At 43.4% G+C, this 72089-nt stretch overlaps 2 protein-coding genes across 2 annotated transcripts; both read right to left on the bottom strand.

The window, feature by feature from the left end:
• Positions 1 to 35502: 35502 nt before the first annotated feature.
• On the bottom strand, positions 35503 to 51511 carry LOC123954280 (E3 ubiquitin-protein ligase rififylin-like). Its single transcript, XM_046025317.1, is given in 2 exon segments — positions 35503 to 36602; positions 51365 to 51511. Coding segments are annotated over 2 exon segments (1194 nt in total). The 5' UTR covers positions 51459 to 51511.
• LOC123954281 (E3 ubiquitin-protein ligase rififylin-like) lies at positions 50228 to 51334 on the bottom strand. The gene is given in 1 exon segment (XM_046025318.1): positions 50228 to 51334. A coding segment is annotated over 1 exon segment (1092 nt). The 5' UTR covers positions 51320 to 51334.
• Positions 51512 to 72089: the final 20578 nt, after the last annotated feature.

Genomic DNA, 72089 nt, shown 5'->3' with positions numbered 1-72089 from the left:
AGCTACAGGAACTCTCAGTCATTGTTGGCGGTGATGCCAAATGGTACAGCCACTTTGGCAGTTGGTTTGGCACTTTGGTTTGTCACTTGTTACAAAGTTAAATATAGACCTACCATATGATCAAGTAATCAGACTCAGAGGTTGAAAACTTATGTTCACACAAAAACCACTGAATGTTGATAACAGTTCTATTCACAATTTCCCAAACTGTTAGAAACCAAAATGTCCTTCAAGATGTGGTTGGATAGCTGTGGCTCCTCTAGACAATTGAATATTGTTCAGAAAAGTATGCTGTGAAGCCACGGCATGAGGAAAACTTAAATGCATATTGCTAAGTGAAAATGCCAATTTGGAAATGTTACACAGAGAATGAGTCCAACTATATGACACTCTGGATAAGGCAAAAGTATAAAAACTATAAAAAGATCAATGACTGCTGGAGGTTTGAGGGTGAGGGGCAGGGAGGGAGGGAGGAGAGGGCTGTGTTCAGATTTTCATGGCTTTACTGAAACTGTTATGTAGGACAGTATGACCATGAACGTATGGACAACTAGAACTGTAAAACACCCAGTGTGAACCATAATATAAACTAGAAACTTTAATCAACTTTAACAAATGTACCACACTAATACACTGTATTAATTGTATTACGATTAGGGGATACTCTAAGGGAGGGTTTTATGGGAACTCTGTACTCCCTACTCAGTGTTCTATTCTGTAAATCTAAAACTATTTTACAAATGAGGAATTAACTTAAAGAATGCTATTGATATCCTTACACCACACACGAAAATAGACTCCAAATGGATGAAGGACCTCAATGTGAGAAAGGAATCCATCAAAATCCTTGAGGAGAATGCAGGCAGCAACCTCTTCGACCTCAGCTGGAGCAACATCTTCCTAGGAACAACGGCAAAGGCAAGGGAAGCAAGGGCAAAAATGAACTATTGGGATTTCATCAAGATCAAAATCTTTTGCACAGCAAGGAAACAGTTAACAAAACCAAAAGACAACTGACAGAATGGGAGAAGATATTTGCAAACGACATATCAGATAAAGGTCTAGTATCCAAAATCTATAAGGAACTTAGTAAACTCAACACCCAAAGAACAAACAATCCAATCAAGAAATGGGCAGAGGACATGGACAGACATTTCTGCAAAGAAGACATCCAGATGGCCAACAGAGACATGAAAAAGTGCTCCATGTCACTCAGCATCAGGGAAATACAAATCAAAACCACAATGAGATATCACCTCACACCAGTCAGGATGGCTAAAATGAACAAGTCAGGAAATGACAGATGCTGGCGAGGATGCGGAGAAAGGGGAACCCTCCTCCACTGTTGGTGGGAATGCAAGCTGGTGCAACCACTCTGGAAAACAGCATGGAGGTTCCTCAAAATGTTGAAAATAGAACTACCCTATGACCCAGCAATTGCACTACTGGGTATTTACCCTAAAGATACAAACATAGTGATCCGAAGGGGCACGTGTACCCGAATGTTTATAGCAGCAATGTCGACAATAGACAAGCCATGGAAAGAACCTAGATGTCCATCAACAGATGAATGGATATAGAAGATGTGGTATATATACACAATGGAATACTATGCAGCCATCAAAAGAAATGAAATCATGCCATTTGCGACGACGTGGATGGAACTAGAGCGTATCATGCTTAGTGAAATAAGTCAATCGGAGAAAGACAACTATCATATGATCTCCCTGATATGAGGACATGGAGAAGCAACATGGGGGGGTAGGGGGATAGGAGAAGAATAAATAAAACAAGATGGGATTGGGAGGGAGACAAACCATAAATGACTCTTAATCTCACAAAACAAACTGGGGGTTGCTGGGGGGAGGTGGGATTGGGAGAGGGGGAGGGGGCTATAGACATTGGGGAGGGTAAGTGCTATCATGAGTGCTGTGAAGTGTGTAAACCTGGCGATTCACAGACCTGTACCCCTGGGGATAAAAATACATTATATGTTTATTTAAAAAAAAAATTTGGAAGGGGAGGCGAACCATAAGAGACTATGGACTCTGAAAAACAACCTGAGGGTTTTGAAGGGTCAGGGGTGGGAGGTTGGGGGAACAGGTGGTGGGTAAGGGGAGGGCACGGTTTGCATGGAGCACTGGGTGTTGTGCAAAAAGAATGAATACTGTTACGCTGAAAAAATAAATAAAATGGGGAAAAAATGTTCTGAAATTAAAAAAAAAGAATGCTATTAATAATTCAATTTATTCAATAATTCAGAATGTTGATGAAAGCCTTGCATAAAATGCAAAATAATAATTTAGATGTGTGATGTAATTTGACATATTAAATTTTGTAACAAGTAATAGCAATCAGATAATAAACTATAAATAGATAGTATTTCTAAATACACATGCAGTAAAATTTACTGAGAAATATTTTTCTCACTTTCTAATCTTTTATGCAGTTCTAAACAAAAACAAAATTACAGAGAATTTGGTCAATCAAAAAATAACTTTGAATATTAAAAAGAACAAAAATGTTATAGCACAGCTAACATTTTAGTGTGAAAATCTGTATGTGCATGGAAAACAATCAATGTACACATTGATAAACACATATTTTGTATGTAAAAAATAAAATGAAACATTAGTTAAGGAAATAAGCTTATTAACTCTCCACCCCATTCATATTGCAAACAAAATATTAAACATGGTACAGAAGAACCTTAAACACCCATCTAAAAGTTCAAACCACAGATTATCCTTTGGTGCTACTAAATAAATTTTAATTATTGTAAATGTCATTTTATTTATTATGTCATTTTATTTATAATTCATTTATTTAAATGTCATTTTAAATAAAAATGACAATACCTATGGAAGTATATTTCTAGTAAGATTTTTCATCTGTGACGGCATAAATCTTCCTGCTGTAAATTACACCACGTGTTGCCTGCGGTCTTTAAGAAATCACTTCCCTGGAAATGACTCTAGATTGAATTTTTGTATTTCTATGTGAATTCCTGAGGGAGACCTATATTTCTTCAAGAATCAGAACATTCGGGGGAGGAGTCAAGATGGCGGAGAAGTAGCAGCCTGAGACTACATCAGGTAGCAGGAGATCAGCTCGATAGCTTATCTAAACATTGCAAACACCTACAAATCCAACAGGAGAGCGAAGAGAAGAAGAACAGCAACTCTAGAAACAGAAAATTAACCACTTTCTGAAAGGTAGGACTGGCGGAGAAGTGAATCTAAAACGACGGGAAGATAGACCGCGGGGGGAGGGGCCGGCTCCCGGCAAGCGGCGGAGCAACGGAGCACAAAATCAGGACTTTTAAAAGTCTATTCCAATGAGGGACATTGCTCCAGGGGCTAAACCGGGGTGAAGCCCACGCAGGGACAGCGTGGGCCCAGGCCCCGCAGGGTCACAGAAGGATCGGGGGTGTTGGAGTGTCGCAGAGCTCGCAGGTATTAGAACGGAGAAGCCGGCTGCAGAGACAGAGCCGAGGACTGAACTCTCAGCTCGGGGTTATCTTGAACTGGTCGCAGGCTGGGTGAGCTCGGAGCGCGGCTAGAGGCTGGGGATACGGGAGTGATTGGGTGCTGTCCTCTGGGGGCGCACTGAGGAGTGGGGCCCCAGGCTCTCGGCTCCTCCGGGCCGGAGAATGGGAGGCCGCCATTTTCATTCCCGTCCTCCGGAACTCTACGGAAAGCGTTCAGGGAACAGAAGCTCCCAAAAGCGAACCCGAGCCGATTACTTAGTCTGGCCGCCGGTAAGGGCGGTGCAATCCCGCCTCGGGCAAAGACACTTGAGAGTCACTACAACAGGCCCCTCCCCCAGAAGATCAACAAAATATCCAGCCAGGACGAAGTTCATCTATCAAGGAGAAAGCAGATTCAATTCCTAAGACAGCAGAGCAATTCCAGAGGAGGAGAAAGCAAAGCACGGAACTCATGGCTTTCTCCCCATGATTCTTTAGTCTTGCAGCTACGTCAATTTTTTTTTTCTTTTTTCAATTTTTTTTCTTTTTTCAATTTTTTTTTCTTTTTTCTTTTATCTTCTGCTAAATTTTTTAAAACTTTTACCCTTTTCTTTTTTAACGTTTTTTGACTAGTTCATCTAAATATATATATTTTTTTTCTTTTTTATATTTTTTAATTTGTTTTATTTTTTTAAATTTTTTTCTTTTTTTTTCTTTTTTTTTTTCAGAACCTGTTTTTTATCCCCTTTCTCCCCCCCACAATTTGGGGTCTCTTCTGATTTGGTTACAGTGCATTTTTCCAGGGTCTTTGCCACCCTTTTAGTATTTTATTTGATCCTTCATATCCTCTTAGCTGGACAAAATGGCAAGGCGGAAAAAATCACCACAAACAAAAGAACAAGAGACAGTACCGAAGGCTAGGGACCTAATCAACACAGACATGGGTACTATGTCAGATCAAGAGTTCAGAATGACGATTCTGAACATTCTAGCCGGGCTCGAAAAAGGCATGGAAGATATTAGAGAAACCCTCACTGCAGATATTAAAGCCCTTTCTGGAGAAATTAAAGAACTAAAATCTAACCAAGTTGAAATCAAAAAAGCTATTAATGAGGTACAATCAAAAATGGAGGCTCTCACTGCTAGGATCAATGAGGCAGAAGAAAGAATTAGTGATATAGAAGACCAAATGACAGAGAATAAGGAAGCCGAGCAAAAGAGGGACAAACAGCTACTGGACCATGAGGGGAGAATTCGGGAGATAAGTGACACCATAAGACGAAACAACATTAGAATAATTGGGATTCCAGAAGAAGAAGAAACAGAGAGGGGAGCAGAAGGTCTATTGGAGAGAATCATTGGAGAGAATTTCCCTAATATGGCAAAGGGAACAAGCATCAAAATCCAGGAGATGCAGAGAACCCCCCTCAAAGTCAACAAGAATAGGTCCACACCCCGTCACCTCATAGTAAAATTGACAAGTCTTAGTGACAAAGAGAAAATCCTGAAAGCAGCCCGAGAAAAGAAGTCTGTAACATACAATGGTAAAAATATTAGATTGGCGGCAGACTTATCCACAGAGACCTGGCAGGCCAGAAAGAGCTGGCATGATATATTCAGAGCACTCAACGAGAAAAACATGCAGCCAAGAATACTCTATCCAGCTAGGCTATCATTGAAAATAGAAGGAGAGATCAAAAGCTTCCAGGACAAACAAAAACTGAAAGAATTTGCAAACACCAAACCAGCTCTCCAGGAAATATTGAAAGGGGTCCTCTAAGCAAAGAGAGAGCCTAAAAGTAGTAGATCAGAAAGGTACAGAGACAATATACAGTAACAGTCACCTTACAGGCTAATAATGGCACTAAATTCATATCTCTCAATAGTTATCCTGAATGTTAATGGGCTAAATGCCCCAATCAAAAGACACAGGGTATCAGAATGGATAAAAAAACAAAACCCATCTATATGTTGCCTACAAGAAACTCATTTTAGACGCGAAGACACCTCCAGATTTAAAGTGAGGGGGTGGAAAACAATTTACCATGCTAATGCGCATCAGAAGAAAGCTGGGGTGGCAATCCTTATATCAGATCAATTAGATTTTAAGCCAAAGACTATAATAAGAGATGAGGAAGGACACTATATCCTACTCAAAGGGTCTGTCCAACAAGAAGATCTAACAATTTTAAATATCTATGCCCCTAACGTGGGAGCAGCCAACTATATCAACCAATTAATAACAAAATCAAAGAAACACATCAATAATAATACAAGAATAGTAGGGGACTTGAACACTTCCCTCACTGAAATGGACAGATCCTCCAAGCCAAAGATCAACAAGGAAATAAAGGCCTTAAATGACACACTGGACCAGATGGACATCACAGATATATTCAGAACATTTCATCCCAAAGCAACAGAATATGCATTCTTCTCTAGTGCACATGGAACCTTCTCCAGAATAGATCACATCCTGGGTCACAAATCAGGTCTCAACCGGTATCAAAAGATTAGGATTATTCCCTGCATATTTTCAGACCACAATGCTCTGAAGCTAGAACTCAATCACAAGAGGAAAGCTGGAAAGAACCCAAATACATGGAGACTAAACAGCATCCTTCTAAAGAATGAATGGGTTAACCAGGAAATTAAAGAAGAATTGAAAAAATTCATGGAAACAAATGATAATGAAAACACAACAGTTCAAAATCTGTGGGACACAGCAAAGGCAGTCCTGAGAGGAAAATATATAGCGGTACAAGCCTTTCTCAAGAAACAAGAAAGGTCTCAAGTACACAACCTAACCCTATGCGTAAAGGAGCTGGAGAAAGAACAAGGAGGAAACCCTAAACCCAGCAGGAGAAGAGAAATCATAAAGATCAGAGCAGAAATCAATGAAATAGAAACCAAAAACAATAGAAAAAATCAATGAAACTAGGAGCTGGTTCTTTGAAAGAATCAATAAGATTGATAAACCCCTGGCCAGACTCATCAAAAAGAAAAGAGAAAGGACCCAAATCAATAAAATCATGAATGAAAGAGGAGAGATCACAACTAACACCAAAGAAATACAGACAATTATAAGAACATACTATGAGCAACTCTACGCCAACAAATTGGACAATCTGGAAGAAATGGATGCATTCCTAGAGACATATAAACTACCACAACTGAACCAGGAAGAAATAGAAAACCTGAACAGGCCCATAACCAGTAAGGAGATTGAAACAGTCATCCAAAATCTCCAAACAAACAAAAGCCCAGGGCCAGACGGCTTCCCAGGGGAATTCTACCAAACATTTAAAGAAGAACTCATTCCTATTCTCCTGAAACTGTTCCAAAAAATAGAAATGGAAGGAAAACTTCCAAACTCATTTTATGAGGCCAGCATCACCTTGATCCCAAAACCAGACAAGGATCCCACCAAAAAAGAGAACTACAGACCAATATCCTTGATGAACACAGACGCAAAAATTCTCGCCAAAATACTAGCCAATAGGATTCAACAGTACATTAAAAGGATTATTCACCACGATCAAGTGGGATTTATTCCAGGGCTGCAGGGTTGGTTCAACATCCGCAAATCAATCAATGTGATAGAACACATTAATCAAAGAAAGAACAAGAACCATATGATACTCTCAATAGATGCTGAAAAAGCATTTGACAAAGTACAGCATCCCTTCCTGATCAAAACTCTTCAAAGTGTGGGGATAGAGGGCACATACCTCAATATTATCAAAGCCATCTAAGAAAAACCCACCGCAAATATCATTCTCAATGGAGAAAAACTGAAAGCTTTTCCGTTAAGGTCAGGAACACGGCAGGGATGTCCATTATCACCACTGCTATTCAACATAGTACTAGAAGTCCTAGCCTCAGCAATCAGACAACAAAAAGAAATTAAAGGCATCCAAATTGGTAAAGAAGAAGTCAAACTATCACTCTTCGCAGATGATATGATACTATATGTGGAAAACCCAAAAGACTCCACTCCAAAACTGCTAGAACTTGTACAGGAATTCAGTAAAGTGTCAGGATATAAAATCAATACACAGAAATCAGTTGAATTTCTGTACACCAACAACAAGACTGAAGAAAGAGAAATTAAGGAGTCAATCCCATTTACAATTGCACCCAAAACTATAAGATACCTAGGAATAAACCTATCCAAAGAGACTAAGAATCTATACACAGAAAATTATAAAGTACTCATGAAAGAAATTGAGGAAGACACAAAAAAATGGAAAAATGTTCCATGCTCCTGGATTGGAAGAATAAATATTGTGAAAATGTCTATGCTACCTAAAGCAATCTACACATTTAATGCAATCCCTATCAAAATACCATCCATTTTTTTCAAAGAAATGGAACAAATAATCCTAAAATTTATATGGAACCAGAAAAGACCTCGAATAGCCAAAGGAATATTGAAAAAGAAAGCCAAAGTTGGTGGCATCACAATTCCAGACTTCAAGCTCTATTACAAAGCTGTCATCATCAAGACAGCATGGTACTGGCACAAAAACAGACACATAGATCAGTGGAACAGAATAGAGAGCCCAGAAATCGACCCTCAACTCTATGGTCAACTCTTCTTTGACAAAGCAGGAAAGAATGTCCAATGGAAAAAAGACAGCCTCTTCAATAAATGGTGCTGGGAAAATTGGACAGCCACATGCAGAAAAATGAAATTGGACCACTTCCTTACACCACACACGAAAATAGACTCCAAATGGATGAAGGACCTCAATGTGAGAAAGGAATCCATCAAAATCCTTGAGGAGAATGCAGGCAGCAACCTCTTCGACCTCAGCCGCAGCAACATCTTCCTAGGAACAACGGCAAAGGCAAGGGAAGCAAGGGCGAAAATGAACTATTGGGATTTCATCAAGATCAAAAGCTTTTGCACAGCAAAGGAAACAGTTAACAAAACCAAAAGACAACTGACAGAATGGGAGAAGATATTTGCAAACGACATATCAGATAAAGGGCTAGTATCCAAAACCTATAAGGAACTTAGCAAACTCAACACCCAAAGAACAAACAATCCAATCAAGAAATGGGCAGAGGACATGAACAGACATTTCTGCAAAGAAGACATCCAGATGGGCAACAGACACATGAAAAAGTGCTCCACGTCACTCGGCATCAGGGAAATACAAATCAAAACCACAATGAGATATCACCACATACCAGTCAGAATGGCTAAAATGAACAAGTCAGGAAATGACAGATGCTGGCGAGGATGCGGAGAAAGGGGAACCCTCCTCCACTGTTGGTGGGAATGCAAGCTGGTGCAACCACTCTGGAAAACAGCATTGGAGGTTCCTCAAAATGTTGAAAATAGAACTACCCTATGACCCAGCAATTGCACTACTGGGTATTTACCCTAAAGATACAAACATAGTGATCTGAAGGGGCACGTGTACCCGAATGTTTATAGCAGCAATGTCTACAATAGCCAGACTATGGAAAGAACCTAGATGTCCATCAACAGATGAATGGATCAAGAAGATGTGGTATATATACACAATGGAATACTATGCAGCCATCAAAAGAAATGAAATCTTGCCATTTGAGATGACGTGGATGGAACTAGACCGTATCATGCTTAGTGAAATAAGTCAATCGGAGAAAGACAACTATCATATGATCTCCCTGATATGAGGACATGGAGAAGCAACATGGGGGGCTAGGGAGATAGGAGAAGAATAAATGAAACAAGATGGGATTGGGAGGGAGACAAGCCATAAATGACTCTTAATCTCACAAAACAAACTGGGGGTTGCTGGGGGGAGGTGGGATTGGGAGAGGGAGAGCGGGCTATGGACATTGGGGAGGCGAGGCGAACCATAAGAGACTATGGACTCTGAAAAACAACCTGAGGGTTTTGAAGGGTCAGGGGTGGGAGGTTGGGGCAACCTGAGGTTTTTGAAGGGTCAGGGGTGGGAGGTTGGGGGAACAGGTGGTGGGTAATGGGGAGGGCACGTTTTGCATGGAGCACTGGGTGTTGTGCAAAAAGAATGAATACTGTTACGCTGAAAAAATAAATAAAATGGAAAAAAAATGAAAAAAAAAAAAAAAAGAATGAGAACATTCCTCCGTGCAAGCTTTCTCTTCCCCAGACTCTGTGGGATATTCTGTGCCCCGTGGCAGGAATAATGCTTAACCATTAGCATCATAAATCGCTTAAAGGACAAGGTGTGGGTGATTTGAAAGATTTCTCGAGTGGAACCGAGCAAATTAGGCCTGTCCCTGTTGTTTCGTCTTTATTTATTAATGGCAATAATTCTGTCCTAATCTTTTGTACAGCATTTTATCCATTATGTGGCTTGTAAAGCTCTTCAAATGATTTTCACTGATGTCTTCCTTCTTTTCCCACACAGGGGAAAGGTGCAGAGGGCTCTAATTCCCTTAGCATGATGCCATGAGAGCAACAGATTCTATTTTTTAAGATTTTATTTATTTATTTGAGAGAGAGAAGAGAGATCACAAGTAGGCAGAGAGGCAGGCAGAGAGAGAGGGGTAAGCAGGTTCCCTGCTGAGCAGAGAGCCCAATGTGGGATTCCATCCTAGGACCCTGAGACCCTACCTGAGCCGAAGGCAAAGGCTTAACCCACCCAGCCACCCAGGCGCTCCGAGAGCAACAGATTCTTATGGTTCCTTCTGTTAAGGGGTTCTGTACAGACTCATCCTCTCCTCCCCCAAACAAGAACTTATATTTGATGACGTTAGCAATAAACAGGTCAAAGCAGACAAAAGTAATGTCATTTTATTCTTTTTTTCCTATTTTTTTCCATTTTATTTATTTTTTCAGTGTAACAGTATTCATTCTTTTTGCACAACACCCAGTGCTCCATGCAAAACGTGCCCTCCCCATTACCCACCACCTGTTCCCCCAACCTCCCACCCCTGACCCTTCAAAACCCTCAGGTTGTTTTTCAGAGTCCATAGTCTCTTATGGTTCGGCTCCCCTTCCAAATTTTTTTTTTTAATAAACATATAATGTATTTTTATCCCCAGGGGTACAGGTCTGTGAATCACCAGGTTTACACACTTCACAGCACTCACGATAGCACTTACCCTCCCCAATGTCCATAGCCCACTCCCCCTCTCCCAATCCCACCTCCCCCCAGCAACACCCAGTTTGTTTTGCGAGATTAAGAGTCATTTATGGTTTGTCTCCCTCCCAATCCTATCTTGTTTCATTTATTCTTCTCCTATCCCCCTACCCCCCCATATTGCTTCTCCATGTCCTCATATCAGGGAGATCATATGATAGTTGTCTTTCTCCGATTGACTTATTTCACTAAGCATGATACGCTCTAGTTCCATCCACGTCGTCGCAAATGGCATGATTTCATTTCTTTTGATGGCTGCATAGTATTCTATTGTGTATATATACCACATCTTCTTGATCCATTCATCTGTTGATGGACATCTAGGTTCTTTCCATAGCTTGTCTATTGTCGACATTGCTGCTATAAACATTCGGGTACACGTGCCCCTTCGGATCACTATGTTTGTATCTTTAGGGTAAATACCCAGTAGTGCAATTGCTGGGTCATAGGGTAGTTCTATTTTCAACATTTTGAGGAACCTCCATGCTGTTTTCCAGAGTTGTTGCACCAGCTTGCATTCCCACCAACAGTGGAGGAGGGTTCCCCTTTCTCCACATCCTCTCCAGCATCTGTCATTTCCTGACTTGTTAATTTTAGCCATTCTGACTGGTGTGAGGTGATATCTCATTGTGGTTTTGATTTGTATTTCCCTGATGCCGAGTGACGTGGAGCACTTTTTCATGTGTCTGTTGAGTAATGTCATTTTAAAGAGACACAAGTTTTCAGGCATTGTCATTAGTTTTCTCATCCATTAAACCATTAATTAACTGTGGCTACAACACCTGAAAAAGTATGAAATGGAAACACCCAAACCTCTGTCTCCCGTGATGTTTGTATACAACCAATTATTTGAAATCATCACAAAGGACTTTAACTGTTTAAAGTTAAAGTCTGAGCATGATTCAAGAAAGAACATGTCAGTCAGAAGAAGTGAGGCTAGTCACCCCTGTAAGTCATGAAAAGTGAGTCATAGAGGAATATGGGCACTGCTCATTTAAGCTCTGCAGCCTGGGGAGAAGTCAGTTGGGTTTCCAGTGGTCTGGTCCCAGCTTTTCAGTGGATGGATAAATGGGAAGAGAGCTGATGGACCCATTGGTAAGATGATTTCTACTAAATATGTCTCCTCCCCTCTCTGGTCCCCTGCCATGGTCACCTCACAACCTTCTGATTATGAGGTAGCTTTTCAGATATATGTTCTAACTCCAGGAAGAAACGGTTTGGCCATATACATTTTAAATTTTAATGTTTTTCTGATAGAATTTCTTACTTTTAAAACAATTTTTATTGTGGTAAATATACACATATCATGGGGAGGCTGGGTGGCTCAGTGGGTTAAAGCCTCTGTCTTCTGCTCAGGTCATGATCCCAGGGTCCTGGGATCGAGTCCCGCATCGGGCTATCTGCTCAGCAGGGAGCATGCTTCCCCCCCTCTCTCTGCCTGCCTCTCTGCCTGCTTGTCATCTCTGCCAAATAAATAAATAAAATATTAAAAAAATACACATATCATATTATTTACAATTTTAACCATTTCTAAGTATAACAGTTCAGTGGCATTAGGCAAAGTCAGTGTTGAGTTACTATCACTAACTACTATCCATTTCTAGAACTCTTTCATCAGCTCCAACAGGAACTCTGTCCCCATTAAATACTATCTTCCCATATCCTCTCCTCTTAGCCCCTCACAAGGACTACTCTCTGTTTCTCTGAATTTACCTATTCTAGATACCCTAAGAGGAAAATGCAGTATTTGTCCCTTTATATGTCTTCTTTCCTTTTTTTTTTTAAGATTTTATTATTTTTTTTAATTTTAGAGATTGAGAATGAGAGGAGAGAGGTCAGTGGGAGAAGCAGACCCCCTGCTGACGAGGGAGCCCCATGTGGGACTCCATCCCAGGACTCCAGGATCATGACCTGAGCCAAAGGCAGTTGCTTTACCAACTGAGCCACCCAAGCACCCCTGTCTTGTTTCTTTTGGCATAGTGTTTTCAAGCTTCACCCACATTATAGTGTTCATCTCAGTTTTACTCTTTTTTTTAATATTTTAAGAATTAATTATTTTTTAAAAGAATTTATGTGTTTATTTGACACAGAGAGAGAGAGCACAAGCAGGAGTGGCAGTCAGAAGGAGAGGGGGAGGCAGGCTCCCCACTGAGCAGGGAACCCCACCTGGGGCTTGAGCCCAGGACCCTGGGATCATGACCTGAGCCAAAGGCAGAGGCTTAACTGACTGAACCACTCAGGTGCCCCTAGATTAATCTTTTGTGTGAGAGAGAGAAGAGCAGAGGGAGAGAGAGAAGCAGATTCTCATCTGAGCAAGGAGCCCAATGCAGGGCTTGTTCTCAGGACCCCATGGTTATGACCTGAACCAAAGGCAGATGCATAACCAACTGAACCATCCAGCTTCCCTGGAGTTTTACTCCTTTTTAAGGGTGAAATATATTCTATTGCATGTATATTACATTTTGCTTACTCATTCATCTGTTGGTGGATATTTAGGTTTTTTTCCACCTTGTGAATAAAGCTGCTGTGAAAATGGGTGAACATGTATTTGAGTCCCTGCTTTCCATTTGTTCGGGTGTGTACTTAGAAGTGGAATTGCTGGATCACATGGTAATTCCATTTTTAACTTTTGAGAAACTGACGAAATGTCTTCCATAGTGGCTGTGCCATTTTGCGTACCTGCCGGTAATGCAGAAGGATACCAGTCTCTACACATCCTCACCAACACCTGTTCTTTCCTTTTCTTTTTTTCAAGGAGGGAGTAATAGCCATTCGAATGCATGTGAAGTGGCCTCTGATTCTGGGTTTGACTTGTATTTCATGAATGGTTGCTGACTGTGAGCATCTTTTCATGTGCTTATTGGCCATTTGTGTATTCTCTTTGGGGAAATGTCTATTCAAGCCCTTTCCCACTTTTTAAAATTGGGTCGAATGATGTAATTTCATAATGTAAACTTGTGTAAGTTCTTCTTTGGTTGTCTAATTCCTGGGCAAACTGGCCGGGAAAGACGGGTAGTCATGTTGACTCCAGAAGCTTGGCAAAGCAGTTATCTCTATTATGAATTAAAATTTCCCCATGTTTTATACTTCAGTCTTCTAAATCTGGCTAATGTGACTTTGTGCCCAGGACATGGCTTTGCTCTTGAGGTGCTGACAAATGTGTGAGGCAGAGGTTTAAACCCAGATCACTGTTTATCCCCCTAGTGATGCAAACACGCCCGTAGGTTTTGAAGAGAGAACTACTAGCGCTCCATGTTTTCTCAGTTTATCTAAAAGCTGCACAGTTTAGTAAAGTAGCCACTAGCCACATGTGGCTTTAAAACTAGCCTTTTTTTTTAAAAAAAAAAAAGATTTTATTTATTTATTTGACAGACAGAGATCACAAGTAGGCAGAGGCAGACAGAGAGAGAGGGGGGAAAGCAGGCTCCCTGCTGAGCAGAGAACCCCACGTGGGGCTCGGTCCCAGGACCCTGGGCTCATGACCTGAGCCGAAGGCAGAGGCTTTAACCCACTGAGCCACCCAGGCACCCCTAAAACTAATTTAAAGTTAAATTGAAATTAATTAAAATTAAATAAAATGAAAAAAGTCATTTCTGTCATCTCACTAGCTGCCTTTAAAGCTACTTGGTAGCCACAAGTGGCCAGTGTCTACTGTATTGAACAATACCGATATGGGATTCTACCCATCATTTAGCAAGTTTATTGCACAATGATGATTTAGAAAATATACATTTTAAAATGAACATTGGAAACAGATAAGTAAAACAATAATAATCAAAAACTGACTGAAGCAGTAAGGAAAATGTTAGAAGAGAATTGTAATAGATGCCATAACTACTAGGAAAGAGTTCACTAGTATTCTGTGTTGTAGAGTCATTTGTAAAAACGAGCTTAATGCTGGTCTCTGTGGCATAGGATTGGTGAAAGCACTGAGTGAACAGAACAGCCTAGCACATAGTCAGCATCGTACAAGCATGTGACGAGCACAGAAATGCGTGTTCAGATCTCTCGCTCAGGGGAGTGCAGTTGAATGTACTGTGCACACTGAGGCCAAGCTTCTTGTGGACCGCCTCCAGAGTGTAGCAGGGTGTTAGTGCCCAAGGTGCTTTGACTTGAGGACTCTCCAGTGGTCTGTTTTAGACCTTGTGGAACTGAGCAGCACTCCAAAATTCCTCCTTATCCAATCTGTCTTCTTTCCTTCTCTCTTTCCACAGGTGTCAAGCCTACACCATGGTCTGAAGGCCGTCCCATCTCCATCTCCTCCTACTCTCCCCCAAGACAATATTCGCATGTCTAATTTTGTCTTAGCATTGGCTATGTGGCAGACCCAAACTGAAGAAAGTGGTTGCTTCCGTGAGCATTACTTTAAAGGAGACGTATCTTCATCTTCTGCCACACGAAGCTTCCCAGCATCCTTCTTACATTAAAATGACCACATCAGCTGAGCAAGCACTGTTCTTCTATTTCTTCTGAGACCTTCACAGTGGGAAGCTCTTCTGAGCTCCCAGGTCTGAGAGCACAGGCTGGCGGCACATCTTTCTGGTGTCCTCCAGAGGTGATTGTAATTTGGACCTCTTGGAAGGGGCGTTGTCTTCTATGTTACATTCAGGTCTCTGAAACACATTCAAAATCCAGATATTGCCTAAGAATGTTGCTGTTGGGTATAGGTTATGTACTTCCAATTGCTTTATGCAAGAAGATGTTATACATGTAAACTGTCAGTTTCATGGAACAAGCTGGAGATACTGCTTTTCTCCTACTTTCAGAACCTTCCATCAGGCTTACTATCTTCTTTCCCAGCTTGGTCAAATCCCAAAATGAAACCCTTGGGAGCACTGGACCTGAGTTCCAGTTTTCAATCTGTTGCCCAGTCAGTCTCAGGCCTCTCCTCCTATTAACTTTACCTTTTTGGGTGTTCCCTTTCATCCTCTTGGACCATGTCTATCCAGATTGTCACCATTATTTACCTGCACAATACCTGGCATAAATACCAGTGTTTCAAATGACCTGAAACAACCTGCATGTTCTGCAAGGTAAAAAAACATTTGTAGCAGATCTGAAGGCCCAGTCAGTAGCCCTTGGGTCCTACCACTGTAGCAGCCTGGCTTCCAACTGCCAACATCTGCATCTTTGCCAGAGGGCTTCTCTTGTCCCTAAGCACTCTGTCTATGTGCACTGTAGGCCAGAATGCCTGAGGAGGAGCTCCTGTTTCAGTTTCTTCCCTGCAGGAACCCTGCTGGTGACCTGCTCAATGACACCTTGCTGCCTGCCTTCTCTTCCCTGTCTTACTGCTCATTCTCTTATTGGTGTTTCCTCCAATCATTTCTCAATAAACGTCTTACAGTAGAATATCAGGGTAACCCAAGCTGAGATAGTGTTCTATTAAGAGAAGATGTCCTCTGGTCAAGTAGATTTAGGAACTGCTAGCTCAACAAAAGTAAATAGGTTTTTAACTGTACAACTTCAAAACTCATCTAATCTATTAATTTACTTAGTGAACTCTAAGGATGGGAAGTAGAGAGACTATGCAAAGTTATCTGGTAATGTGTTAGTGTAGAATACAGGTCATGCATGCATGGGCATCCATGACATAGTTTAAGGACAGCTATGATGTAGTAAGTGAACCAAATGTTTAGAAGAACATGGTTTGGGGATATTTTTTGTTCCCTTTTCAAATACAATTCTATATGAAATGTATAAGACTCATTAATTTGAAAGCACACAAATACTAAAACCATTAACATATTTTCAAGGAGCAGTGGACAAGTTATTGAGCACTGGCTTACTGTGGATTGTGGATCAGCATGAAATCAAAGCACCCAGAGAATGGACCGGAAGGCAAGCCAGCCAGGACTGGCATACTTATGGAGCAGTGGATAACAGGGACTTGCTTAATTAAGTTCTATTTCCTTGGTGTTAGTCATGATCTCTCCCTTTCCATTCATAATTTCACTAACTTAGGCCCTCTCTCTTTTCTTTTGGACTAGTTTGGCCAATGGTTTATCGATCTTATTGATTGTTTCAAAAAACCAGCTTCTATTTTTGTTGATGTGTTCTACTGTATCTCTAGTTTCTATCTCATTGATCTCTGCTCTAATCTTGATTATTTCCCTTCTTGTGTGTGGGGTTGGCTTAATTTGTTGATGATTCTCCAGTTCTTTAAGGTGTAAAGAGAGCTGGTGAGTTCTGGATTTTTTCTGGGGTTTTTTGAGGGAGACTTGTGTGGCCATGTGTTTCTGCCTTAGGACTTCCTTTACTGTATTCCATAGGTCTTGGACTGAAGTGTCTTCATTCTTATTGGTTCCCATGAAGTGTTTAAGTCCTTCTTCAGTTTCCTCCCAAAAGAACTGAAACCATGCTTGAACAGACACTTATTCACTAATGTTTACAGAGGCATTATCCACAATATCCAAGCAGAAGAAGCAACCCAAGCATCCATTGAAGGATAAATGGATAAAAGACTAGATATGGTCTATCCAAACAATGGAATATTATTCAGCCTTAAAAAGGAATGAATTTCTGACACATGCTGTATCAGGAATGCACTTTGAGGACATCATTCCAAGTGAAATAAACCAGATACAAAAGGACAATACTGTGTGATACAATTTATACGAGAAACCTAGAGTAGTCAAATTCATAGAGATAGAAAGTAGAATGATGGTTGCCAGAGGCTGCTGAGGGGGAAATGAGGAGCTAGTGTTTAATGTGGAATGGACTTTCAGTTTGGGAAGGTAAGAAAGTTCTGGAGATGGATGTTGGTGATGACTGCACAAAAGGGTGAATGTACTTAGTGCCACTGAACTGTACACTGAGAAATGGTTAGAAGACCAAATTTTGTGTTCTGTATATTTTATCACTGTATGTGTGTGTGTACAAAACATATTTCTCTTTCACGTTGATGTTTTACAGAATTACACAGAATACCTTATGGTCTCATACAACTAAGTATCAGAAGTCATTTTCCACTTCTCTTTCCAACAAAGGAAGCAGCTCTTTCCTTCCTTGCACAAAATCCAAAATAGCACAACCAATTAATCAAACAAGGTTAGAGGGTGGAGTGCTTAGGATAGTGAGAGAAAGATCAAGCATCTTGCATGCCTTCCCATTGGCCACTGGCAGTGGTCATTATTGCGCTTCAGTAGGTAATTCCAGCCCCCTAGTTTCTGCTTACATGAGGAATCGCACTCTTCTGCCTCCTCTCGAAGTTACATGTGGTCATGTGACTTACAAAGCTTTATGTCATTTTCAGATGGAAGCTTTAAGAACCAGTGTTCCTTTTCCTGCTTAAGCTATTGTGGAAGCACAGAGCTGAAGCACTCCCAACTGGGATATCCCAAAAAAACAGTGTGCACAGAGACCCCAGCTGAAATGCAGTGGGCATGTAGTGGGGGTAGTAATAAACTCTGTTGTTTCAGTGCCTGAGATCTTTAGGTTATTTGTTACTGCCTCCTTACCTAGCCTATCCTGACTGATATATTACTAAGGTTGATCTACTATCCAGCATCTGGCAGAATGTTTTAAAGGGGAGATGATTAGTAGAAAATGATTGTTAAAAAAAAAAATGTTGAGTTTCTAGGGGTGCCTGGGTGGCTCTGTTGGTTGAGCGTCTGACTCTTGATTTAGGCTAAAGTTATGATCTCAGGGTTGTGAGGTCAAGCCCTGGGTCAAGCTCCACAATGGACATGGAGTCTGCGTGAGATTCTCTTTCTTGGGCGCCTGGGTGGCTCAGTGGGTTAAGCCTCTGCCTTCGGCTCAGGTCATGATCTCAGGGTACTGGGATCAATACCTGCATCAGGCTCTCTGCTCAGCAAGGAACCAGCTCTCCCCACCCCACCCCACCCCACCCCACCTGCCTCTCTGCCTATTTCTGATCTCTGTCTGTTAAATAAATAAAAATAAAATATCTTTTAAAAAAAAGATTCTCGTGCTCGCTTCGGCAGCACATATACTAAAAAAAAGATTCTCTTTCTCTCTCTCCTTCTGCCCCTCCCCCCTCTAAAAAAGGGAAAGAAAAAGAAATATCAGCCTTCTAGCATGTGAGATACAAAGTCTGAAAACTCCCCATAATTATTTTAAAAGCCATGAAAGAAGAAACAACCAGTTCTGTGCTGAACAGTCTGAGGCAAGGACATCCTTTGAACAGAAGAGGAGCACCAGAATAGTGCCTGTGGACAAGAGGAGTGAGACAAGACTGGAATAAATGATAGTTTCTCAATCATGCTATTTGCAGTTAACCTGGGAATCCCTGCTCCCAAAATGAGACCAAACCACAAAGAGAGACATTTGAATCATGAGAATCCTTTTTAGTGCTGCCTCTTCTTCCTCATGTATCCAAGCCATACCCCTGGAGCTTCCAAAGTCAGTGCATGCATAACACTGGCACTCTTCCTATACTCCTATTACACCTGGAGTCCTTTCATGACCTCCCAAATGCTTAGGAACATTTCTGTAGGCCACCCAGTGAGGCTGAGTGTGTCTACATAGGACTGATGATAACGAAGTTTACTGATCTTAGACTGAATACCAAATGGTTAAGTGTCCAGCATACAGAAGACCTAGTAAATGTTACTGAATGAATTTCACAAAGTACTTCGATCAAGGATTTCAGGTGAGATGTAGAATGAAATGGTCTTTTCCTCCATAGACTCACTCATGGAGCCAATACTCTCTAAGGGCTGCAGGAGACATGAGTGGATAAACCCATGGCATAGCTCCAGCATCTAAGGACATTGTGGGGATTTGTCTGGGTTTTCTAACTCTCCTACAGCCACTGACTGGGCTGCTATCCATGAAAAGTAACTCCTCCTCCCAGGAAGACTGGAAACCCTATAACTTGTGTAAAGCATAAGGAAATCTATAACAAACAGGAAACACACAGGCTAGCTATAAAACATTGGAAATGGGTAGAAAAGCAGACCACTGGGCTCACAGCCGATACTACAGAGTACTGGCAAGCTGCTGCACCAATGCTAATGATCATGCTCCAGCAACCCTGTGAAGTGGACACCACCATCACCATCATCCCATCTTACAGATAAAGAAACTGAGGCACCAAGAGATGAAAGGGGAGTAAAGCGAGAAGCAGGGATGAGAGCAGAGGGAGCCTGGCTCTAAGACACAAGCTCTTCACTTCTGGGCTTTAAAGAGAATCATTTCTAATACCTGAAGGTGGGCTATGCAACTTTCCCCAGGAAAAATAAAATACAGTCTCAATCAAAGAAACAGTCTCAGTTACTAAAAATACTGTATGCCATCTCATTTACTTCCTTTGAAGGAAGAGCAGGTAATTAATTCCCACTGTAGCCAGAACGCATTTGCCAGTTAATGGACCTCTTTGACAGTCTCCTAATGTATTCGATTCAAACATCTGTAGAAAACCCCCTCTGACCATTTTATAATCCAGCTTTCTCACCATAATTAACAGCGGTTTCCCCTCCTCTTGATTTTCCTTGCACAAGGTTTAATACCCGGGTTTAACCCTCATTATTATGACTTATTTTCCAAGCAATCTGTCATGTGCATTGTTTATTGTCCCATCATTGGAGAAAAGCCAGTAGGTCCTTCTAGCAGTTAATCTTTCACAAGAGGGCAATTGGTTTATGATCTGGAACGAAATTGTTGAGCTCAATCTTATGATCAGTCAAATGATGACAAAGAAGTTTCCCTTCTGCATTTTAAAAGGGAATTGTCTGCTTTGTTCAGCCTCATCTCTCTCCACATCTATATCCTGCCTCAGAAAGCACAGCCTCCCGCCCTCTTCCTGAATCCCATCTGCCTCCCTGTTCAGCCTTGCCTCAATGCTAGTGCAGCCCTGAGTCATATATTTGAATTCCTATGGCGATTAGTAGTTTACATTCTTGCAATATGTCTAGTGTTCTCCAGAACATTGAATTGAAGTCTTGAAACTCATTTACCTTTCCCCGAGTTCCTAGGATGAATCCTGCACTCACATTGCAACTGCTCTGAGGCAAGGATGGAATCCGGTCTCCCTGCCTGTTGCAGAGCACTTAGCCTACTACCTTACCCTAGAAGTGGGCCATGAGATTACTCATGATGATGTGCTCCCTGCCTGTCTCAGGGTAACTGCCTCACAGTAGCGTAATAGCGCAGCCGCATCTGTTCCATCAGCAAATCATCCTGCCCCAGAACCTATGTTTTACCTCCCCTCTATTACCACCCTGCCAGCCAACAGAAGCCCTAGGCCATAACCCGTCACATTGGGATTCATCTGTGTTACCAGTGCTGCATTCTCGACACCGGCAATAAGTCTCCAGGATTTGAAGTAATAATTGTGTCCCTGAAAACCTGCAATAAAATCAAAGTTTGAACATTCAAAATATATTTTAAGTCCAGTCAAGGAGCACCTTTCCTACAGTAAATTTGTCTTCTTAATTACACATTCTTAGACAAGGAGCTTCTTCCAGACCTGTCCATTTTATATTTTCTCAGAGATATTTTTTATTTTATTTTCCACAGAATGCAACTGAACCACCCAAAACAGGTAATTATAACAATCAAATAAAGAGGAGGAGAAAGGAAGTGAACATGTAAGACAGAAAAGGAATCTGAATGTGTCCTCACACAATGGAAGGAAACGATGGTGTTCTATTCTTGGCCCATCCAGAAAACCAGCTTCAAAAGTAAACACAAATGGTTTTCTGCCTCCTGATTCAGAAGCACCTGGGTGTGTTTACTCGCTGAACCGATATAGTGTTTTTCTTTCCATGATTTGAAAACCAAACTAATAAAGCAACTTTATCCTTTCCATTTACTAATGTCGCTTTCACACCACCATTTACAATGGAGCCAGCAAGCGATTAATTCTGCAATGTCATAGTAGATGGGCAGCAGCAATCCTTTGACGAGGACAGCAGCCCTTTCCCTCTGCTGTGTATAGAAAACAGCAACAGCTGGCCTGTGGCCCAGACCTCCTCTCTCCATTGCTGCTTCTCTTTGGATTTTACCCGCCCACATCCCCTCTAACTCCACGACAAAACCTTACATCACTTCATCCATCTCTTCTTCCAAGGGCATTGGCAGATGCTTCGAGTCACCACCTGCCTCCTCCGGGACTGCACCATCCCCCTCTGCATTACTATAACAGCTTCTGAATAGGTCCTCCTGCTTCCCCCTTGTCCTGAGTATCTGTGAGCAAGCAACTCTATTCCCCACAAAATAAACGGCGGGGTCCTTTTAAAACCCAGGTCATACCTATCCCTCCTCTGTCCCCAGTTCTCCACAGCTCCCCATCTCATTCAGAGGAAAAGCCACCACCCACCCACTCCACAACCAGTCCCACTGGTCTTGCTGCCCCATGGGTGGGCCAGCCACACCTCCACCTCAGAGCCACGTACTTGCTATCCCTTTGTCTAGAACATTCTTCTTCTTCTTCTTCTTTTTTTTTTTCTTAGAACAATCTTGCAGATATCTGTACAACTCTCTCCTGCATTTCCTTCAGGTCTTCATTCAAATTACATGATTTTCCAGTGAGGCCTTCCCTGGTGATCATACTTGAAATTGCATTATCTCCCTGACCTCAACATTTCTACTTAAATTATCACTTATTCTACTGATGGAGTGGGCAGCCTGTGACCCTCTCCCCACTGGCTTGTAAGGTAGGTGAGTGCAGGGCTTTTTTTTTCTATTTTGTTCACTACTGTTTCCCAGTGCCTGACTCATGGTAGACACTTAATATTTATTAAATGAATGAATTACATGAATGAATGCATGTTGATTTCTTGTATGTATAACAATTATAATAGTTCCAGAATAGCTTTTCTAGCACCACAGAAGAGGGAATATTCTCATTTCTCTTGGGTATATACCTGGGAGTGGAATTGTTGGATCATATGATAATTCTATGTTCAACCTTTTGAAGAACTTCTAGATTGTTGTCTAAAGAAGCTGCACCATGTTACATTCCCACCAGCGACCTGTGGGAATCCAAATTTCCCCACAGCCTTGCCAATATTTTTTGCCATCTGTCTTTTTTATTTTAATCATCTTAGTGGGTATGAGGTCATATCTCATTGTGGTTTTGATTTGGATTTACCTACGAACAGACATCTGCTGGGCAAACATCGAAAGGACATAGAGACATAATTGAAACAGCCTTGAGGATCCTGGGCTCACCTCCCACAGACCCTCAGCCAGAGGGAAGCATGAGGCGAAGCTGATTAGGGAGGGATCCAAATACAGCCCTTGGTTCTCTTCCCTGGCATCCTGGAAATAAAGACACCTATGAAAGCTAAATGGGGTCCCACTGGAGTGGCAGGCCCACATCCTGTTCTTTCAAGCCGCCCTTTTGGTAGTTGGGTGGTTTGGACATATTTAAGGGTCTTTCAGGGGAAAATGCTATTTGAAAAATGGGAGTGGTGAAAGTTTAAATGGACACACCATATCTAACAAATATTCAGTCTATAAAAGTCCAGCTTGTCAGTTATATTTGGCCTGGACAATCTTATCATTTACAGGTCATCTTCAGTAAGCACTGAGTAGCCTGTCCTGGGCTTCGCAATTAAGACCACAAGAGATTGACATTAAAACTGCCGGGGTTTAATGCATTATATGTTTATTAAAAAAAAAAAAAAAGAAAGAAAGGATGAATACCCAACTTTTGTAGCAACATGGATGGGACTGGAAGTGATTATGCTGAGTGAAATAAGTCAAGCAGAGAGAGTCAAGTATCATACGGTTTCACTTATTTGTGGAGCATAACAAATGACATGGAGGACATTGGGAGATGGAGAGGAGAAGGAAGTTGAGGGAAATTGGAAGGGGAGGCAAACCAAAAGAGACTATGGACTCTGAAAAACAACCTGAGGGTTTTGAAGGGGTGGGGTGGGAGGTTGGGGGAACGAGGTGGTGGGTAATAGGGAGGGCACGTATTGCATGGAGCACTGGGTGTTGTGCAAAAACAATGAATACTGTTACACTGAAAATATAAATAAATTAAAAGAATGAAAAACCAAAAATAAAATAAAATAATTTAAAAAAAAAGAAAAGCTAAAAAAAAAAAAAAACATACTGCCGGGGTTTATATCCCCATTGCACCCCAGTGTTGGAGGCCACTACAGCCTCTCTTGCCCCTGCAGTTGTTAACTACTGAAAAAGACCCCCAGGATTACTTCTAACCTCTGTTTATTAAAAAAAAAAAATTGGTAATTTTCCTTCCTGTTTGATAAGCAACTTATGTGCCTCCGCTCTACTAACGCTAGACCTTGAGAAAAGACCCTCCAGCCAAGATGATGTTAAACAGGCTTTCCCAGAGTAGACCTTCCCAGCAGACTCAGAAGGACATCCCCATGAATGAGCAGATGCCTCCATAATGGTCAGTGGCAGAGCCCTCCCAACCCTGCCTCAGCCTCCCCACTGTACTCTGCAGAAAGACAGGAACTGAAAAAGCAGAGTGAACTATAGGAATAGGAATGAGCATCATGGTCTTATTTGACACTTGTTCTGAAGGTCAGTACAACCTGCTAAGGTTCTGTGGGCCAGACCAATGTGAGAATACTCCTGGATCCTTGTCAACTCTGTTGTCCCTTCATTTTCCTAATCATTACACCCCACTGTGTTTTTGTTGCACTGTTCCTGAGCTGGCATCTTCTCTCCATAGTGAGCTTGGAAATTCTTCAGGCTTTCCCTATCAATCAGACATCTTGTCATTCTCTGTTTTTTCCCTCAGAGTGCCCACCACACCCCATGCCAGCTTCCCAGTGGGTGTCCAGCAGACTCTTGATGAATTAAAACTATCACCATCCACCTCCCTTCTGCACACCCCAACTCCTTCAAACTCACCGTGATAGAAATGTTGGAAAACACACATTTATAGAAATGTGTGTTTATAGAAAACACACATGTTATAGAAATGTGTGGAAAAATAGGTAGAGTTAGAAGCAGCATCTTTTCAAATGAAAAATATGAAAAAATAGAAAGGGGAGACAGTGGCTTATTCTATTTCAGATGGACCATAACCTGATTTTCACCAAGCTCTGGCCCTCAGCTAGCTTCTATATGGCTGTTTTCCAGACACATCTAAGCATCCCATTGCTTGGACAACAACACAAGATACGTGCCCATCTTCTTGCTTAAAAGACATGATCTGAAATTCACAGAAGCCACGTTCTTGGCTTAATCTCAAAAGACAACTCAGTTTGAGGCTGGCACAGGTTTTTAGCCTCCCCATTTGGGGCCTCGTTTCCTTCTCCTCATTATTTTTAAATATTTTATAAAAAGAAAAAAAAAACAGTTCTATCATCCCTTTCCAAACTCTAGCTCAGTCTCAAACAACAACAAAACAACTCAACAATGAGCAAAGACTAAACAAACATTTGTCCAAAGAAGTTATACAAATGCCAACAAGCACATGTAGAGATGCTCAATGTTATTAATCACTGGGGAAACGCAATCCAAACCACAATGAAATATCACCTCCCCCATTAGGACAGCAGCCATTACAAAACAGAAAACAACGAGTGCTGGCAAAGATGTGGGAAAACTGGAAGCCTCGTGCACCGTTGGCGGGAATGTAAAATTGTGCAGCCACTATGCCAAACAGTATGGCAAATCCTCAAAAAAAATTAAAAATAGAAATACCATGTAACCAAGCCATTCCACTTCTGGGTCTATACCTAAAAGAATTGAAAGCACTGTCTCAGATATTTGCACACCCATGTTTTTAGAAGAATTATTCACAACAGCAAAAATGTGAAAGCAATACAAGTGTCCATCAACAGATGAAAGGATAAGCAAAATGTGGTCTACACATAAATGGAATATTATTCAGCCTTTAAAGAGAAGGAAATTCTGACATCTGCTACAACATGGATAAGCCTCAAGGGCATTATGTTCGGTGAAATAAGCCAGTTCCCAAAAGACAAATACTAATGATTCCATTTATATGAGGTCCCTAGAGTGGTCAAAACCATAAAGACAGAAATTATTATAGAGGTTCCCAGAGGCCTGGGAGAGGGGAAATGGGAGAGTTAGTGATTAATAGGTATGGAGTTTTAATTTCACAAGAGGAGAAAAGTTCTGGAAATGGATGGTGAAGACAGCTGCACAACGATGTGGATGTATTCAACACTACTGAATAGTAACTGGAAAATGGTTAAGATGGTACATTTCATGTTATGTATATTTTACCACAAAAAGGAAGTCTAACTTGGTCTTCAGAGGCTGTCTCTTTCCTATTCACATTGCTATCCCTTCACCTTGTGGTCTACAGTCTGTTTGTAGACACTTGGAGTGAGCTCAAAACCTACAGTGAACTCATAAAAGCTGCTGGGGATCCTGGATGCATTTACAAATGATCCACGACAGGTAAGCACGAGGCTCCATGTGCCCATGACAGGGAGCTGGGCGCCAGCGGGTCAGACGAAGCAGCTGTCTTCATGATTCACTTTTCTCCTTCACTGTCCTTCAGATGTATTCTCCTCCTCTGGTGGAGGCTCATCCCCTTTTTTCCCAGCTTTTGTGTCTTAGAGAATTAAATTGCATTCAGGTCCTTGAATGCAAAGTCAGGTCATAAAAATTTTAGTTTCTCAGCCAGGTATACTGGGACTGAGAGCCTGTTTTAAACCTTCAGTCTGGGTCTGAGCAAGAAGCTGGTGGTGATTTCCGTGGAGCTGGCTGTGCTCCCGACCCCAGAGGCTGCAAAAGCCATTTTGTTTTACACTCAGTCAAGTCCCTCAGCAGAAAGTAAGCAGGCCCTTCACCTCGGTCATTCCTGTCCCTAAGAAGCAGTCCTGTGTCCCCAACTCCAGAGCAGGGTATGTATGCAAAGGAGCAGAAGTCAACCAGAAGGGGCAATCCACTGTAGCCTTATTTGAAGGAGTGATTTCCCCAGTGGAAGTTCATGTTATTGTAGCTGCAACTTATCACCCAGAAAATCTGTGGTCTCATCACTCGATCACATAAACTTCATCCTGCTTGTGAGTTTGACATCAGTTCATACATTGTGCAAAAAAGATTGGAGTTGTCAGGTTTTGTCCCTTCTCTGGGGAGATCTTAGAGTGAGAAGCATTTTCAAACCAGAGTTCTATCGTTTCCAAATCAGGAGTATAAGCATCATTAAGGTAGAAAAAAGTTCAGTGGTTTTAAGCTACATCCTGAGAACTGGCTCATGATGCAGGAGCATTTCTCTGAATGTACCAAGCATTCCCAAGCTGGCTTCTTGATGATCTCATAGGCCACTTGCCTCTCAGCCAGCACATTTTGGTAAGAAGATATCCTTCAACAGACAAATGGATAAAGAAGATGTGGTCCATATATACTGTGGAGTATTATGCCTCCACCAGGAAGGATGAATATCCAACTTTTGTATCAACATGGATGGGACTGGAGGAGATTATGCTGAGTGAAATAAGTATCATATGGTTTCACTTACTTGTGGAGCATAAGGAATAACATGGAGGACATGGGGAGATGGAGAGGAGAAGAGAGTTGAGGGAAATCAGAGGGGGAGACCAACTATGAGAGACCGTGCACTCTGAGAAACAAACTGAGTGTTTTGGAGGGAAGGGGAATGGGGGGTTGGGGGAACCTAGTGGTGGGTATTAAGGAGGGCATGTATTGCATGGAGCACTGGGTGTGGTGCATAAACAACGAATCTTGGAACACTGAAAAAATAAAATAATATTTAAAATTTTAAAAAAAGAATGCTTTCTCCCATCTACAAACTATATTTCTCTCTCTCTCTCTCTCTCTCTCTCTCTCAATCTGCTCTACCTGCCAGTAAATTGCCTATTGTATTCAGCTCTGATAACAACTTGTCCCTGATGTTAAGTTCTCTCCATGACACACTGAACACCTACAAGACTAAATCCAACACAACCATTAAGTCCCAGTGTGGCTTGTCCCCAGATGGGATATTTCAGGTCACAGAACTGATGCTGTCACCATATCTGAATTTGGGCTCTGTGCTCTATAAGAGGCAAAATTCAAAACTTTTGAGACAGGCACAAAAGCAATTAAATGGAGGAAGGATGGTCTTTTCACAAAGGGTGCTGAAGCAATTCAGGTTATCTGTGGCCAAAGGAAAATGAACCCCAACTAAAGCTCACACCATATGCAAAAACTAACGCAAAATAGACCACCGGCTTAAAGGAAAATACGAAATGATAAAACTTTAAGAAGTGTACAAAACCTTCATGACCTAGGGATATGCAAGGAGTTCTAGACGTGATGTCAAAAACCTAATGCATAAGAGAACAAATCAATAAATTTAACCTCATTAAAATTCAAACTTTTTACACTGTGAAAGTCCCCATTAAAATGATAACAAGACAAGCTGCAGTCTGTGAGAAAAACATTTGCAAACCACATATCTGACAAAGGACCCATGTTTAAAATTTATAAAGAACCCTCAAAACTCGGCATTAAATAGGGAAACAATCCAATCAGAAAATAGGCAAAAGACATGAAGAGACATTTCACCAAAGAGACTATGTGGATGGGAAATAAGCTGGTGACAAACATGTTCAATATCATTAGCTTTCAGAGAAATGCAAATTAGACCATAACGAGTCTGCCAGAAGAGCTAAAAGAAGGAACAGTGACAGTACCAGGTGCTGGTGAGGATACGGAGAAACTGGATCTGTCATACATTGCAGGTGAGTGTACAAAATGGTGCGACCAGTCTGGGAAATAATTTGGCAGTTTATTAAAGAATCTGAGCATAGACTTCCCCTACACCCCAGCAGTAGAAACCCTGGGCATTTATCCCAGAGAAATGAAAGTTATGTCCATACCAAAGGCTGTACCTGACTTTCCATAGCAGTTTTATTGGTTATAGCCCAAAAGTGGAAACCACCAAACTATCTCCGAATAGAGGAATGGCTAAGCAAACTCTGGTATGGCCATAGCCTGGAGCACTCCTCAGCAGTTAAAGGGAGTAAAATGTTGATGCATGTAACAACTTGGATGGATCTCAAGGCAGAATGCTGAGTGAACAAAGCCAATCTCAAAAGGCCATATTCTGTATGATTTCATTTGCATAACATTCTTGAAATGACACAATCACAGAAGTGAAGGTTAGACTAGTGTTCAGAGGGGTTAGAGATGGGGAGGAGAATGAGGCAAACAGTAAAGGGATAGCATGAGGGAAGGCTCTGTGTGGATGGACGGTTCTGTACCTTGATTGCAGTGGTGGTTACAGGAACCTACACATATGATAAGATGACAAAGAACTGCACACACATACCGATGTCCGTTTCCCAGATGGGATATTGAACAATAGTTACCTAAAATGTAAGCACTGGGGGAACCTGGATGAGCGGTACATGGAATCTCTCTTCACTGTTTTCACAACTTCCTGTGGACCTATAATTAAAAAATAAAAACTTAAAAGCAAATAAATCCAACCTTAGAATTTAGTAAATCTGGAAGCATCAAAAACCTATGGGGATGGAGATGGAGAGGAGAAGGAAGTTGAGGGAAATTGGAAGGGGAGGCGAACCATAAGAGACTATGGACTCTGAAAAACAACCTGAGGGTTTTGAAGGGGCGGGGGTGGGAGGTTGGGGGAAACCAGGTGGTGGGTAGTAGGGAGGGCACGTATTGCATGGAGCACAGGGTGTTGTGCAAAAACAATGAATACTGTTATGCTGAAAAAAATTAATTAATTAATTAAAAAAGAAAAAAAAAACTATGGGGTAAAAAAGACAAGAGCATATGAGGAATATGTCATTCAGTTAAGTGTCTCACTCTTGATTTCGGCACAGGTCATGACCTCAGGATCTTAGGATTGAGCCCCATGTTGGGTTTGTGCTCAGTGGGGAGTCTGCTTAGGAATCTCTTTCCTTCTCCCTCAGCCCTTCCTCCCACTCATGCTCCCTCTTTCTCTCAAATAAAATAAGTAAATCTTTTAAAAATGTTGAGAGAACATTTTTTCATGTGCCTGTTAACCATTTGTATGTCTTCTTTGGAGAAGTGTCTGTTCATGTCTTCTGCCCATTTTTTGACTTGATTATTTGCCTTTTGGGTGTTGAGTTTGAGAAGTTCTTAATAAATCTTGGAAACTAGACCTTTATCTGTAGTGTCACTTGCAAGTATCATCTCTCATTCTGTGGGTTGTCTTTTTGTTTTGTTGACTGTTTCCTTTGCTATGCAGAAGATTTTCATATTGATGAAGTCCCAGAAGCCCTCATTTCTGCTTTTGTTTTCCTTGAAAGAAGTTGCTGTGGCTGATGTTGAAAAGGTTACTGCCTATGATCTCCTCTAGGATTTTGATGGATTCTTGTCTCACGTTGAGGTCTTTCATCCATTTAGTTTATCTTTGTGTATGGTGTAAGAGAATGGTCGAGTTTAATTCTTCTGTATATAGCTGTCCAATTTTCCCAGTCCAATTTATTGAAGAGACTGTCTTTTTTCCATTGGATATTTTTTCCTACTTTGTCAAAGATTAGTTGACCATAAAGTTGATGGTCCATATCTGGGCTCTCTATTCCGTTCCATTGATCTGTGTGTCGTTTTTGTGCCAGTACCATGCTGTCTTGATAATCACAGCTTTGTAATATAGCTTGAAATCAGGCAATGTGATGACCCCAGCTTTATTTTTCTTTTCAACATTTCCTTCATGATTTGGGGATCTCTTCTGGTTCCAAACAAATTTTAGGATTGCTTGTTCCAGCACTTTGAAAAATGGTGTTGGTATTTTGATTGGGATGACATTGAAAGTATTGATTAGTCTGGGCAGCATAGACATTTTAACAATGTTTTTCTTCTGATCCATGAGCATGGAATGTTTTCCCATCTTTTTGTGTCTTCCTCAATTTCCTTTATAAGTATTCTGTAGTTTCCAGAATGGAGATCCTTTACCTCTTTTGTTAGGTTTATTCCAAGGTATTTTAAGGGTTTTGGTGCTATTGTAAATGGAATCAATTCCCTACTTTCTCTTTTTACAGGTACATTGTTAGTGTATAGGAAAGCAACTGATTTCTGTGCATTGATTTTTGTACCCTGCCACATTACTGAATTGCTGTATTAGTTCTAGTAATTTGGAGGTGAAGTCTTTTGGGTTTTCCACATAAAGCCTCATGTCATCCACAAAGAGAGAGAGTTTGACTTCTTTTTTGCCAATCTGAATATCTTTTATTTCTTTTTGTTGTCTGAATGCTGTTGCTAGGACTTCCAGTACCATATTGAACAATAGGGTGAGAGTGGGCTTCCTTCCTTGTTGTGTTCCTGATCTTAAGGGAAAGGCTCTCAGCTTTTCCACTTTGAAGAATGGTATTCGTTGTGGGCTTTTCATAGATGATTTTGTGAAATTGAGGACAGATCTCTCTATGCCTACACTCTGAAGAGTTTTAATCAGGAAAGGATGCTGCATTTTTTCAAATGCTTTGTCTGCATCAACTAAAAGAACTGTGTGATTCCTGTCCCTTCTCTTATTTATGTGTTCTATCACATTGATTGATTTGTGAATGTTGAACCACCTTTGTGTCCGAGGGATAAATCTCATTTGGTCATCATGGATAATCCTTTTAATGTACTGTTGGATCCTATTAACTAGGATCTTATTGAGAATTTTGGCATCCATATTCATCAGGGATATTGGTCTGTAATTCTCTTTTTTAATGGGGTCTTTGCCTGGTTTTGGGATAGATGTGACGTGGCCTCATAGAGTGAGTTTGAAAGTTTTCCTTCTGCTTCTATATTTTTTTGGAAAGAGCTTCAGGAGAATAGTTATTGTTTCTTCCTTGAATTTCTGGTAAAATTCCCCAGGGAATGCATCAGGAGCTGGACTCCTGTTTTTTGGGAGGTTTTGTTTTGTTTTTTTATCATTGTTTCAATCTCGTTACTGGTTACTGGTCTATTCAAGCTGTCAGTGTCTTCCTGTTTCAGTCTTGATAGTTTATAAGTTTCCAGGAAGGCATCCATTAGGTTGCTTAATTTATTGGCTTACTGTTGTTGATAATAATTTCTAGTAATTGTTTGTATTTCCTTGGTGTTCGTTGTGATCACTCCCCTTTCATTCATAATTTTATTAATTTGGGTCCTTCCCCTTTTCTTTTGGATAAGTCTGGTAAGTGGTTTATTGACCTTATTAATTTTTTTCAAAGAACAAGCTTCTAGTTACATTGATGTTTTCTACTGTATTTCTAGTTTCTAATTCATTGGTCTCTGCTCTAAGTTTAATTATTTCTCTTCTTATACATGGCTTAGGCTTTATCTGTTGTTCTTTCTCCAGTTGTTTAAGGTGTAAAGTTAGCCATCAGGGTAATTCAAATCCAAACCACCTTGAGATACTCCCTTACACCAGTTATAATGACAAAAATTGACAGGTAAGAAACAACAAATGTTGGAGAGGTTGTGGAGAAAGGGGAACCCTCTTACACTGTTGGTGGGAATGCAAGTTGGTGTAGCCACTTTGGAAAACAGTGTGGGGGTTCCTCAAAAAGTTAAAAATAAAGCTATCTTATGACCCAGCAATTGCACTATTGGGTATTTGCCCCAGAGATACAGATATAGTGAAAAGAAAGGCCATAGGCACCAAATGTTCATAACAGTAATGTCCACAATAGCCAAACCATGGAAGGAACTGAGATGCTCTTCAATGGATGAATGGATAAAGATGTGGTCCATATATACAATGGAATATTGCTCAGCCAGCAGAAAGGATGAATACCCACCATTTGCATTGGCATGGATGGAACTGGAAGAGATTATGCTGAGTGAGATAACTCAAGCAGAGAAAGACAATTATCATATAGTTTAACTTACTTGTGGAACATAATGAATAGCATAGAGGACATTAGAAGAAGGAAGGGGAAAACAAGGAGGGGCAATCAATGGGGGAGATGAACCATGAGAGACTATGAACTCAGAGAATCAAACTGAGGGCTTCAGAGGGGAGCGGTTGGGGATGGGTGAGCCAAGTGACGGGCATTAAGGAAGGCATATATTGCATAGAGTACTGGGTGTTATAGGCAAACAATGAATCATGGAACGCTACATTACAAATGAATGACATACTGTACGGTGACTAACATAACAATAAAAAATATTTTAAAAATGATTGGAGAAGTCAAATCAGAAAAATATTATCTCAGAAGAGTTTGAATTGTCCATAGGTCCAAACATGAACAAAATGTTAAAGGACAAGATGTATATCACAAATATCACAGATAAAATGGTGATACCTAGAATCCATGAAGTGGTTACAACGGGTGAAAAACAGACAAGACAAAAATAAGAAATGGAAACATAAATGAGTAACTAGCCTAAAATGTTTTCTACCTCACTCAAATTGAAACACCATTTTTCATCTATCAAAATAACAGTTTCTTTCTGTAATTTCTGTATTTCTTTCAATGATGATTCTGACTTTGTGACATTAAATAGACACCCTTTATACTGAGAAGATTCTCCCTTCCTGGGAGCCAAAACAAATGCATTGGCCAATAGAATAGAATGACTTCAAAAATAATTTTTTTTTTCTCCAGTGAAATTTTGTTATAAAATTATAAAGCAGAGCTCTGTAACAAAAAATACACATCTGGGTTTGCTTTAACAGCCATGTAACTCTGAGAGAATCTTAATATAAGCCACTTGAAATAACACATTCACATCTGAAAGATTTCAACAAATTTATACAATATATATTGTGCATGGACTCCTGCATAGCTTCTGGGTATGAGCTTGGATCCAGCTATTCCAGGGTACTGAGAACTAGTCAGCTCTCCCAAGTCTTAAAACAAGTCTCAAAACGATCAGAGCCAAAGCTATGGAATAATTGGAAGAATTAAGATGTTTCATGATAATTAAGACCAAGGATCCATGAGGGGCAAGGGAGGGCACTGGGAGATAAAAATCAAGTTTTCTACCTAGATTAGATAGTAACTGAAATGGGATCTTGGAATTCAGCCTTTATTTGGTTTAATAACGATGAACAACAACAAATCAGGGTGGTTTGACATCTTTTTTCCTGAATGGAAACCTTCACCAAGATCAAAAGACTTAAAGGCAAGTTCTTTCTCCAAAATGAGCAAATGATAGCAGTTCTAATTCTTACTGAGGTTACTAACCAACCTTCAGGATATTATTTTTAACTTCTGTCTAGGAGGGAATGTGGGAGGTAGGGAGAGGTAAGGCTTCAGCAGTGAAAGCAAGTTTGAAGTAGGATGAGAGCCAGCTTCTGCCCTGAAGTTATTGCTAGATCGTAACTAAGTTGCATATATATATGTATATATACACACACACCTGTTACAGTGGAATCAAGAAGCAGCTGAATCCTCTGCTAAACTGGCAGGCATTGTAAACGGTAGTAGGTACTGTCCAGCAGAAGAGTGAAAAGTCCTCATCGCAGAACTCTCTTGATTCCCCCGATTCCTATGAAGGCTGTCCCAGAATCAGATCATCTGGGACTTGGTGTAATGTCAAGGTAAGTGGCCCAGTGTGCAACTGGCAACTGCTTTATGAAATAATTTCTTTCTTCCAAAGGGGAATAGTGGTTGGTTGGGGGAGGCCTAAGTATGTCTGTACCAATAAGCAGGTCCCCTTGGAGGTTTCCCACTGTTTTCCAAAGTCCTGACTGCTTCCAGTCTGTGTGAACTTGACTGCACAGCAGGGGGAAAGGGTAGCGGGTGGTCTGCTAAGGCCCTCTGGAGCTTAGGGGTTGCATAGTTCACCCCCGGGGAACAGCAGCACGCACAGCTCTTCTGATAGCACGTGTTCTTGGCCTAGCTGCTCCAGCAAACTTGAGCCCTTTGGCTCTTCCAGTGGTAGACCCACCCTAAGACGGCTCAAGAACATGCTTCTTCCTGACCTCCCCTCAAATCAGTAGGCTAAGGAAGGAAATGGGAGCTGGGAGTCCCCGCTAACCTAGGGAATCAAGACTTGCAGCTGTCTGCCCCAGGGCTGAATCCAGTCCCATTCAGTATCTTCCAATACCCCTTAGGTGTTCAGTTTCAGTCTCCAGGAGCATCATGAGAAGTGTGGCTAGAGAAGAGCAAGGCTCTTTGCCTTAGTCTCTCTGCCTTAGTGAGACCATGTTTAAAACCTCCGCGGGAAAGAGAGGGACTTCATTCCCAGGGGAAAGTGGTTTGTGATTCCTTTGTGTTGGAGAAGTCAAAATTAAGCAGGAAGTTACTGCTTCCACCCAAAACTTTCTCTTTTCTCCTAAACTAAAATCAAGGGTGGTGTACAGGCCCTCAGAGCACCAGAGCTCGATGCCCGTGCCATCTCACACACACAGACTCAAACTTCCCTGCAGATGCTTTGCTGCCTCCCAGGGTTCAGTCAGGAGACTCCTCGCTTCCAATCCAGCACTTCAGGAAGCAACTCTAAATGACTTTGCAATTTTCCAGTAGCATTTGCGTTTCATTTCTCACCAGAGAAAAAGTTTACTGGTCCAGATTTAGTCCTAAGGAGGATCACTATTGGTCTGGTAAGCTAACATCTTTTTGGTCTGAAGAAACAAATTTTAGGCAATGTAGCAAGAGACTAGCAAAGCTGGTTAAAGCACAGAAAGCCAGAGACCAGAAATAAACCCAAATGAGCTGGGGAGGAAGAGGACCATTTCTACCAGGACCTTTGACGGCTGGAACACAGGTGGCTCAGGGATGGCCGGGATATAGGGGGAAGGGGGAAACTGTTAGGTTTACGGAGGAAGGGAGGAAAATCTGGTCCAAGTTCTGGAAAATCCTCTCTTCATCAATTACCATCATTACCCCAAGATCACTGGAACAGGGACTTGCCCATGCGATCTGTACCAGTTCCCACTGGCCTCAGGCTCTGCCAGCCAAGAGGTACGCCGCTGATGTGAGCCAGGCATGCCCAGAGGTGACCGCATCTTTGCTTGCAGATTCTCTTGTTAGTCTGCCCCTCTGCAAGCTGGTCAGTCTGGAGCCCAAACCCTTCCAGCTCTGTCCCTGTAAGGCACTAAGAAGCCGGCGCCAGCCCTCAGGATCTGAAGACCGGCGCGGCTCGGATCACGTACTGCCGACAGATGGGACACTGATTCATGCGCTTGCCGCAACTGGTGCAGGTGACCATGTGACTGCACTCCAGCAAGACACAGTCAATGGGCGAGTCCATGCAGATCCTGCACAGGTTCTCCTCCACACTGGGCGGCACTGCTCCACCGTTTTGGTCTTCAGCACCACACACCAGGTGCTGGAGCCCCTTCTGGCCCTTGTACAGCCGTGTCACCCTCTCCATCAGCTCCCACTTCTCGCAGCAGCCCTTGTAGTTGACGAAGTTGCACGCCAGGATCTCTTTCAGCTGCTGCACGGTCAGACCTTCCATGTCCTCCAGGTCGGTCAGGTCAGACAGGAAGGCCCTCCGGCCGGGGAGGAAGCTGTCCGCTGAGTCGACAGACTGGGTCTCCTCCTCAGCAGGTGCTCTGGCTGTGCTCTCCAGGTAGACAGGTTCCTCTTGGTCCTGAGACACCTGGTCATTGGCCTGCTGGCTTTCCTGAGCCTGGGCGGGGGACACAGAGGTGGCTTGTGTGGGCGAAGTGGGGAGTCTCGCGGAGGTAGGAGGTACTATCCTGGCGTGAGGCTGCGTCGGGAAGGCCTGGTGCTCAGGGAAGTCTGGGGTCAGGGTAGGGGCGCGAGTCCTGCCCTCCTGAGAGATTACAGGCTGCTGGCCAAGCACCAGGAGCGCCAGCTCCTCTTTCTCCCGGCACATTTCGGTAGAGACGTCATGGAGACTGAGATAGTCCCTGAGGTCCTTCACCTTCATCTTCATGAGCTCCTCCCGCTGAAAGGCCGTGACTCGGACTCGCTGGCAGAGGAGGCAGAGGCGGGGCCCGTTCCCCACTTGTCTCGAACAGGTCATGCAGAAATTTTTCTTGCAGTCGAGGCAGGTCTGCTTCCTGGCCATGTTTGCGAAGTGGGCCCCACAGGCCTTGCAGCTTGGTTCCGAGCCCGTTGGGGAAGGGAAGGAGCTGTACCCAGGGTTGGAGTAGGCCTGGGTCCTGGCTCCCTGCGCCGGTGGGGCCTCCTCAGGCTGTGCATCCAAGCAGAACCAGTTGCATTAGGTTGCCCACATGATAAAATCTCACATATCCCAGCGCTGCCGCCACGCCTCCTCACCTGCCCCGCCAGCCCAGGGGTCCGCACCTGGGAGGGGAGGGGCCGGATCTGGGCCGCCTCAGGCAGGGGTGCTCCGGGCTCCGCAGCAGCGGCATCTCCAGGGCTGAGGAGCACCGGGGGCGGTCGCGACATCCTCACAGGCAGCCCCAGGAAGTTGGCCCCCCCACCCATCGCCAGACGCCCGGACAGGCCGCTCCCGCCCCTCCAGCGGCTCCGCCCCAAAAATAATTTTTATACTCCTCCATCTGGAAGAAGCACAGCTTTATAATCGATGAAGAACGTTTCTTGACAGTGTGTGTGTGTGGTTGGGCTGCCTCCAGTTGTCAAGACACGTTTGTCTCATGATAAAGACAGCATGGCCTGAACCTGAACAATGTTTCCTTGGATGCTAAGGTGATTTGGGGGGTAATTACATCAGTTAAGTTCACTGTTCTGGACTTAGTTATCAAAAATCTGGAAATGTTCTTTGCCTAGAACAGAGCAGATCCTGGGCATGCTGGGGAAATGATATTCCATCCAGTGCATAAACTTTCACTTTAATGAGCCTTCCAAATTAAGTAGGAAAATTTAAACCTCAGGGCAAAAGCTCATCACTTTGCTCATCCTGAAAGGACTTTACTAAGAAATGTTCAGAGCAGTGATGGTGCTGGTTATCAAAGCAATTTTTAGTTCGTAATCTATTTGCTGGTTTCCCATTTTTACTCAGAGTACCTTGGGGACATCAATAACCCTGACATGTCAGATAAATACAAAAGCAAAAACAGGGTCCAAAGTGTTAGAATACAAAGGCATAAGGTTATGACTAAGGAATAAAACTGGTTTTAAATAGAGAAAGCGAGGGGGAAATAACAAATTTTATTTGGATGAAACAGTAGGCAGACTTTCTAAATGGGTCCCGGCAAAATGTCCTCTATTACTCCCAAGAAACTGCGAATGGGATGAGATGATCACGTCCTAACATCATGTCATATTACATGGCATGGTGGAGCTTAAACTTGGATGGTCACCCTGGATTATCCAGAGGTGACCCAGTGTAACCCCACAAGCCCTCAAAAGCAGGGCGTATTCTCCAGCTGGTAATAGAAGTTGGAAGGGCTCAATAACCATGGCTGTTTTGATGATGGAGAGGGGGAATTCCTGAGAAGGAATGCAGTCTACATGAACTAAGGGCAGTCCCCATCCAGCAACCAGCAGAAAAATGGTGACCCCCAGCCCCACAGTCCCAAAGAACTGAAGTCTGACCGCAACCTGAAGGAGCCTGAGAGCAAATTCCTGTCCAAATCCTCCAGTTAGGAGCCCAGTCCTGCCAAAACCTTGATTTTGACCTTGTGAGACTCTGAACAGAGAATCAAGCCACAGTGTGCTCAACCCTGACCTACAGAGCTGCAAGATAGTAAGTTTTAAGCTGACAAATGTGTGACCCTCCCTAGAAAACCAAGATCATGGCAACTTACAAACCGAAGGACTTACAGTTAGTTTAAGTTGCCAGGTAAAGGAGATCTTATTACTGAGCGTGGGACCATGATGTATACACCTTTTAACAGAAGCATTTGACAGTAAGTTTAAAGAGTCTTTGACCCATCAATTCAATATCCAGGAAATTAGGAAAATATTTAAATTCAAGTCTCATTAGAGAATTATTTTAAAAAGTCAAAAAAAGTTTAATTGGTGTATCTATCAGTAAGGTGTTTTTTACATTAATTATGCAATGTTTATAGTGTTGCTTCTGAAAGTGTGGTCTATGGACCAGCTTCACAATCACATGCAGAAGCTGAGGTATCAGACCCAAACTAGTGAGTTAACAAGTCTGTGTTAATAAGACCCAAAAGGTTTGTAGGCACACACAAGTTTCAGAAGCACTAATCTATAGCCTGGTATATTACTCAACAATGGCAATCTTGCTAGTTTTGGGTTTTTTTTTTTTTTTTTAACACATCATGAAGAAATCAGCTTATTTGAGAAATCATAATTTGGTTTAACAATAGAATGTCAGCTAATATAATCAGCCATATTAGTCATTTAAAAAGTACAACCATCTCAGGAGATGCAGGGAAAAAAATCAATGAAAAGGAACACCAATTCCTTTAACAAAATATTCATGGCAAATTAGGAAAAGAAGAAAGCATCTTTTTTCTGATAAGTGTGTCTATGAAACATTTAATGTCAAAACAATGAAAACTTTGTTTTGAGATCCAGGAAAAAAACAAGCATACACAATTTCTAATTAAAAATTATGGTAACAATTTCTATTCAGCAATGGGATATGATTCATTATATCAAGCAATAGAAAGATATGAAACTTTAAGGACGTTACAGTAAGAAATAAAATCCTCATTAATCACAGATGATAAAATAATACAAGTAAATATCCGATGAAGCCTACAATTTAACAGAATTAGTAATACTTAAAAATTTATTGGAAAAACATATATTTTGCATATACACTTCTATATATACTATAGATACAGAGATACATATAGTATTTATGTATACCAATGATAAAAGTTTCAAAATTCAATTTAAATAAAACATCAGTACATGTCATTTACTTCAACATGGATGTAACTAGAGGGTATTATGCTGAGTGAAACAATTAGATAAGGACAATTATATGGATTCACTCATATGTGGAATATAAGAAACAGCACAGAAGGATCAGAGGGAAGGTAGGGAAAACTAAAAGGAACGAAATGAGAGAAAGTGTGATATCACGAGATGTTTAATTATAACAAACTGAGGGCTGGTAGAGGGCATGTGGGGTTGGGGTTTGGATAAATGGCTGATGGGCATGAAGGAGGCCGTGAGCTATGATGAGCACTGGGTATCATAAGCAACTAATAATAGCTGACCTCTACATATAAATTGATGATGTCCTATATGTTGCTAATTGAATTATAATTTAAAAAATTTTTAAAACCATGGCTAACACCCCTCCTCCAGCCCAACTGCTCTGCCCTGGTTGTCTGCACAGGTTGACCTCTGACATGGAACTCTGAACAGGGTTCTGAGTGGTCAGTTGGGGCCTCAGGACGCTTGTACTCGGAGGCCTCGCTGTGGAGCCCGATGCAGCCATGGAGGGCCCTCCTTCGGCCAGCAGATCCACTTGCCAGGTGGTCCTGGAGAACATGTGGGATGCGCTGCTGCTGATGTCCAGAAGCTGGACACATAGCCCTGGGTGGCCCTGGGCGGTGCTGCTAGGGACCGTGCTGCTGCTCCTTTTCCTGTTGAGGAGACGACTCCCTCCGAGAAGTGCGAAGGCACTGGTAGAAGGGGGTCTTCCCGCCCCCAAGTCTGTGGAGCCAGCTGCCAGGAAAAGGGCCCGCGGGCCCCCCCAGGGTGCTGGCCAGTCCTCCCTCCTTACAGACCTTGTGCTTGGCAGCCATCAGTCAAACATTGAGCAGGCTGGTCCTTGGGGACCCTGCCGACGTCCTGAAGAAGGACCCGAGGAGCCAGCCCCCTCAACGTCCCCGGGTCCCTGGAGAAAACGCCGTCGGAGGAATAGCAGACAAGGATGGAGAGCAACCCGGGAGGAAAAGAGCGAAGGTCAGCAGTGACCACACTCCTGTTCCAGAGCCACCAGGACTGCTCAGCCAACAGGGTGCCAGAGGGAGGCAGAGAGGGAAGGAAGAGGAGGGGGAAGAAAGGCCAGCGATGTCGAGGGCATGCACAGAGCCAGGCCCGAAACATAGAGTCCTCCCATCACATTCCAGGGCAGGACCCGGGCTGCAGGCCATCCCAGGACTCGAGCTCCCCGCAGGTGACTCTGGTGCCAGGACCTGCGGAGTCCCACAAAAGAGCGGAGCCTGGAATGGCGACCACCCTGCCCGCCGGGCAGCCCTTGATCCCCAGGCTGTCAGCGAGGACACTGGCTCCCCTGTGTCCCCTCCAAGGCCCGAAGGGGATCCGCAAGAGAGAGCCACACGCATGGAGGCAGAAAGGCAAGCGATCGCACAGCTGGCCCAACACATCAGCCGTCTGCACACCCGGGAAGCAGCTCTGCAGCGGGAAAACGCACAGCTGGACCAGGACATTCAGCAGCTGAGGCGGAGCCTGCAGAAACCACTGGACCAGCAGGACGAACTCGCCCTGGAATTGCACAGAACCGTCTTTCGAGGGGCAGCTAAGCGCAAGGCCCTGCAGAAGAAACTGGCCGGCTTGCATGGAGACCTGGAGCTCACGCGCCAGTTGCGCGACCTCCACAAGGAGATGGCCCGAGACGTGCGCCAAGAGCTGCAGAGACACAGCTCCCACTGCTGCGAGCTGGTCCTCTTCCAGCACAACAGAGCCGCGAGGGGCTGGGAGGCCGCTGTGTCCAGGGAGAGAAAGTTCTGGGAGCTGAGGAGAGAACATGACCGCCTGAGGCAGACGCTGGCCGGCCTGGAGTCCCACCGCCTGATTGTCCCGAGTGACCCTCTTGCTCCTGCGGCTCCGCCCACAGCCCGCAGACCTGGGGACGTGTCAGGGGGTTCCTGGGGTCATCAGGCCCCCGGGGAGTGGGGAGGTATCCCTGGGAGGGCTCCGGGATCCAGGGTTGCCTGAGGGCAACCCTGTGTTGCCTGTGGGAGCCTCTGAGGGGAGGTCCGGGAAGGATGTCTGCCGGCTCTCTCTCGGCAAGCGCCTGCGTCTCCACTGGGGCCCCAGGGACGCTCAGCCGTGTAGCCCACTCACCCTGCCGCTGCACATCCAGACAGACTTCCGTGCCTATTGTCCTCGGTACAGACTTTCCCCATCAGACCCTCTACAGCTGTGTAATGTAGGCTGGTGTTTGCATGGAAATCCATGTCACTAGGACTGAAGACATCCTCTCTTGTGGACATGGACAGAGACTCCAAACACGACCGGATCTGTGGGCCAGGACTGATGTTACAAATCTGCAGATGCTAGTCAGTATTTATCTGAATAACATGTGATTCTTTTTTTTTTTTTTAAAGAGATAGAAAAAAAAAAAAGGGACTTAAAACAACATCTTTCTCAAACTGTATAAAATATGTTGTAGTCCTAAAGCCAACTTTAGTCCTAAACTCATATTTCAATCCTAAATTCAAATTTTAGTCCTGAATTCATGTTTTAATCTTAAATTCATAGTATTAGTTTTATCCTAAATTTATAATTAGGGTAACTTAAGAATTTCAACCATTTCTCCTTGTTCTATAATTTTTTTCTTAATTTTTGTTGTTTTGTTGGAGATCCTGTTTGTTTTTTACCATTTATAAAATTTAAGCTTTCAAAACACCGAGATCCAGATGGCAGACACACACCCCGCCCCCGCCATGCAGGAGGGCACATGCCCACACTCACTCCCCCTGACGCCGAATCTAAACTATTGTAGTTGTTTTGTGAGGATCTGAAAGTGTGTAAATAGAATTGAAATTGTAATAATTTGCTTACGCTTAAATAAATCATGGGAAAGAAAAAATGTGTGTGTGCCCTGTGTAAGGAGAGGAAAGCCTCCTTTATCTTCTTCCCAGAGAGCAGAGTGCCCTGAGGGAGAAAGGAAGGTGGAGGCAGGGAGCACTGTCCCATGGGGTGCAGAGGAAGAGGAGGCCAGGGGACAGTCCCCAGCTGCAGCAGGGAGAAGGGTAGGACCAAGGACGGGGCTCCCAGGCTCCAGTCACAGGAGGGAAGGAGGCGGTCCCATCCCTGGGCCTGGAGAGAGGACAGAGAAGTGGCATCTGCTGGGCCCAGCAATGGGGCCAAGGCAGGCACTTGGCTTCCGAGGACTGCTGGTGAAGGGCAACCCCCCAGAAGGCCTGGGAGTGCAGGCAGGGGAGGCAGCCTCAGGCACAGAGCCAGCAGGATCCTGTCAAGAAGGAGTTTGGAGAAGGACCCACCCCCGTGAGTCTATTTGACCCAAGTGCTTCTGGGGGTGACTGCCTGCCTTCGCACCCACACATGGAGTATATCTGCAGCTTCTCCAATGTCTTTGTTGCCATTTTGACACGTGCGGGGCAGTGATGGAGAAAACAAAAAAGTGAGGCTCAAGGACCCCCCAATAGGGCTTCTGTCCTATTGATGGGCAAAGCCAGGGAATCAAGAACAAGGGGACAGGGAAGAGCAGTCATTTCTCAGCAGAGAATTCCTATAGTGGAATGGTGAACAGGGTCAGGGGCCACAGTCAGAAGAGACATTCAGGCTGAGATTAGGGGAAGAGGAGGTAGTCTGGGAGGGCAGGGGCAGATTGTTCTAGGCAGGGAGCACAGGAATATAAATGCTGAGGGCTGTGCTCCCAGGGGTCTGGAGAAAAAGGGAAAAGATGTCAGGGGAGGGGGCAGGGAGCAGGGTCACTGCACAGCCCTTCCCTACGTAGAGTAGGGGAGGGTGCACACCTGGAGACACAGGACGCTGGTGGGCACGGGTGTGATGTGTGTTCGGCACAGATCTGTGTGATGGTGGGGACAGGGGAACAAGAGTGGGTGAGACAGGGCTGGATCATTCTGGGAGGAGGCTCATAGGGTCAGCATGGAGCACTGGGGGCTGGCCCTGGGGTGGCCATCGTGGAGATGGAGGAGGAGGACAGACTGGGACTGTGTTTGGGGAGTTGGGGGTCAGAGTAGAAGCAGGAAGAAAGACTCCCACCTTTTGTAAGAACCCTGTGTTTTCAGGGCTTCCTCATGTAACCCTTAGAAAATCTCTGTGTGGGTCCCTGTGGAAGGTCAGCAAGGCATGGACCCATTCCACCCAGTGGGCAGCCTGCTGTCTGAGGAGTAAGGCATGGAGGGAGGCCTGTTCATTTGGGCTCCCACCAGGTTTCCGCCAACCCTGAAGGCCCTCCTGAGCAGGTGCTCTCATCTCCCAGCTGCTCCCACCACAGATATCAAGGACAGCCTCGGGAGGGGATGGAGTGCAGGGTGAAGATTCCCAAGGGGAGGCACATCCTACCTGATCAAGTGGACGCTGCTACCAGTGGAAACCCCGACAAGTAACCCATGTCCCCCCATAGAGTCACAGGCAGCAGGAGACAGGCTCAGGGACTGGAAACACTCGTGAATGTGGCGTGTGCCCCCATTGCTGGGCCACCCTGGCTCTCTACCTGTCCCTGCTTCGGGGTGCAGTGGGAATGGATGGCAGGGCAGGGCAGGAGGGCTCCCTGGAGGAAGTGGCCTCTGAGCTGAATACTGATGGAGGAGCAGGAAGTACTAATGGTGCTTTCACACTTTAAAGAGCATGTGAACCTCTTGGAGACCTTGTCCTAGAAAATTTGGATCCTCAGGTCATGTAGCTGAGATCCTGTATGGCCCCCATGTGCTGTCTCTGCTGGGACCAGATGGGGAGGAACATGAATCCTTAGGTGACCATGACTGGAGCAGGGACAGTTGAAGGGGGTAACGGCATTTCTGGCAAAAGGCCCATCACAGGCAAAAACACGGGTCACAAAGTAGTCTACTCTGGGTGAGTAGGGCTCATTTGTGCAGTTGGCTTTCTGGAGTCCAGGAGCAGATGGCTTCTCAGACAATTCTACCAAACATTTAAAGAAGAATTAATACCTATTCTTCTGAGGCACTTTCAACAATTAGAAATGGGAGAAAAACTTCCAAACCCACTCTATGAAGCCAGCATTACCTTGATCCAAAAACCAAAAACCCCACGAAAAAGGAGACTTTCAGACAAATTTCTCTGGTGAACATGGATGCAAAAATTCTAACAAAAATACTAGCCGATAGGATCCAACAGCATATAAAAAGGATTATTTAGCATGACCAATTGGGATTTATTCCTGGGTTGCAAATATAGTCCAATATATGCAAATCAATCATTGTGATACACCATATAAAGAAAGGAGAAGAAGCATATGATCCTCTCAACAGATGCAGAAAAATCACTTGATAAGTACAGCATTGTTTATTGACTAAAACTCTTGCTTGTTCCAGCACTTTGAAAAATGTTGTTGGTATTTTGATTGGGATGACATTGAAAGTATTGATTAGTCTGGGCAGCATAGACATTTTAACAATGTTTTTCTTCTGATCCATGAGCATGGAATGTTTTCCCATCTTTTTGTGTCTTCCTCAATTTCCTTTATAAGTATTCTGTAGTTTCCAGAATGGAGATCCTTTACCTCTTTTGTTAGGTTTATTCCAAGGTATTTTAAGGGTTTTGGTGCTATTGTAAATGGAATCAATTCCCTACTTTCTCTTTTTACAGGTACATTGTTAGTGTATAGGAAAGCAACTGATTTCTGTGCATTGATTTTTGTACCCTGCCACATTACTGAATTGCTGTATTAGTTCTAGTAATTTGGAGGTGGAGTCTTTTGGGTTTTCCACATAAAGCATCATGTCATCCACAAAGAGAGAGAGTTTGACTTCTTTTTTGCCAATCTGAATATCTTTTATTTCTTTTTGTTGTCTGAATGCTGTTGCTAGGACTTCCAGTACCATATTGAACAATAGGGTGAGAGTGGGCTTCCTTCCTTGTTGTGTTCCTGATCTTAAGGGAAAGGCTCTCAGCTTTTCCACTTTGAAGAATGGTATTCGTTGTGGGCTTTTCATAGATGATTTTGTGAAATTGAGGACAGATCTCTCTATGCCTACACTCTGAAGAGTTTTAATCAGGAAAGGATGCTGCATTTTTTCAAATGCTTTGTCTGCATCAACTAAAAGAACTGTGTGATTCCTGTCCCTTCTCTTATTTATGTGTTCTATCACATTGATTGATTTGTGAATGTTGAACCACCTTTGTGTCCGAGGGATAAATCTCATTTGGTCATCATGGATAATCCTTTTAATGTACTGTTGGATCCTATTAACTAGGATCTTATTGAGAATTTTGGCATCCATATTCATCAGGGATATTGGTCTGTAATTCTCTTTTTTAATGGGATCTTTGCCTGGTTTTGGGATAGATGTGACGTGGCCTCATAGAGTGAGTTTGAAAGTTTTCCTTCTGCTTCTATTTTTTTTTGAAAGAGCTTCAGGAGAATAGTTATTGTTTCTTCCTTGAAGTTCTGGTAAAATTCCCCAGGGAATCCATCAGGAGCTGGACTCCTGTTTTTTGGGAGGTTTTGTTTTGTTTTTTATCATTGTTTCAATCTCGTTACTGGTTACTGGTCTATTCAAGCTGTCAGTGTCTTCCTGTTTCAGTCTTGGTAGTTTATAAGTTTCCAGGAAGGCATCCATTAGGTTGCTTAATTTATTGGCTTACTGTTGTTGATAATAATTTCTAATAATTGTTTATATTTCCTTGGTGTTCGTTGTGATCACTCCCCTTTCATTCATAATTTTATTAATTTGGGTCCTTCCCCTTTTCTTTTGGATAAGTCTGGTAAGTGGTTTATTGACCTTATTAATTTTTTTCAAAGAACAAGCTTCTAGTTTCATTGATGTTTTCTACTGTATTTCTAGTTTCTAATTCATTGGTCTCTGCTCTAAGTTTAATTATTTCTCTTCTTATACATGGCTTAGGCTTTATCTGTTGTTCTTTCTCCAGTTGTTTAAGGTGTAAAGTTAGCCATCAGGGTAATTCAAATCCAAACCACCTTGAGATACTCCCTTACACCAGTTATAATGACAAAAATTGACAGGTAAGAAACAACAAATGTTGGAGAGGTTGTGGAGAAAGGGGAACCCTCTTACACTGTTGGTGGGAATGCAAGTTGGTGTAGCCACTTTGGAAAACAGTGTGGGGGTTCCTCAAAAAGTTAAAAATAAAGCTATCTTATGATCCAGCAATTGCACTATTGGGTATTTGCCCCAGAGATACAGATATAGTGAAAAGAAAGGCCATAGGCACCAAATGTTCATAACAGTAATGTCCACAATAGCCAAACCATGGAAGGAACTGAGATGCTCTTCAATGGATGAATGGATAAAGATGTGGTCCATATATACAATGGAATATTGCTCAGCCAGCAGAAAGGATGAATACCCACCATTTGCATTGGCATGGATGGAACTGGAAGAGATTATGCTGAGTGAAATTACTCAAGCAGAGAAAGACAATTATCATATAGTTTAACTTACTTGTGGAACATAATGAATAGCATAGAGGACATTAGAAGAAGGAAGGGGAAAACGAGGAGGGGCAATCAATGGGGGAGATGAACCATGAGAGACTATGAACTCAGAGAATCAAACTGAGGGCTTCAGAGGGGAGCGGTTGGGGATGGGTGAGCCCAGTGACAGGTATTTAGGAAGGCATATATTGCATAGAGTACTGGGTGTTATAGGCAAACAATGAATCATGGAACGCTACATTACAAATGAATGACATACTGTACGGTGACTAACATAACAATAAAAAATATTTTTAAAATGATTGGAGAAGTCAAATCAGAAAAATATTATCTCAGAAGAGTTTGAATTGTCCATAGGTCCAAACATGAACAAAATGTTAAAGGACAAGATGTATATCACAAATATCACAGATAAAATGGTGATACCTAGAATCCATGAAGTGGTTACAACAGGTGAAAAACAGACAAGACAAAAATAAGAAATGGAAACATAAATGAGTAACTAGCCTAAAATGTTTTCTACCTCACTCAAATTGAAACACCATTTTTCATCTATCAAAATAACAGTTTCTTTCTGTAATTTCTGTATTTCTTTCAATGATGATTCTGACTTTGTGACATTAAATAGACACCCTTTTTACTGAGAAGATTCTCCCTTCCTGGGAGCCAAAACAAATGCATTGACCAATAGAATAGAATGACTTCAAAAATAATTTTTTTTTTCTCCAGTGAAATTTTGTTATAAAATTATAAAGCAGAGCTCTGTAACAAAAAATACACATCTGGGTTTGCTTTAACAGAAATGTAAGTCTGAGAGAATCTTAATATAAGCCACTTGAAATAACACATTCACATCTGAAAGATTTGAAATAAGTCAATCGGAGAAAGACAACTATCATATGATCTCCCTGATATGAGGACATGGAGAAGCAACATGGGGGGGTAGGAGATAGGAGAAGAATAAATGAAACAAGATGGGATTGGGAGGGAGACAAACCATAAATGACTCTTAATCTCACAAAACAAACTGGGGGTTGCTGCGGGGAGGTGGGATTGGGGGAGGGGGAGCGGGCTATGGACATTGGGGAGGGGAAGCGAACCATAAGAGACTATGGACTCTGAAAAACAACCTGAGGGTTTTGAAGGGTCAGGGGTGGGAGGTTGGGGCAACCTGAGGGTTTTGAAGGGTCAGGGGTGGGAGGTTGGGGGAACAGGTGGTGGGTAATGGGGAGGGCACGTTTTGCATGGAGCACTGGGTGTTGTGCAAAAAGAATGAATACTGTTACGCTGAAAAAATAAATAAAATGAAAGATTTCAACAAATTTATACAATATATATTGTGCATGGACTCCTGCATAGCTTCTGGGTATGAGCTTGGATCCAGCTATTCCAGGGTACTGAGAACTAGTCAGCTCTCCCAAGTCTTAAAACAAGTCTCAAAACGATCAGAGCCAAAGCTATGGAATAATTGGAAGAATTAAGATGTTTCATGATAATTAAGACCAAGGATCCATGAGGGGCAAGGGAGGGCACTGGGAGATAAAAATCAAGTTTTCTACCTAGATTAGATAGTAACTGAAATGGGATCTTGGAATTCAGCCTTTATTTGGTTTAATAACGATGAACAACAACAAATCAGGGTGGTTTGACATCTTTTTTCCTGAATGGAAACCTTCAGCAAGATCAAAAGACTTAAAGGCAAGTTCTTTCTCCAAAATGAGCAAATGATAGCAGTTCTAATTCTTACTGAGGTTACTAACCAACCTTCAGGATATTATTTTTAACTTCTGTCTAGGAGGGAATGTGGGAGGTAGGGAGAGGTAAGGCTTCAGCAGTGAAAGCAAGTTTGAAGTAGGAAGAGAGCCAGCTTCTGCCCTGAAGTTATTGCTAGATCGTAACTAAGTTGCATATATATATGTATATATACACACACACCTGTTACAGTGGAATCAAGAAGCAGCTGAATCCTCTGCTAAACTGGCAGACATTGTAAACGGTAGTAGGTACTGTCCAGCAGAAGAGTGAAAAGTCCTCATCGCAGACCTCTCTTGATTCCCCCGATTCCTACGAAGGCTGTCCCAGAATCAGATCATCTGGGACTTGGTGTAATGTCAAGGTAAGTGGCCCAGTGTGCAACTGGCAACTGCTTTATGAAATAATTTCTTTCTTCCAAAGGGGAATAGTGGTTGGTTGGGGGAGGCCTAAGTATGTCTGTACCAATAAGCAGGTCCCCTTGGAGGTTTCCCACTGTTTTCCAAAGTCCTGACTGCTTCCAGTCTGTGTGAACTTGACTGCACAGCAGGGGGAAAGGGTAGCGGGTGGTCTGCTAAGGCCCTCTGGAGCTTAGGGGTTGCATAGTTCACCCCCGGGGAACAGCAGCACACACAGCTCTTCTGATAGCACGTGTTCTTGGCCTAGCTGCTCCAGCAAACTTGAGCCCTTTGGCTCTTCCAGTGGTAGACCCACCCTAAGACGGCTCAAGAACATGCTTCTTCCTGACCTCCCCTCAAATCAGTAGGCTAAGGAAGGAAATGGGAGCTGGGAGTCCCCGCTAACCTAGGAAATCAAGACTTGCAGCTGTCTGCCCCAGGGCTGAATCCAGTCCCATTCAGTATCTTCCAATACCCCTTAGGTGTTCAGTTTCAGTCTCCAGGAGCGTCCTGAGAAGTGTGGCTAGAGAAGAGCAAGGCTCTTTGCCTTAGTCTCTCTGCCTTAGTGAGAACATGTTTAAAACCTCCACGGGAAAGAGAGGGACTTCATTCCCAGGGGAAAGTGGTTTGCGATTCCTTTGTGTTGGAGAAGTCAAAATTAAGCAGGAAGTTACTGCTTCCACCCAAAACTTTCTCTTTTCTCCTAAACTAAAATCAAGGGTGGTGTACAGGCCCTCAGAGCACCAGAGCTCGATGCCCGTGCCATCTCACACACACAGACTCAAACTTCCCTGCAGATGCTTTGCTGCCTCCCAGGGTTCAGTCAGGAGACTCCTCGCTTCCAATCCAGCACTTCAGGAAGCAACTCTAAATGACTTTGCAATTTTCCAGTAGCATTTGCGTTTCATTTCTCACCAGAGAAAAAGTTTACTGGTCCAGATTTAGTCCTAAGGAGGATCACTATTGGTCTGGTAAGCTAACATCTTTTTGGTCTGAAGAAACAAATTTTAGGCAATGTAGCAAGAGACTAGCAAAGCTGGTTAAAGCACAGAAAGCCAGAGACCAGAAATAAACCCAAATGAGCTGGGGAGGAAGAGGACCATTTCTACCAGGACCTTTGACGGCTGGAACACAGGTGGCTCAGGGATGGCCGGGATATAGGGGGAAGGGGGAAACTGTTAGGTTTATGGAGGAAGGGAGGAAAATCTGGTCCAAGTTCTGGAAAATCCTCTCTTCATCAATTACCATCATTACCCCAAGATCACTGGAACAGGGACTTGCCCATGCGATCTGTACCAGTTCCCACTGGCCTCAGGCTCCTCCAGCCAAGAGGTACACCGCTGATGTGAGCCAGGCATGCCCAGAGGTGACCGCATCTTTGCTTGCAGATTCTCTTGTTAGTCTGCCCCTCTGCAAGCTGGTCAATCTGGAGCCCAAACCCTTCCAGCTCTGTCCCTGTAAGGCACTGAAGAAGCCGGCGCCAGTCCTCAGGATCTGAAGACCGGCGCGGCTCGGATCACGTACTGCCGACAGATGGGACACTGATTCATGCGCTTGCCGCAACTGGTGCAGGTGACCATGTGACTGCACTCCAGCAAGACACAGTCAATGGGCGAGTCCATGCAGATCCTGCACAGGTTCTCCTCCACACTGGGCGGCACTGCTCCACCGTTTTGGTCTTCAGCACCACACACCAGGTGCTGGAGCCCCTTCTGGCCCTTGTACAGCCGTGTCACCCTCTCCATCAGCTCCCACTTCTCACAGCAGCCCTTGTAGTTGACGAAGTTGCACGCCAGGATCTCTTTCAGCTGCTGCACGGTCAGACCTTCCATGTCCTCCAGGTCGGTCAGGTCAGACAGGAAGGCCCTCCGGCCGGGGAGGAAGCTGTCCTCTGAGTCGACAGACTGGGTCTCCTCCTCAGCAGGTGCTCTGGCTGTGCTCTCCAGGTAGACAGGTTCCTCTTGGTCCTGAGACACCTGGTCATTGGCCTGCTGGCTTTCCTGAGCCTGGGCGGGGGACACAGAGGTGGCTTGTGTGGGCGAAGTGGGGAGTCTCGCGGAGGTAGCAGGTACTGTCCTGGCGTGAGGCTGCGTCGGGAAGGCCTGGTGCTCAGGGAAGTCCGGGGACAGGGTAGGGGCGCGAGTCCTGCCCTCCTGAGAGATTACAGGCTGCTGGCCAAGCACCAGGAGCGCCAGCTCCTCTTTCTCCCGGCACATTTCGGTAGAGACGTCATGGAGACTGAGATAGTCCCTGAGGTCCTTCACCTTCATCTTCATGAGCTCCTCCCGCTGAAAGCCCGTGACTCGGACTCGCTGGCAGAGGAGGCAGAGGCGGGGCCCGTTCCCCACTTGGCTTGAACAGGTCATGCAGAAATTTTTCTTGCAGTCGAGGCAGGTCTGCTTCCTGGCCATGTTTGCGAAGTGGGCCCCACAGGCCTTGCAGCTTGGTTCCGAGCCCGTTGGGGAAGGGAAGGAGCTGTACCCAGGGTTGGAGTAGGCCTGGGTCCTGGCTCCCTGCGCCGGTGGGGCCTCCTCAGGCTGTGCATCCAAGCAGAACCAGTTGCATTAGGTTGCCCACATGATAAAAATCTCACATATCCCAGCGCTGCCGCCACGCCTCCTCACCTGCCCCGCCAGCCCAGGGGTCCGCACCTGGGAGGGGAGGGCCGGATCTGGGCCGCCTCAGGCAGGGGTGCTCCGGGCTCCGCAGCAGCGGCATCTCCAGGGCTGAGTAGCACCGGGAGCGGTCGCGACATCCTCACAGGCAGCCCCAGGAAGTTGGCCCCCCCACCCATCGCCAGACGCCCGGCCCGGCCGCTCCCGCCCCTCCAGCGGCTCCGCCCCAAAAATAATTTTTATACTCCTCCATCTGGAAGAAGCACAGCTTTATAATCGATGAAGAACGTTTCTTGACAGTGTGTGTGTGTGGTTGGGCTGCCTCCAGTCGTCAAGACACGTTTGTCTCATGATAAAGACAGCATGGCCTGAACCTGAACAATGTTTCCTTGGATGCTAAGGTGATTTGGGGGGTAATTACATCAGTTAAGTTCACTGTTCTGGACTTAGTTATCAAAAATCTGGAAATGTTCTTTGCCTAGAACAGAGCAGATCCTGGGCATGCTGGGGAAATGATATTCCATCCAGTGCATAAACTTCCACTTTAATGAGCCTTCCAAATTAAGTAGGAAAATTTAAACCTCAGGGCAAAAGCTTATCACTTTGCTCATCCTGAAAGGACTTTACTAAGAAATGTTCAGAGCAGTGATGGTGCTGGTTATCAAAGCAATTTTTAGTTCGTAATCTATTTGCTGGTTTCCCATTTTTACTCAGAGTACCTTGGGGACATCAATAACCCTGACATGTCAGATAAATACAAAAGCAAAAACAGGGTCCAAAGTGTTAGAATACAAAGGCATAAGGTTATGACTAAGGAATAAAACTGGTTTTAAATAGAGAAAGCGAGGGGGAAATAACAAATTTTATTTGGATGAAACAGTAGGCAGACTTTCTAAATGGGTCCCGGCAAAATGTCCTCTATTACTCCCAAGAAACTGCGAATGGGATGAGATGATCACGTCCTAACATCATGTCATATTACATGGCACGGTGTAGCTTAAACTTGGATGGTCACCCTGGATTATCCAGAGGTGACCCAGTGTAACCCCACAAGCCCTCAAAAGCAGGGCGTGTTCTCCAGCTGGTAGTAGAAGTCGGAAGGGCTCAATAACCATGGCTGTTTTGATGATGGAGAGGGGGAATTCCTGAGAAGGAATGCAGTCTACATGAACTAAGGGCAGTCCCCATCCAGCAACCAGCAGAAAAATGGTGACCCCCAGCCCCACAGTCCCAAAGAACTGAAGTCTGACCGCAACCTGAAGGAGCCTGAGAGCAAATTCCTGTCCAAATCCTCCAGTTAGGAGCCCAGTCCTGCCAAAACCTTGATTTTGACCTTGTGAGACTCTGAACAGAGAATCAAGCCACAGTGTGCTCAACCCTGACCTACAGAGCTGCAAGATAGTAAGTTTTAAGCTGACAAATGTGTGACCCTCCCTAGAAAACTAAGATCATGGCAACTTACAAACCGAAGGACTTACAGTTAGTTTAAGTTGCCAGGTAAAGGAGATCTTATTACTGAGCGTGGGACCATGATGTATACACCTTTTAACAGAAGCATTTGACAGTAAGTTTAAAGAGTCTTTGACCCATCAATTCAATATCCAGGAAATTAGGAAAATATTTAAATTCAAGTCTCATTAGAGAATTATTTTAAAAAGTCAAAAAAAGTTTAATTGGTGTATCTATCAGTAAGGTGTTTTTTACATTAATTATGCAATGTTTATAGTGTTGCTTCTGAAAGTGTGGTCTATGGACCAGCTTCACAATCACATGCAGAAGCTGAGGTATCAGACCCAAACTAGTGAATTAACAAGTCTGTGTTAATAAGACCCAAAAGGTTTGTAGGCACACACAAGTTTCAGAAGCACTAATCTATAGCCTGGAATATTATTCAGCAATGGCAATCTTGCTAGTTTTGGGTTTTTTTTTTAACACATCATGAAGAAATCAGCTTATTTGAGAAATCATAATTTGGTTTAACAATAGAATGTCAGCTAATATAATCAGCCATATTAGTCATTTAAAAAGTACAACCATCTCAGGAGATGCAGGGAAAAAAATCAATGAAAAGGAACACCAATTCCTTTAACAAAATATTCATGGCAAATTAGGAAAAGAAGAAAGCATCTTTTTTTCTGATAAGTGTGTCTATGAAACATTTAATGTCAAAACAATGAAAACTTTGTTTTGAGATCCAGGAAAAAAACAAGCATACACAATTTCTAATTAAAAATTATGGTAACAATTTCTATTCAGCAATGGGATATGATTCATTATATCAAGCAATAAAAAGATATGAAACTTTAAGGACGTTACAGTAAGAAATAAAATCCTCATTAATCACAGATGATAAAATAATACAAGTAAATATCCGATGAAGACTACAATTTAACAGAATTAGTAATACTTAAAAATTTATTGGAAAAACATATATTTTGCATATATACTTCTATATATACGATAGATACAGAGATACATATAGTATTTATGTACACCAATGATAAAAGTTTCAAAATTCAATTTAAATAAAACATCAGTACATGTCATTTACTTCAACATGGATGTAACTAGAGGGTATTATGCTGAGTGAAACAATTAGATAAGGACAATTATATGGATTCACTCATATGTGGAATATAAGAAACAGCACAGAAGGATCAGAGGGAAGGTAGGGAAAACTAAAAGGAACGAAATGAGAGAAAGTGAGATACCACGAGATGTTTAATTATAACAAACTGAGGGCTGGTAGAGGGCATGTGGGGTTGGGGTTTGGATAAATGGCTGATGGGCATTAAGGAGACCATGAGCTATGATGAGCACTGGGTATCATAAGCAACTAATAATAGCTGACCTCTACATATAAATTGATGATGTCCTATATGTTGCTAATTGAATTATAATTTAAAAAATTTTTAAAACCATGGCTAACACCCCTCCTCCAGCCCAACTGCTCTGCCCTGGTTGTCTGCACAGGTTGACCTCTGACATGGAACTCTGAACAGGGTTCTGAGTGGTCAGTTGGGGCCTCAGGACGCTTGTACTCGGAGGCCTCGCTGTGGAGCCCGATGCAGCCATGGAGGGCCCTCCTTCGGCCAGCAGATCCACTTGCCAGGTGGTCCTGGAGAACATGTGGGATGCGCTGCTGCTGATGTCCAGAAGCTGGACACATAGCCCTGGGTGGCCCTGGGTGGTGCTGCTAGGGACCGTGCTGCTGCTCCTTTTCCTGTTGAGGAGACGACTCCCTCCGAGAAGTGCGAAGGCACTGGTAGAAGGGGGTCTTCCCGCCCCCAAGTCTGTGGAGCCAGCTGCCAGGAAAAGGGCCCGCGGGCCCCCCCAGGGTGCTGGCCAGTCCTCCCTCCTTACAGACCTTGTGCTTGGCAGCCATCAGTCAAACATTGAGCAGGCTGGTCCTTGGGGACCCTGCCGACGTCCTGAAGAAGGACCCGAGGAGCCAGCCCCCTCAACGTCCCTGGGTCCCTGGAGAAAACGCCGTCGGAGGAATAGCAGACGAGGTTGGAGAGCAAACCAGGAGGAAAAGAGCGAAGGTCGGCAGTGACCACACTCCTGTTCCAGAGCCACCGGGACTGCTCAGCCAACAGGGTGCCAGAGGGAGGCAGAGAGGGAAGGAAGAGGAGGGGGAAGAAAGGCCAGCGATGTCGAGGGCATGCACAGAGCCAGGCCCGAGACATCGAGTCCTCCCATCACATTCCAGGGCAGGACCCGGGCTGCAGGCCATCCCAGGACTCGAACTCCCCGCAGGTGACTCTGCTGCCAGGACCTGCGGAGTCCCACAAAAGAGCGGAGCCTGGAATGGCGACCACACTGCCCGCCAGGCAGCCCTTGATCCCCAGGCTGTCAGCGAGGACACTGGCTCCCCTATGTCCCCTCCAAGGCCCGAAGGGGATCCACAAGAGAGAGCCACACGCCTGGAGGCAGAAAGGCAAGCGATCGCCCAGCTGGCCCGACACATCGGCTGTCTGCACACCTGGGAAGCAGCTCTGCAGCAGGAAAATGCACAGCTGGACCAGGACATTCAGCAGCTGAAGCGGAGCCTGCAGAAACCACTGGACCAGCAGGACGAACTCGCCCTGGAATTGCACAGAACCCTCTTTCGAGGGGTAGCTAAGCGCAAGACCCTGCAGAAGAAACTGGCCGGCCTGCATGGAGACCTGGAGCTCACGCGCCAGTTGCGCGACCTCCACAAGGAGATGGCCAGAGACATGCGCTGAGAGCAGCAGAGACACAGCTCCCACTGCCGCGAGCTGGTCCTCTTCCAGCACAACAGAGCCGCGAGAGGCTGGGAGGCTGCTGTGTCCAGGGAGAGAAAGTTCTGGGAGCTGAGGAGAGAACATGACCGCCTGAGGCAGACGCTGGCCGGCCTGGAGTCCCACCGCCTGATTGTCCCGAGTGACCCTCTTGCTCCTGCGGCTCCGCCCGCAGCCCGCAGACCTGGGGAAGTGTCAGGGGGTTCCTGGGGTCACCAGGCCCCCAGGGAGTGGGGAGGTACCCCTGTGAGGGCTCCGGGATCCAGGGTTGCCTGAGGGCAACCCTGTGTTGCCTGTGGGAGCCTCTGCGGGGAGGTCCGGGAAGGTTGTCTGCCGGCTCTCTCTCTCGGCAAGCGCCTGCGTCTCCACTGGGGCCCCAGGGATGCTCAGCCGTGTAGCCCACTCACCCTGCCACTGCACATCCAGACAGACATCCGTGCCTATTGTCCTCGGTACAGACTTTCCCCATCAGACCCTCTACAGCTGTGTAATGTAGGCTGGTGTTTGCATGGAAATCCATGTCACTAGGACTGAAGACATCCTCTCTTGTGGACATGGACAGAGACTCCAAACACGACCGTTTCTGTGGGCCAGGACTGATGTTACAAATCTGCAGATGTTAGTCAGTATTTATCTGAATAACATGTGATTCTTTTTTTTAAAAAAAAAGAGATAGAAAAAAAAGGGACTTAAAACAACATCTTTCTCAAACTGTATAAAATATGTTGTAGTCCTAAAGCCAACTTTAGTCCTAAACTCATATTTCAATCCTAAATTCAAATTTTAGTCCTGAATTCATGTTTTAATCTTAAATTCATAGTATTAGTTTTATCCTAAATTTATAATTAGGGTAACTTAAGAATTTCAACCATTTCTCCTTGTTCTATAATTTTTTTCTTAATTTTTGTTGTTTTGTTGGAGATCCTGTTTGTTTTTTACCATTTATAAAATTTAAGCTTTCAAAACACCGAGATCCAGATGGCAGACACACACCCCGCCCCCGCCATGCAGGAGGGCACATGCCCACACTCACTCCCCCTGACGCCGAATCTAAACTATTGTAGTTGTTTTGTGAGGATCTGAAAGTGTATAAATAGAATTGAAATTGTAATAATTTGCTTATGCTTAAATAAATCATGGGAAAGAAAAAAATGTGTGTGTGCCCTGTGTAAGGAGAGGAAAGCCTCCTTTATCTTCTTCCCAGAGAGCAGAGTGCCCTGAGGGAGAAAGGAAGGTGGAGGCAGGGAGCACTGTCCCATGGGGTGCAGAGGAAGAGGAGGCCAGGGGACAGTCCCCAGCTGCAGCAGGGAGAAGGGTAGGACCAAGGACGGGGCTCCCAGGCTCCAGTCACAGGAGGGAAGGAGGCGGTCCCATCCCTGGGCCTGGAGAGAGGACAGGGAAGTGGCATCTGCTGGGCCCAGCAATGGGGCCAAGGCAGGCACTTGGCTTCCGAGGACTGCTGGTGAAGGGCAACCCCCCAGAAGGCCTGGGAGTGCAGGCAGGGGCGGCAGCCTCAGGCACAGAGCCAGCAGGATCCTGTCAAGAAGGAGTTTGGAGAAGGACCCACCCCCGTGAGTCTATTTGACCCAAGTGCTTCTGGGGGTGACTGCCTGCCTTCGCACCCACACATGGAGTATATCTGCAGCTTCTCCGATGTCTTTGTTGCCATTTTGACACATGCGGGGCAGTGATGGAGAAAACAAAAAAGTGAGGCTCAAGGACCCCCCAATAGGGCTTCTGTCCTATTGATGGGCAAAGCCAGGGAATCAAGAACAAGGGGACAGGGAAGAGCAGTCATTTCTTGGCAGAGAATTCCTATAGTGGAATGGTGAACAGGGTCAGGGGCCACAGTCAGAAGAGACATTCAGGCTGAGATTACGGGAAGAGGAGGTAGTCTGGGAGGGCAGGGGCAGATTGTTCTAGGCAGGGAGCACAGGAATATAAATGCTGAGGGCTGTGCTCCCAGGGGTCTGGAGAAAAAGGGAAAAGATGTCAGGGGAGGGGGCAGGGAGCAGGGTCACTGCACAGCCCTTCCCTACATAGAGTAGGGGAGGGTGCACACCTGGAGACACAGGACGCTGGTGGGCACGGGTGTGATGTGTGTTCGGCACAGATCTGTGTGATGGTGAGGACAGGGGAACAAGAGTGGGTGAGACAGGGCTGGATCATTCTGGGAGGAGGCTCATAGGGTCAGCATGGAGCACTGGGGGCTGGCCCTGGGGTGGTCATCCTGGAGATGGAGGAGGAGGACAGACTGGGACTGTGTTTGGGGAGTTGGGGGTCAGAGTAGAAGCAGGAAGAAAGACTCCCACCTTTTGTAAGAACCCTGTGTTTTCAGGGCTTCCTCATGTAACCCTTAGAAAATCTCTGTGTGGGTCCCTGTGGAAGGTCAGCAAGGCATGGACCCATTCCACCCAGTGGGCAGCCTGCTGTCTGAGGAGTAAGGCATGGAGGGAGGCCTGTTCATTTGGGCTCCCACCAGGTTTCCGCCAACCCTGAAGGCCCTCCTGAGCAGGTGCTCTCATCTCCCAGCTGCTCCCACCACAGAAATCAAGGACAGCCTCGGGAGGGGATGGAGTGCAGGGTGAAGATTCCCAAGGGGAGGCACATCCTACCTGATCAAGTGGACGCTGCTACCAGTGGAAACCCCGACAAGTAACCCATGTCCCCCCATAGGAGCAGGAGACAGGCTCAGGGACTGGAAATACTCGTGAATGTGGCGTGTGCCCCCATTGCTGGGCCACCCTGGCTCTCTACCTGTCCCTGCTTCGGGGTGCAGTGGGAATGGATGGCAGGGCAGGGCAGGAGGGCTCCCTGGAGGAAGTGGCCTCTGAGCTGAATACTGATGGAGGAGCAGGAAGTACTAATGGTGCTTTCACACTTTAAAGAGCATGTGAACCTCTTGGAGACCTTGTCCTAGAAAATTTGGATCCTCAGGTCATATAGCTGAGATCCTGTATGGCCCCCATGTGCTGTCTCTGCTGGGACCAGATGGGGAGGAACATGAATCCTTAGGTGACCATGACTGGAGCAGGGACAGTTGAAGGGGGTAACAGCATTTCTGGCAAAAGGCCCATCACAGGCAAAAACACGGGTCACAAAGTAGTCTACTCTGGGTGAGTAGGGCTCGTTTGTGCAGTTGGCTTTCTGGAGTCCAGGAGCAGATGGCTTCTCAGACAATTCTACCAAACATTTAAAGAAGAATTAATACCTATTCTTCTGAGGCACTTTCAACAATTAGAAATGGGAGAAAAACTTCCAAACCCACTCTATGAAGCCAGCATTACCTTGATCCAAAAACCAAAAACCCCACGAAAAAGGAGACTTTCAGACAAATTTCTCTGGTGAACATGGATGCAAAAATTCTAACAAAAATACTAGCCGATAGGATCCAACAGCATATAAAAAGGATTATTTAGCATGACCAATTGGGATTTATTCCTGGGTTGCAAATATAGTCCAATATATGCAAATCAATCATTGTGATACACCATATAAAGAAAGGAGAAGAAGCATATGATCCTCTCAACAGATGCAGAAAAATCACTTGATAAGTACAGCATTGTTTATTGACTAAAACTCCTCACAGGGTAGAGATAGAAGGAACAGTCCTCAATATCACAAAAGCCATATAGGAAAGTCCACAGTGAATTTTCTTCTCAATGAGGAAAAACTGAGAGCTTTTCCCCTAAGTTCAGGAACATGACAGTAATGTCCATTCTCACCACTGCTGTTCAACATAGTACTAGAAGACCAAGCCTAAGCAAGCAGACAAACAAAAAGAAATAAAAGGCATCTGAATTGGCAAAGAATAAGTCAGACTCTCACTCTCCACTGATGACATGATACTCTTTGTGGAAAACCCAAAAGATTCCACCCCCAAATTGCTAGAATGCATATAGGAATTCTGCAACATGGCAGGATATAAAATCAATGCACAGAAATCAGTTGCATTTCTGTACATTAACAATAAGGTAGAAGAATGAGAAATTAAGGAGTCAATCCCATTTACATTTTCACCAAAACCCATTAGATACCTATGAAAAAAACCTAACCAACGAGGGAAAGTATCTGTACTTGAAAAACTGCAAAACCCTTTATGGAAGAGATTGAAGAAGTCACAAAGAAATGGAAAAATATTCAACGTTCATAGATTGGAAGAAGAAATATAATTCAAAAATTTATGCAACCCAGAGCAACCTGCACATTTAATGCAATCCATATCAAAAATGCCATCGGCATTTTTCACAGAGCTGGAACAGATAATTAATTGTAAAATTTGTATGGAACCAGAGAAGACCCTGAATAACCAGAAGAATATTGAAAAAGAAACGAAAGCTAGTGGCATCACAGTTCTGGACTTCAAGCTCTATTACAAATCTGCAATCGTCAAGACAGTATGCCCCTGACACCAAAAGAGACACATAGAGAACCCAGAATAGAGAACCCAGAAGTGGACCCTCAACTCTATGGTCAACTAATCTTCAACAAAGCAGGAAAGAATATCCATGGGAAAAAGACAGTCTCTTCAACAAATGGTGTTGGGAAAATTGGACAGCCACATGTAAAAGAACAAGAGTGGACCTTTTCCCTGCGCCACACACAAAAATAAACTCAAAATGTATGAAAGACCTAAATGGAGATGGGAATCCATCAAAATCCTAGAGGAGAACACAGACAGCAACCTTTTGACCTCAATCACAGCAAATTCTTGCTAGACACATCTCCAAAGGCAGGGAACCAAAAGCAAAAATGAACTATTGGGACTTCACCAAGATAAAAAGCTTTTGCACAGCAAAGGAAACAGACAACAAAACCAAAAACAACCTACGGGATGGGAGGAGATATTTGCAAATGACATATCAGATAAAGAGCAAGTATCCAAAATCTATAAAGAACTTACAGAGAACTCTTGGGTGCCTGGGTAGCTCAGTCAGTTAAGCAACTGTCTTTGGGTCAGATCATGATCCCAGGGTCCTGGGATCAAGCCCAGCATCAGACTTCCTGCTCAGCAGGGAGTCTGCTTCTCCCTCTCCCTCTGCCTGCTTCTCCCCTTACTTCTGTTGTCTCTCACACATGCACTCACTCTCTCTCTCTGTCAATAAATAAATAAATAATCTTAAAAAAAACCTTACCAAACTGTGCACCCCAAAAAGTAAATAATCCAGTGAAGAAATCAGCAGAAGACATGAATAGACGTTTCTCCAAAGATGACATACAAATGGCCAACAGACACATGAAAAAATGCTCTGCATCACTCACCATCAGGGAAATACAAATCAAAATCAAAACCACAATGAGATAACTATTGCACACCGGTCAGACTGGCTAAAATTAACAGGCAGGAAATGGCAAATGTTCACAAAGGGGAAAACTCCTACACCATTGGTGGGAATGCAAGTTGGTTCAGTTACTCTGGAAGACAGTATGGAGGTTCCTCAAACAGTTAAAAATAGAACTACCATATGGTTCAACAATTGCACTGCTAGGTATTTATCCCAACAATTCAAATACAGTGATATGAAGGGGAGCATACACACCAGTGTTTAAGCAGCAACGTCCACAATAGCCAAACTGTGGAAAGAGCCCAAAGATCCATCAAGATTTGAATGAATAAAGAAGATATGATATATACACACACACAATGGAATATTACTCAGCCATCAAAAAGGACGAAATTTTACCATACACATCACCAGGGATGAAACTAGAGTGTATTATGCTAAGCAAAATAAGTCAATGAGTGAAAGATGATTATTATATGGTTTAACTCATATGTACAACATATAGGAAAGGAAACAACATGGAAGACCATAGGGGAAGACTATGGGAGGTCATCAGAGAGGAAGAGAAGTCATGACACACTCTAAACTATAGGAAATAAACTGAGGGTTGCTAGAGGGGAGGTTCATGGAGGGGGTAAGTGGGGGAGGGCCTTAAGTAGGGTATGTGGCGTTATGAGCCCTGGGTGTTATATGCAACTGATGAATTATTAAACTCTACATCTGAAACTAATGTTGTACTAATGTCGGCTAAAAAAGAAAATAAATAAAGTAAAATAATTTAAATAAATAAATTATCAATTAAAAATACCAAGTATTCAGGGGTGCCTGGGTGGCTCAGTGGGTTAAAGCCTCTGCCTTTGGCTCAGGTCACGATCCCAAGGTCCTGGGATTGAGCCCCACATGGGGCTCTCTGCTCAGCAGGGAGCCTGCTTCCTCCTCTCTCTCCCCTGCCTCTCTGCCTACTTGTAATCTCTGTCTGTCAAACAAAATAAATAAAATCTTAAAAAAATATACCAAGTATTCAGAAATCTGCCAAAAAATATGTAAAACTTCTATAGGACAGACCAATGGGAAACACTGAAAAATCCAGAAAGACAACATACCATACATGGCTATAGATTTACATCAGAGGAGGCAGAAAGGTGACTTTCTATGTAAAAACAAATGCAATTGGCCCTTGCCCTTAAACACCCATCAGGGCTTCCAAATTATCCAGGTGTTTCCTTCCCGTTCTCTGGCCATTCTGGATTTCATTTGTTTGCTTGCTTGTTTGGTTGGTTGATATTCTGGTTATAAAATCTGTCCTATTTTTCAAGAAGACAGAAGATAACGAATGAGTTAACTTAATATCTTGGTTAGCTCTTCTTGGTTGGTGTGCTTTGGAAAGTGAATGTGTGATGGATGAGAGCTGAAGTCATTTACAATGTCCCATCCATTCTGCTCTTAGGAAGCCCCATCGTGATACAGTTCAAACAATCTTGTGATGTTCTCTCATCCTCGAGTTGAAATATTTCTGGAGGCTACAAGTTGAGATCAAAGCGTGGTGTTGGCAGGATTGGTTTCTCCTGAGGACCATGAAGGAGAATCTGCTCCATCCTTTCCCCAAAGCTTCTGGGGGTTTGTTGACCATCTTCGGCATCTACTGGCTTGTAGAAGCATCACCCTGATCTCTGCCTGCATCCTCACATGGCACTCCCCCTTGTGCTTCAAATCATTCTTGTTTTCAAAAGATACCTAATGATCTAGAGAAATTTCATTATATATAATACCTATATTATATATAATATTAAATTTAAAAATAGGCATACAAAACAGTTGTATGATCCTAATTTTATAAAAATAAAAATGTATGCATTTTACCTGTAAATTTTTTAAATTATTTTGCACATTTAATTTAAACACAAGATTTGTCTTCCTATATAATCACTACAATATGGTCAAAGTAAATTATTATGAGGTAGCATCTAGACCATTTGTACTGATCTTTTTTTTTTTTTAATTTCTTTTCAGGGTTCCAGAATTCACTGTTTATGCACCACACCCAGTGCTCCATGCACTCCATAATCCCACCATTTTTAAAAGATTAAAATACAATGAAAGGAGTACTCATGCATGATTCTTTTACATTTTGGTTTTCTAAATTTTTCTCTGAAAGCAAATACTACTTTTACAATGTGACAAGTAAACAAATATAATAAATGAATAAAGTGTGGCTAGAAATCCTTTAAGCAAGAAGCTCTGGTATGTGTGAGGGATACAAAGAGATTTCCACTTCATAACAATAATCACACAATGAGCACTCACTATGCACCATGTGATGCTCTACAAGTTCTGGGTGTATAACTCACAAAAGCTCTGTGAGGCCAACATGTTTTTATGCCCATTTCACAGGTGAGGAAAGGGCTGGATAGTCAGCAGATCCAGGCTGGTTCAAAGATCAAGGTAACATCCTCTCTCTACTTGCTCACTTATCTGGTTGGATTCAGCTTTTCAAACACAAGTTGTTGCCAGCACAATTAGGTTCACTTTGTTTGGTAATAGGGCAGAGGAAGAAACTAGTGGGTCAGGATTATTATGTGTTAGTTTGCATGGGATCCAGTAAGTACTTTGTCTGCATTTTTTACTTTTCAACCTTAAAAAGAGTTTTGTTTACTACTGTCTTGCTATAACTTCACCCTAAAAATCACAATGGGCAAAATCAAATGGGAGTTTCAACTCCACTCCACTCTATGACCTCCCCAGCCCTTTCAGTGAAGAGATAACCAGGTGGGAGGAAGAACTGCCTCTAGTCCCAGCACAGGGGGTCTCCTCCCACTGTGGTCCAGCTGGGAGAACTTACTACATTTGCTCCACCTAGAAAGTGTGATATCTGTATAGATCTCCACCAGCTCCTTCCCGAAAGACACAACTAGTGAGTGGTGGAACTGAGCTGAACCTCCAGGTCTCAACTTTAAGTCAGGCTAGTATTTAAGGTTGTTCTTCCTTCTGTGAAGGACAAGGCCACAGTGCTTCTCCTCATGTTGTCTTATAACAAGCTCTGTTCACCAGTTAAGATTTCTAAATCACATGCCATTTTGTTCACTCTCTGATGTGTCACATAAAGGGTGTACTGATGGCTTGGTGGTATCTGTGTGATCTGCAACATTGGGAGGAATCACGGGTTTTGGAACACTCTGCAGATACCCACTGTAGCCACTTCTCCTCCCAGATTTCTTCATCATATTTAGATTCAGAATGCAGAAACCCAAACACTAGACCTGCTGTCACCACCCATGATTTCTTATTTTAGTTATTGCTAAATATAGACCATAACCCCTGGGGTAAGAGTTGCAGTTTTTTGGCAAAGTCTTCAGAATGTCAAACCACCCAAAATTTTTTTAAAAGATGTACATTTAAAAAAAAAATAAAAGAATTTAAAACCACCTTTCATGTCTCCTGCTCTCCTGCTCTCTCTACAGCCAAGAGGGCAATCAGTATAAAGGTATCAGCTGATAGCAACTCAGGAGCTTCCGGCCAGACCCTGGACACAACCCTGTTGGGGGAAGAAGTAAGGGAAGAGGAAGGAAGGAAGAGTAAAGCACGGAGTGTCATGGGAGGAGGGCGGAGGGACTTCCCAGACTGTGCTGTGTCCCAGGAGCACAACCAGGCATGGTGCGTGATTGGTGGGATTTCTGCAGAAGATTATAGGAGAAACTGTCTGGCTCAACAGCACAGGCCTCCTTGAAAAAGCCATGCTAAGTGTGGTGAGTAGAATTGTTTCCCACCCCAAAAAGGTGCCTTCAAGTCCTAACTCCGAGTACCTGTATGTGAATGTGACCTTATTTGGAAGTAGTGTTTTTGCAGATATAATAAAGTCAAGATGGGGACAGACTGGATTAAGGTGGGCTCTACTCAACTAACTGTTATCCTTATGAGAAGAAGGAACTTTGTTCACAGCACAGACATCTAGAGGAAAACTCCATGAGACAGAAGTATCTGTTGGGGTCATGCATTTATAAGCCAAGGAATTCCAAGTACTGTTGGCAATCACCAAAGCTGAATGAGACATAGAAATAGGTCTTCCTCAGAACCTTCACAGCAGAACCAACCTGCTCACTCTTTGATTTTGGACTTCTAGTCTCCCAAACTGTGAGATAATATGTTTCTACTACTTGAAGCCACTCAGCTCATGGTAACTTGCTCAAGATTTCTAGGAAACTAAGACAGAGTTAAATCCACTCTGGTAACCACCTGTCAACACAGGAACCATGACTATCTCAGTGGTGATGAGCCAAGGTTATCTATGCCTTCTTACTTAAAGAACATTACATCTGGACAGCTCAGGACATTGTCAAAGTCTAAGTCTGGAGCCACAAAACTGAAAGTACCCACACACCCCCATCTCTACCTACCCTGACAGGAATAAAATCTATAGCCAAACCTTTTAAGGCAGGTGACTGGGATCCTATGTTGAGAGAACTTTCAAGATTAGAATTCCCCAACCATCCTTAAATATCCTTTCGAGTCTTATCTAAACATTGTCCTTCAGACAACTTCTTCCTTATATCCATCACTCCACTCCCATCTTCATAGGGTTTCTTCAGACAGCAGGAGAAAGAAAAAGTCCATTTCTCTCCCAGCTCAAACAAGCTCTGGCCTCCTGAACCGTACTGAATGTCCCTTCCATCAAGGTGTCTGAAGTCCCTGGAACTCCTGCTTTTCCAGAACCCTTTTAAAAACTCTCGTGATTTTCTAATATCCAGCATGATGCAAAGGTGGGATCATAAGACAAGCCAATTTGTAAAGGACTTTAGGAGGAGAAAATCATTTTGTTTCAGAGTTTTCCATCAGATTCACTGTTTAAAGCAGCAACAAAAACAATCACTGTTCTTTTTTCACAAGGGAAAGAGAAAGCTGAGAAGTACTGAGCTTGAATATAGATGTTGGAATTGAGCCGTTTGTATTGGGCTAAGTTTGTGTGGGGGAGGAAATGGGGGTGCTGACAGCTCCTTGGCGATGCTCGCTGTTCTCCATAAAGGCAAAATGGGGTGGCCTGCCTTATGACTCAGTGATATTCAGAACCTAATTCCAAAGAAGTACATCACAACTCCTTCCCTTGTTCTAGTCCCAGATGAGCTGTTTTGAAACCTGAAACATTGCACGTTTGTTGTAGGAATCTGAGAATTCCCATAGTATTTGACATAGTGATAACTAAACATCTATCTCTTCCCTTAACTTGAGACCAGGTTGAATGAATTGGAAACAACATACTCCATGATGAGGAGACTTACTTGTTTTGGACTGAGATTTAGAGAAATGGTGAATCATGGGGGAAAGTGCTGGGTCATCTCATGAAAACTAAAAGAGAGTGAACCAAATAATAACACTTTCACTTTAGACCCTACAAACTGTATCTAAACCAGGTGTTGGCAAACATTTTCTGTAAAGGCCAGATGGTAAAAATGTGTGATCTCCACAGCAACAGCTCAACTCTGACACTGTAGCAGGAAAACAGCCATCGAGGAAGAATAAAAATTAAGTGTAGTCCAGGTAAGTGCTGGGTCAAGAATCACCAGTGCAGGGATGAGCTGGCTGCTGAGCCAAATGATGTGATGGAGAGTAGCGGGTTCCTACTTGAAGAGAGATTAAACATTCAGTAAACGTTTGTTTCTCTTACTTTGGCCAGTAGGTGATTAATTTATCCCAATACGATAAGATAGAAACAGGGTACTCTGTTGGCTGCCTCCCGAAGCCTGATCTTCAGAAACACTGTTCCTACCCAATTTTCAGTCATAATGCAATGGTCCAGTGCATCCTCGGGGACAAACAATAGAAATCATTGTTTACTTTTTCTTCTGTTTCATCTCTCCAATCAGCAAATTTAGTTTTATCATCTTTGATAGACGGGGTTAAAAAAAGAACTTTGTGTAGACCCACAAATAAATATGATGATAAAACTTTGGATAATAAACTAAGCATTAAGAGTTTACTTTCTTTTCTTCCTAGTTCCCCTCAATGTAAAGAGCAATAATGTAGGTGAGAAATATCATGCAATAATTTGAGAAGATTTGAAATCATCCACTTGTTAACCAAGCAGAGCTTCACGCTATATGATGTAGTCGTAGATGATCACAACCCAATGTGGTCTTTCGTGGGATGGTAATCAATCTAGAAACTATCAACATGTAACATTTTTATTGATGAATCCCAATCCCAACTGAAAGAGGCTAACTTTTAATGTCTTGTAACTCATGACTCTTTAGAGACAGCAAGAATGTTAAGTGGAATTCTAACAATTATGGAGGAGAGCCAAAACCAAATCAAAGATGCCATTTTCAGCTTAATGTATTTATCCAACCCTAAGACCAGAAATAGTTTCGATTTTGAGAAGAAAATGTCCTTTGGCATTAACTAAGTTTCTGCATTAATTTAAAATATTCTACTAAGAATAAATCACATTATGTAACCATTAAAAGACTAGATCAACATATTATGAGTAGCACTTAGGCTTGATATAATAAAGCATCTTAGTATATTTGACTATAGACACACATAAAACTCTTCAAATGATGAGAAATTTAATTATATGACTAGTACTCAAAGCTCCTGCACCTTCTGGAAGACAAGGCACCCATGGTCACTTAGGCAGAAAAAGCAGGAGGGTCCAGCACCAGGTTTTAGAAGTTTTAGCTTAGAACTGATGTTCCTTACTTGATACTGCAGCATCTTGGTCAGGATCTCTAAGTGAGCAAATGGGCAGTTGGGGAGCAATAATTTACAAAATGTGACGTTGTAGATACCAATTAGAAATACAGAAGAAGGGCCGCCTGGGTGGCTCAGTGGTTAAAGCCTCTGCCTTCGGCTCAGGTCATGATCCCAGGGTCCTGGGATTGAGCCCCGCATCATCGGGCTCTCTGCTCAGCAGGGAGCCTGCCTCCTCCTCTCTCTCTCTGCCTGCCTCTCTGCCTACTTGTGATCTGTCTGTCAAATAAATAAAAATATTTAAAAAAAAAAGAAATACAGAAGAAGTTTAGTAGCTGAATTTGAGTATGGAGAACTGGAGCAAGATCATGGAGAAATCAATTAAAGGGGAAGAGAGAAGCCTGGTAAAGGGGAGGGAGAAGGAAGGAGGGAGGGAAAGAGAGAGGAAGGATGGGGGGAGGGGAGAAGAAAGAGGGGAAGGGAAGAGGAGAAGCAGGGGGGGAGAAGGAGGGGAAGGGAGGGGGCCAAGTTTGAGAAAAGAGCCTATGGCAAAGTCCCAAATCCAACTTCAACCTGAATTTTGTTTGGAAGACATGACTTAACAACAGCAATGAGGACTATAAAACAAAACTTAAAGATCTTGGAAGCTCACAGACACAATGTAAAACATCCAAGAATTAATTTTGAATTAAATTGTAAGAGCAGAATAATGTTTTTAAGAAAAGGATGATGATAGTCTGTCCTCTTCTGATCTGTCCAAATTACAGTCAGTATACTATATTCAGATCTGCGTAATAAGGAGAAAAGAAGGTGGGAATATTCAAAATATATTCAAACTGAATACATCAAGTCACAGCCTGCCCTTCTTTTTGGTGGCTTGGAATGTAGTGAGTGTGTAAGAGTGTGTGCGTATTAAAGAGGAAGTGTGTGTGTGTGTGTGTGTGTGTGTGTGTGTGTGTGTGTGTGCGTGTCTCCTAGGCTCCCAGTGTCTTTGTTTTCGTCCTGCAAAGAAGATGTGAAACCTTCCCTAGTCTTCCCTTGTGAGAAACACAACTATCACTAGGACAATGTAAACCTAGTGATTTTCTATTTTTATGGGCTGCTGATCATAGTTAGAGAACAGGGAAACCCACACAGACTTTTCCATTATAACATCATTCTGACATAAATAATCTATTGGTTGAACTATTTTGGTCTGATAGAAAGATATATGTTTCCCTTACACAAGTAATGGTATTTTAATTGCTAGAAGTTGGTCTTGGGCTAGTGGACTGACCTTAGCTTCGGGCACAATGCAACTGCTGTGCGAGAAAGTATATCTTTGGCTTGGTTTTGCAAGCTCAGAGCCCAAGAGGACTGCAACCAGCCTGGACACTTTCCAGAGGAGTAACTGCCTTGCCACTGTCTCCATCAATATTGTATTCTTCTGTGAGAGTAACTTTTGTTCATGTAATTGTCAATGTAATACAAATTAAATTGGAACGGGTAATAAAATTTAGTATTGTTTAGGCCTGGACAAAAAGTAATGAATTTTCTAAAATTGACTAAAAACATGGGCTTTATTGGAAGACCACATCCATCATCACTGATACCAATAATATGTGGAACTGATGTTGATGGCCTGTAGACCCGCCACTTCTCCGTCTCTCCCCTCTTGTTGTTGGGACCCTGCCTCTAATGGAGAGGCTATGAGTGCCAGAGATATACCTTCTCAGCCAGGGCTGGGTTTATAATCTGGTTGCTCTCCATGAGATGGAAGGGAAATTATGCAAGAGGGGTTTTAAGGGGGGAAAAACTGACCAGGAAGAGAGAATGAAGTAGAAGAAACACTGTGCTCTACTGTTGCATTTTTAATATTTGTTTTAATGCATTTTATCCTAAATGTGCACACAAGATGTTCTGAGTGAGACTCAGGTTTCTTATTAAATATTTTGTAATAAAGAATACCTATCTGCACCTGCTTCAGGGCTGAACCATGATGCAGCATGGCAACAGCCGATGGAAATCTTTCTGCACAAGGGGCCCAATAGCCCATAGATGGGGCACAAAGAGAAATGAGTTTTCCCTGATTGTCAAGAAAAGGAGGCAGCTCCCCTCCTGAAAAGGATCCTCCTGGCAGCCAAGTAACCCTAGGTGTGTCTCAGGATTTAAGGCCTGGGAGTATTCCAGATCTTGTTTCCCCCCTTGAAATGTAAAACCTAGGCAGGTAACATGTTCAGTCTTCCTGGCACCCCAGTGGGACTTAACTGTGGTTCCTACTCTGGGCTATAACTATCTGGAGTTTAGAGAGGGAGAAGGAAAGTTTTAATATCCTTTAGAGTTTTTTTCATTTTTGTTTTTGTTTTTTTCATCAAATTATCACGTGTACCTATAAGCTCAATCAGAGAAGCTCTTTGTTGTTATTATACAGCAATATACTGTTTGCAAAAGCCAACTCAGATATCCATCAACAAATGTAAAATGTAAAAAGCTGGTGTATTTGTGCAGTGGAGTGATTTACACCAGTGAGGATAGATAAGCCATGTCACAGTGTGAAAGAGCTCACATATATAATGCTGAATGACATTAAGTGGAAGCTAGATGAAAAGAGGGTACATTTCTTGTAATTATATGCATATGAAGACCAAATTATAAAAAAAATAATTTGTTCATCAAAGATAATGAATTTGAAGACATTGAGGAAGTATTAACCTAGTGGGGCAGGAACGTTGCTTCTGAAATGCTAAAAATACTGTTTTTGTTTTTCTTTTTTTTATTTTTTATACTGTGGTAAGAATACTTAATATGAACTCTATCCTCTTCTTTTTTTAAAATTTATTTTTATTTGTTTATTTATAGCATAACAGTGTTCATTGTTTTGGCATCACACCCAGTGCTCCATGCAGTACGTGCCCTCCCTATTACCCACCACCTGGTTCCTCAACCTCCCACCCCACCCACCCCCCTGCCGCCCCTTCATAACCCTCTGGTTGTTTTTCAGAGTCCCTAGTCTCTCATGGTTCATCTCCCCTTCCAGTTTCCCTCAACTCCCTCTCCTCTCCATCTCCCCATGTCCTCCATGTTCTTTGTTATGCTCCACAAATAAGTGAGACCATATGATACTTGACTCTCTCTGCTTGACTTATTTCGCTCAGCATAATTTCTTCCAGTCCCGTCCATGTTGCTACAAAAGTTGGGTATTCGTGCTTTCTGATGGAGGCATAATACTCCATTGTGTATATGGACCACATCTTCCTTATCCATTCATCCGTTGAAGGGCATCTTGGTTCTTTCCACAGTTTGGCGACCGTAGCCATTGCTGCAATAAACATTGGGGTACAAATGGCCCTTCTTTTCACTACATCTGTATCTTTGGGGTAAATACCCAGCAGTGCAATTGCAGGGTCATACTGAAGCTCTATTTTTAATTTCTTCAGGAATCTCCACACTGTTCTCCAAAGTGGCTGCACTAACTTGCATTCCCACCAACAGTGTAAGAGGGTTCCCCTTTCTCCACATCCTCTCCAACACACGTTGTTTCCTGTCTTGCTAATTTTGGCCATTCTAACTGGTGTTAGGTGGTATCTCAATGTTGTTTTAATTTGAATCTCCCTGATGGCTAGTGATGATGAACATTTTTTCATGTGTCTGATAGCCATTTGTATGTCTTCGTTGGAGAAGTGTCTGTTCATATCTTCTGCCCATTTTTGGATATGATTATCTGTTTTGTGTGTGTTGAGTTTGAGAAGTTCTTTTTTGCTTTTGTTTCCTTGGCCTTTGGAGACATATCTTGAAAGAAGTTGCTGTGGCTGATATCGAAGAGGTTACTGCCTATGTTCTCCTCTAGGATTCTGATAGATTCCTGTCTCACGTTGAGGTCTTTTATCCATTTCGAGTTTATCTTTGTGTACGGTGTAAGGGAATGGTCGAGTTTCATTCTTCTACATATCGCTGTCCAGTTTTCCCAGCACCATTTATTGAAGAGACTGTCTTTTTTCCATTGAATATATTTTCCTCTTTTGTCGAAGATTATTTGACCATAGAGTTGAGGGTCCATATCTGGGCTCTCCACTCTGTTCCACTGGTCTATGTGTCTGTTTTTATCCCAGTACCACGCTGTCTTGGTGATCACAGCTTTGTAGTAAAGCTTGAAATCGGGTAACGTGATGCCGCCAGTTTTGTTTTTGTTTTTCAACATTTCCTTAGCAATTCGGGGTCTCTTCTGGCTCCATACAAATTTTAGGATTATTTGCTCCAGCTCTTTGAAAAATATCGGTGGAATTTTGATTGGAATGGCATTAAAAGTATAGATTGCTCTAGGCAGTATAGACATTTTAACAATGTTTATTCTTCCAATCCAAGAGCATGGAACAGTCTTCCATCTTTTTGTGTCTTCTTCAATTTCTTTCATGAGTGTTCTATAGTTCCTCGAGTACAGGTCCTTTACTTCTTTGGTTAGGTTTATGCCCAGGTATCTTATGGTTCTTGGTGCTATAGTAAATGGAATTGATTCTCTAATTTCCC

This window comes from Meles meles, chromosome 12 (genome assembly GCF_922984935.1).
Source record: "Meles meles chromosome 12, mMelMel3.1 paternal haplotype, whole genome shotgun sequence".
Classification (NCBI taxonomy): Eukaryota; Metazoa; Chordata; class Mammalia; order Carnivora; family Mustelidae; genus Meles; species Meles meles.
This window is presented reverse-complemented; position numbering and strand designations above follow the sequence as displayed.